Raw genomic sequence first — 54,283 nt, forward strand, 5'->3', positions numbered from 1 at the left:
GAGAGTTCATTTCCTAGATTGGTATCTGGCTGGTACAATCCTGCGTCCTAGATTCAGCCTGTGAGCTGAAGTTGGTTGTCCTCAGATTGAAAGACTCCCTTTAATAATTCTTGTAAGTTTGGTTTGATTTTTACATAGTCCCTTAATTTCTGTTTATCTGGAAGTGTCCTAATTTCACCATCATATTTGAACGAGAGTTTTACAGGATATATTATTCTTGGCTGGCAATTTTTTTTCTTTCAAGGTTTTATATGTCATTCCATTGCTTTCCTGCCTGCATGGTTTCTGCCGAACAGTCTGAGCTTAGTCTCATTGTTTCTCCTCTGTATGTGACTTTTTGTTTTTCTCGAGCTGCTCTCAAGATTCTTTGTTTGTCTATGGTTTTTGCAAGTGTGGTTATGATATGCCTTTTGATTTTCTTTTGGGGTCTATCCTATATGGGGTTCGTTGAGCTTCTTGGATTGCCAGCTTTTCATCTGTCATGATATTGGGGAAGTTTTCTGTCAGCAGTTCTTCAATGATCCTCTCTATGTTTTCTGTTTTCTCCCCCTGTTCTGGAACTCCGATCACTCGAAAATTTTTATTTTTTATTGTATCTCACATAATTCTCAGGGTCTCTTCATTTTTCTTCATTCTTTTTTCTGATTTGTCCTCAAACAGAGTTGTATACAAGTGTTTGTCTTCAATTTCGCTGATCCTGTCTTCCTCCGTTTCAAATCTGCTCCTCAGTCCTTCTATGACACTGTCCATTTCTAAAATCTTGTTGTTTATCTTTTGGATTTATAATTGTTGTTTTTGTATGATTTCTAGTTGTGAATGTATTTTTGCATTTTGTTCCTGCATTATTTTCCTGAATTCTTCCATTTTTTGTCTATATTTTCTATGTATGCCTTTTCCATGAATTTGTCTGTTTTTTTTACCATTTTTGTCTGCTTTTTGCTTCAACTCTTGGATAGCTCTGAGTATCAGAGACTTAAGTTCCCTATCATGTAGTTCTAGTGCCTTTTCTTCTACTGGAAAGTCATCTGATGTTTTATTTTGGACACCAACTGGAACCATCCTGTCCTGTTTTTGTAAATGTTTTGATATTGTCTACCGTCTTTGGGGCATTAGGTAGTTATTTTTCTCGTTTATTGATTGTACATTTGTTTGTTTTGTCCTTTTTTTTTTTGCTTTATTTGGCTATGTCTGAGCAGGCAGGCTGTGTGTTCTTTGTTGTTTGCTCATCTGTGGGCACGATAATTTTCACCTCCCTCTCCAAATGACAGGGTCAGTCACTCAGATATGGTACAGCAGGGCAGGTCTAGCTGAAGACGAGTTGCTGGGATGAGTTGTTTGTGGCACTTACTACAGCCACCAGGGCGGGCTGGTAATCAGTGCAGGGCAGGTTCTGGTAGGCTGTGCCTGGACTGCTTGGTAGTGTGATGTTCAGCGCACAGTGCAGGTAGGTCAGATGGAGAGGGGAGATTGTGATCTGTGGAGCTGAGATGGGTATGGGAGAGAGGAGAGAGGAACAGGAGCCAAAAACATACAAACAAACAAAAAAGAGGAGCTTGCCATTGAAGTGGAGACACGAGAGACTATGAAATGGAGAAAAATAAAAAGGAGAAGAAGAAGAAAAAAAGAAAAGAAAAAATGAATAAATAAAAATTAGAAAGAAACAAGAAAAGAAAAGCTCCCAGGGATCCCACCAGTGCAGCTATAAGGTCTGGGGAAGTTGCTCCCAGGCCGTGAAGTACAGCCTGGCTAGAAGGCATAGAGGTGTCACTCAGCACCAGGTATTCAGGGGACAGGAAGAGAAGGAAAGTATAGAGAGATGAGAAACTGAGTAATGAAGAAAAACAAAAAGGGAAAAGAAAACAAAACAAACAAATGAAAAAAAAAAAGAACAAGAAACCCTCCCCAAAAAACAGAAGAAAAACCAAAACAAGAAAAAAGAAATGTCCTCAGGGATCCCTCCGTGCATCTGCATAAACTAAGGGGGTAGGTCCCAAGCCAGGCAGTACTCCCCAGCTAGAATGGGCTCCCAATTTGAGAAAAGAAAAAGAAAACAAACAAACAAACAATTCAAAACAAACAAACAAAAAGCCCCGGGATCCCACCAGTGTGGCAGCATGGGCCGGGAAGCAGTCTCACATTTGAGTGGCATTTCCAGCCTTTCAGGAAGAAGCAACAATGGTACACAGAGCCAGGTATTTGAAAGAAAGGAGGGGGAGGTGGTGAGAGGTAAGGAAGAAATCTAAAGAGCAGAAAAAGGCAACACCAGCAGCCAACAAACGGCACTTAGGGAGCCAGCCAGTGAGGGCAGGTGGAATCCAAGCAACACTGGGGTGAAGCCGATTCTTCCCAGACAAGAGACTGTGGCCGCAGGAAGCAAAGGAGGCCAAGTGGGGGGTGAAGAAGTGTGGGGATGGGAAAGTGTATATCGCTGGTTACGGGTTGTTCTGTCTCCTGCTGGAAGCTCCGTGAAGCTGCTTTCTCGTACCCCCTGTTCGCTGGTCTCTGAGAGGAGTCCAAGATGGCAGATCCATGCTGCGTTAGCTGATAGGGGACCTCTCCATGTATCTCTCCTCACTCTCTGTTCTCTGTCAGTTTCTTATTCCATTCGGTGCTTGGCTGAATTCTTTATCTCTTCATTTGATGCTTAGGGTTTCAGGATTGCCGTTTTCTCTGTTTGGCTTAGTTTTTTGGATGTTTGCTGTGGAGGGACGACGAGGTGCTTCTGCCTATAGCGCCATGTTGCCCAGAAGTGACTCATCTAGTGTTTTAGATTATCATTTTTTTGTTTCACTCCTCTGTGAATTAAAGAGCCTTTGAAATTCATTTCCTTACCGTATCAGCTACTCAGGCTCTGTATTTATATAGTAGAACATGCTGTATGCCCCTTGGCAGTTGCTGGACAATGGGAGTTAGGAGAAGTGGATTACATTCCCATTGCTGCTGTAACAAATTGCCACAAACATGGTGGCCTAAAACAGCACACATTTATCGTCTTATAGTTCTAGAGGTCAGAATTCTAAAATCAATCTCACTGGTCTAAAGTCAAAGCGTCAGCAGGGCTGATTCCTTCTGGAGGCTCTGAGGGAGGAATCCGTTTCCTTGCTTTTTTCAGTTTCTAGAAGCTGCCTGCATTCATTGGCTCATGACCCTTCCTCAAATCATTCCAACTTCTTGCTTCCATCATCTCATCTCCTACTACTAACTCTAATCTTCCTGCCTTCTTCTTCCAAGGACCCTTGTATTACGTTGGGTCCACCTGGATAATCCAGGATAACTTCTCTTTCTGAAGATCCTTAACTTAATCAAAATCCCACAACAAAGTCTCTTTCACCATGTAAGGTAACATGTTCACAGGTTCCGGGGATTAGGACCTGTACACCATTAGAGGATTATCACTCAGTGTACCACAAGAAGTCAGAAGCGGATCATCTTTAAGTTTTAACACAAATTGTTCTGGTGCCCTGGCCCCCTCCCCATTGTCACCTTCATCTCCCCAGGACAAGAAGGACTTTATAGATATGCGGGTAAAGCGGCTTCTGAAGGCAGGTGTCATCTCTACGCTGACCTGCATGGTGAAAGCAGACAGTGCCATCCTCACCAACCAGACCAAGGAGTTGCTGGCCAGGTGGGGCTGCAGTAGGCCAGAGTGGGGCTGGGCTTGGGGGTGGAGGGGAGGAGGCTGGGCAGGGAGACAGAAATGACGAGGGATTAAATGAAGGGATTGGGACACATGGGGATCTAGAGAAGAAACTGAAGGGGATCTGCATTGAAAAGTGATTAGGTGAGGTAGGTCATTAGAGGGAAATTTCCATTAGGAAAAAAGAGGTCACTGTCCATTCTGGTTACCTTGTTCCCATGCCCTGTGTGGGACCTACTGTTCCAGAGATTAAGGCACAACCTCTGCAAAGGAAACTTACAGCCTGGTGGGAGAGGCAGCCAAGGTCACAGTTTCAATACAGTGTGGTGAGTGCCATGATGGAAGAATGTAGAGTTGGCTGGAACACAAGCAGTGGCACCCACCCAGCCAGACGTGGCCCTATTGGTCGTAGGGTTTTGCTAGCTCTGACTGGCTGGCCTGCTGATGCTATGGGAAGGGTGTGCTGGTGCGTTAAATGTTCTCCTTTATCCTTGGCCCTACAGGGTGTTTCTGGCACTGTGTGACAACCCAAAGGACAGAGGCACCATTGTGGCTCAAGGTGGTGGCAAGGTAATTGGGTGGCATGAGATCTTTGCCATCCTGGAAGGTGTGTGTGTGCACGTGTGTGTGTATGTGTGTGTGTGCATATGCTCATGAACACTCCTTGCCTGATCCAAGAATAATGTACCTCCTGCCCAACCTGACCTCCTGGAACACAGTCACTCCATTATCTGTGCTGCCTGCACATATCCCCAAACCAATTTCTGCCTGATTTTATGATGTGTCATGGGATTTACTTTGGAATCACATTTATATTCCTTGCTACTGGAAGGAAGCATGGTGCAAATATAGACACCTTGGACTTGGAGTAGAGGACTTGGAGTTGAGTCCTTGCTCTGCCCTTTTTTAGTTGTGGATAAATTACTTAACCTCTTGAAGCCACAGCTTCTTCATCTGTAAAATGGGACAAATCATACACTTTGCTGGATATCACAAAGATTAGAGAAAATACATGTAAAGTATTGGTTCAAAGTAGGTGCTCAACAAAAGCTGCTGTTATGATTAGGTTTGGTTTAGGCAGAAAGTAAAATATCAGTTTATTGATTGGTTATTCCAAAAGCAGAATGAATTTATGAATGGGTGGGGGGAGGTAGGGGTGAAAACCTTGATGTGTGCTGGGAACCAAAGGAATGACTTGGTTACATTTTTAATTGTGACTGAGTTGGTTACATTTTGAATGTTTTCTATGATTGGTCAAGAGCTGATTATGTCTCAAGAGTCCTCCTGCAACTCTGTTGGCACAGACAGACAGATAACAGATGGCAGCTGGAGAGGAAGGACGGAGAAAGGCTGGGTCTGTGACTGAGCACTGACTGTGCCCTTTCTTGCAGGCCCTGATTCCCTTGGCCTTGGAGGGCACCGACGTGGGCAAGGTGAAGGCAGCCCATGCCCTAGCAAAGATCGCTGCCATCTCCAACCCAGACATCGCCTTCCCGGGAGAGAGGGTGGGTGTCTGTGGTGGGTGGGGTGGGGGGGAATGAGAGAAGTCTCTTCTGCTCCTAGCGGCCTTTCCCTTGTCACCCTACCCCCAGCCTGGGGCCTTACGCTGTCACAGAGAGGACATATGCACCCATCTGTCTGGTTCCAAGATCCAGGCACCTGGATTCTGGGCAAAGTGAGGAAAATCATCCTGCCTTTCAGATCATTAGGAGCCCTGTGGAGCAGTGGTTAAGCACTCAGCTGCTAACTGATAGGTCAGCGGTTTGAACCCGCTAGCCACTCTCCAGGAAAAAGTTATGGCAGTCTGCTCCCGTAAAGATTTACAGCCTTGGAAACACTATGGGGCAGTTCTACCCTGTCCTATAGGGTCACTATGGTCAGAATCGACTTGACCACATGAGTTTTGGTTTCGGATTACTGTGAAGATTAAATCAGACAATGTGTGGGAAAGTGCTTTGGAAATGTTAAAGCTTGGCACCTATAAATGTAAGGGACCGGGGATGAGTAGCATGGTCTCCACCTGACCCATGCTTTCACCCCCTCGCCTGCATAGGTATATGAGGTAGTGCGGCCCCTCGTGCGTCTCCTGGACACAGAGAGGGACGGGCTGCAGAACTACGAGGCTCTCCTAGGCCTCACCAACCTGTCTGCGCGGAGCGACAAACTCCGGTGAGTGGGGAAGGGTGGGGGGAGCAGGGGGAGAGCTGTCCCATAAAGTGGTTGAAATTTCACTTACATCTTGCACTACATTTGCTCTCCCCTGAGGACAGGATCAAAGGCAGTGGGTAGGAACGCCAGTGAGAGGGATGTGAGTTAATACTTGGAAAGACCATGGAGTAAGCATATGAAGCCAAGGGAGGCTGTACAGAGACTATTTTTAAAGTAGTAAAAAAGACACCCAGGTGGGTGGGTGGGGATCAAGCGTGTTCCTTCTTGGAAGCAGGGGTGTGGTAGAATATATTGCGTTGGGATACTTTTGGTTGCAAGTGGCTGAAAACTCAACCCCAGGAGGACAACTAGCAGAGGCCAGGGAACCAGCTTTGATGAGCAAAAAAATAAAAACCCAAAACAACAAAACCAGTTGCCATCGAGTCGACTCCAACTCATGGCAAACCCATATGTGTCAGAGTAGAACTGTGCTCCACAGGTTTTTCAACAGCTATGACCTTTGGGCTGTAGATCACAAGGCTTTTCTTCCAAGGTGCCTTTGGGTGGATTCCAACAGCCAACCTGTCAGTTAGTAGTTGAGAGTTTAACTGTTTATGCCACCTAGGAACTCCTTGATGAGCAAAATATGTTCTTATTTAAAATGTCTCTCGGGTGGGGAAGCTAGCTTTGAGAAGTTCCATCATCTGTCCACATTCCCACAGGTAGTAAGTGGTAGAGTCCACATGTATTTCCATCTGTCTGTCCATCTGGTTCCAAGACCCATGCGCTTTCTAGACCACCTGCACTGGTTTACTGTTTTTTTAAATTCACTTATTCATTTCACTCTTGTTCATTTAATCTTACACTCCACAAACATTTATGAAAACAAACCAATCACAACAGCAACAAAAACTCAACCCCAGCAGGCTTCCGCACAAAGGGAATTGATTGCCCATGAAAATAAAAAGTAATCCAGATCCAGGTGTGGCTTGATGCAGGGGTTTCAGAGCTGCCCCAGGTCCTAGTTCTCTCTCCTCTCCTTTCTGTGTTGTATTAATTCTCAGATGGGCTTTCCCCCTCTCTTGTGGTCACAAGAATGGCTTCAGACCTCTCCTCTCATCCTCTTGGCTTCATGGCCAGCAGGAAAGAGAGAGGAAGAGAGAATTTCTCTTTCCCAATAACAATACAAAAAAATGTCCAGTTGGATGCATCTGTAGCCAGGACACTATGATGTGTCTGTCATGAAGTTTATGTCCAAGGGTGCCCCTCCTGGAGCTGGGGGATGGGTCAACACCATCCAAACTGGGCTAGCTGAGGATGTGGGAGGGACACCACTAGGAAGGGGAGGGGGAATGAGCCCTGGGTGGCCAAAAATGACACATGCCCACTCTAGAAGTTTCAGTGGCTTCTCTTCCTCCACCCCTTCTCACCCCAGGCAGAAGATCATTAAGGAGAAGGCCTTGCCAGACATTGAGAACTACATGTTTGAGAATCATGACCAGCTTCGGCAGGCAGCCACTGAGTGCATGTGCAACATGGTGGCCAACAAGGAGGTAAGGTTGGGGACTCAGGGCGAGGGATGGGGACCAAGGCATGGAGAGTCAAACCAGAGTCCAGGGTTTGGGTGACATCAGGGGCTATTATGGTGGTATTAAGGTAGCATTGTAGCCAGAGAACCCAAGAATCTCTGGATCTTTTTGTGATTACAAACCCCCTTCCTGTACAAAGGAGACAAGGGAAAGCATGCAGAGTAATCTCATCCTTAGCTGGGGCTTTGAACACAAAGCATTGGGCTGAATGAGGTGGAAGGTGCCATTTCTCTGCTTTAAAACCAGTTGCCATAGAGACGATTCCAACTCATGGTGATCCCATGTGTGTCAGAGTAGAACTGGGCTCCGTAGGTTTTTCAGGGGCTGCTTTTTCAGAAGTAGATCACCAGGCCTTTCTTCTGAGGTGCGTCTGAGTGGACTCCAACCTCCAGCCTTTTGGTTAGCCACCGAACATGTTAACCGTTTGCATCACCCAGGGACTCCTATTTACTTAGGCCTAAATAACCTCCCAGCAAAGCAGGACATGAGGCCGGGGCCTCTTAGAGGTCAGGAGAGGGCAGGGCAGTTGCATTTATTGAAGCTCCATGTATGTTAAAAACATAAAGAAATGCAAAAATGCAGTTATGAACAGTTTTAGAATATTTTAAATGTTAACATTTAATGAACCATCACTGTTTCCATAGTAATTGCAATGCAGTATAACTGTGCTTTTCATAGATAATTATAAAATTTATAAAAATAAAATGAATTCAGAACATGCAATAGGCCTCGTGGTCTAGTAATGGGACAGATTATAACTGATGATGAATGTCTTCTTCTTTCCATCCAGTTGAAGTGTCTCTGTGCCTGCAGGTATAATCTCATCAGAGATAACAAGAGGGTCTAAATCTGAGGCCCTTCATGAACGTGAGGGCCAGGCCATGTGGCCCTCCTGGGTCCTCATGTAGGGCCCGGTGCAAGACCCAGTTTGTTTTCCCAAAATACTTAACTCCAGCCTTGGGTCTCCCCACTGCTATAGGAGGAGAATCCAATCCACAAAAGTCTGGCAAAGTCAGAGGAATTGAAGCTGCCAGGGTCCCCCAGGGAGCTTGCCTAGGCTGGGCTGGGGGCCTGACAGCCATGTGGGAACAAGAGAGCGTGTCCAAGGAGGACGGGACAGAGAGAGGGGAGCAGGGGTTGGGTAGCAGCCTTTCCTGCGGGAGAACAAGCTGCCGGAATAAACAAAATCAGGTGCAAGGATCCAAACAGGAGAGAGTTCATTTCTCACTCATGTCATAGTCCAGTTTGGATTGGGTGGCTTGCTTCCAAGCAACGACTCAGAGATCCAGGATTCCTGTATCATCAAGAATTGTCTCCCCCAAAACGCAGAGCAGAATTTCAGATTCTTATGGACTCCAGACTTTTTGGAGCCATGGACGCTGGATGAACCCCTGAAACTATTGCCTTGAGATAATCTTTAAACCTTAAACCAAAGACATCCCCTTAAGTCTTCTTAAAAACCAAACAGTAGTCTAGCTTAACTAATAAAAAATGTCTGCCTTGAGCATTGTGCTCTTTGAAGAACTATCTATATGGGATCAACACCAATTAGAAAGACTAGAGAGGAACCTTAGGGGACAGTGAGTTTATGTTAATGAGGGAGGAACAACTCAAAAAAGGAGGGTGAGAATAGCTGCACAACGTGAATATAATCAGTGTCACTGAATTGTACATGTAGAACGGTTGAACTGGTATATGTTTTGCTGTGTATATTCTGAACAACAACAAAATAATTGTCTCGCTCTCTGCCACTTTAGGGGTGGTCTCCATTCAGATGGTGAATGGGGAGAGAGACCATGGGGTAGGAACCTGCAATACTCAACTGTCATGGCCAATGAAGTGACACATGTCACTTCTGCTCTTGTTCTATTGATGAGAGCTAGTTCATGGCCATATCTAGGTACATGAGGTGGGGAAATGTGGTCCCTGGTGGGCAGCTGCTTCCCAGTAACAATTGTGCTCATGAAAGGGGAGCATGTGAACCACCTCTACCATTCCACACTCTCGCCTCTGATGACCACTGGTCCAGCCTCATAGAAGGGAGATACAGGTGGAGGGTCAAACTCTGGGCAGCTGTGACCTTTGTCCCCTTTTGGAGCTCCACTGCTAGGCAACCTGACCCAATAAAACACCTTTAAACTTGACCAAGGAGTCCCTGAGTGGTGCAGACGGTTAAGCACTGGGCGACTAACTGAAAGGTTGGTAGTTCGAACCTACCCAGAGGCACCTTGGAGGAAAAATCTGGCAATCTCCTTCCAAAAGGTCATAGCCATGAAAACCCTAGGTGTGCAGTTCTATTGTGAAACACACAGGGTCTCCATGAGTTGGAATTGACTCCACAACAACTAGTTGGTTGGTTAACCATGACTAACCAGATTTCACTGTAGTGTGGTGGGGTGAGGTGCCATGCTGTGCGGGGTTCGTGCCTGTTTGAGACATGTAAGGGCCCTGGGCCCCAGGAGGCTCTTCTGGCCTTCAGGCCCTTGGGAAGCCTCATCCCTCTCCCTGGTGGAGAATGTGCAGCAGCTCTCTAATCACCAAGCAAACAACCTAATTGTCTCTGCTTCCCTCCAAGTCCCTGTGCCTTCAGTGACTGCAAAAGCATCTTATAGCAGAGCCTGAAGGCCCATCTGTTGCAGAGAGAAACCATTCCAGGCTTCCCCAAAGAAAAGTCAGACATGGTTCTTTAGGCATTACCTACCCTTCAGCGGTCTGTGTCTCCCTCCTTCTCCTGGTGTGGATAGCTGAATGCAAACAGAGGTGGTAGAACACACCATACAAGGACTTCCTTATTCTCTTTACCTTTTAGCTGGAGGAGTTCCTAGCCCCATTCATCTAGCTAATCAGGGAAGACTTCCTAGGAGAGGTGGCATGAAAGAGCTGCTCAGAGGAAAACTCAGGGATCCTGGGTTAGGGAGCGGGGCTTCAGATACATCTTTCTCTTTTCAGGCTGGAGAGCTGGGGAATAGTTTTCTCTGAGCCATGTAACTGCCTGCTCCGCTCTCATCTGCCCCCTTCTCCCATAGGTACAGGAGAGGTTCCTGGCCGATGGGAATGACCGGCTGAAGCTGGTGGTGCTGCTCTGCGGGGAGGATGACGACAAGGTCCAGAATGCGGCCGCTGGAGCCCTGGCCATGTTGACAGCAGCACATAAGAAACTCTGCTTCAAGATGACCCAAGTGGTAAGAGTGGGCCCTGGGAGCAGCGACGGGCTGGGTAGGCTGTAAGGACCTCCCCACCCTCAGGCCATACTGACCTGTGCAATCCTCCGGGTGGAGGCCCTTCCAGGGGCTATCTGTTCCTACAACCTAAAGAGAGAGAAACCTATATTCTTAGACCCCTTACATTCACTATTTGGTCTTCCCAAGTGTACTAGCTCAGCTCCCTCCCACTGTAGTTTCAGTCCCTGCCTTCGATAGTGCTTATTACGCATGACTCACGAATAATAACGATAACAACAACATTAACTACTGCCACGGAGCTCCTGAGCCCCCAAGAGAAGCGTGCAAGTGGTCGGGAATACCATAGGGAGCATGTGTTTTGGTGAAGAAGGTGCAGATTCTCCTAAGCAGACATGGTGACCAGGGCCTGGGGTGGGACTGTGGCCATCTCAGCAGGTGTGATGGGAGTGGTGTTTACACAGTCACAGCATGGCGGTGCAAAATGCACTTTTCTTTATTTCACCAAACTGAACTTAATTTAGTTCATGGACCTTCCCCATCTCGACTAACAGTGAAAAATGTAAATTTGTCAACCCAAATTTACTCAAGTCTGCTTTAAAGACAGGCTCTTTTAGATAGTCGATTTAATGTTCTCTTCGTGTGTGTGTGTGTGTGTGTGTGTGTGTGTGTGTGTTCTCTAAGTTCCAAGGGGGCTTATGTTGTCCTAGCCCTGGAGAGGGGTGTCTCTCTGCTAGATGTCGCTCATCCTACTTGGTTTTTAGCCCTAAAGTCATGGTTCTCAAACTTTAATGGTGTGTAAGAATCTCGTGGAGGACTGAAAACACAGCTTCCCCAGATATTCTGATTCAGTAGATTGGGGATGAGGTGCTTCTGGCCTAGAGACCACCCTTTGAAAACCACTGGCCCAAAAGCAGCATCTGCTGAAGTAACTGTGGTTGCCCAGCTCTGGTCAGCAGGTCCACGCAGGACACTGTGACTCCTTGAGCTTACTGTGTGCCAGGCACTGTTCTAAGTGTTGACATATATCAAGTCATTTACTCCTCCTATCAGCTTTATCAGATGGGTATTATTATTATATTATCCCATTTTACAGATAAGGAAACCGAGATGCAAAAAGGTCACACAACCAGCTAGTTGGGGAGGGATTGGAATCCTTCAGGATTGCTGGCCCACTCCTGGCCACTTCTTTGTTCTTCCTGAGGGGCTTAGAAATCTTGGCTCCATTCCTGTTCCCACACTAGGATCCTGGGGTCTCTGCAAAACTTCCCGGGCCCATCAGCCTAGAAGCCTCCCTCAGCCATTGTTTCTCTAGTCTCTGAGACCATGTTGGATGTTGGACATCTCTGCAACCTCACATCACTGGGATACTCCCTGCAAATGTGGGCTCAGCTCCTTCTGCTCTGGGATCCTATCCCTATTGGGATTTCTATCACTCCTTCCCTCCAGCCCTCAAGGACTCATCCCAGGGAGGATGGGCATGGGGACCATTATCAGTTACTTATAAGCATGAAACTTTCCACGAATCCTGCCACAGCTAGCTGAACTTTCATTTCCTTTCTTTGTGGTAGGAGACTCAGTGAAGAGTTTACGTAAGTTTGCATAGACACTCGGAGGCAAGAGTTACCTTTTTCCCCCCTCTCTATGTCTGTGTTTCCATTTAAGAATACTGCATATAGAAATCTACTATCCATGATGACAATGGCGGGTGAGGGTGAGAGGTACCAGGAAGCACAAAGGGGAAAATCCTTGGATTAGTATCTTAAATGATTTTCCCTGTCCACTTCCACGTGTTGAGCTCTTACTTTTCACCAGGCCCCATGCTAAGATCTTTTAATCCCATCATCTCATCATATCATCACAGTGTTGTGAGATAGGCGTAACAGATTACGGATGAGGCTCCTGAGGCTGGGAAGTAACTTAGCTGAGGTCATGCAGTTGGTAAGTTGCTGAACTGGGACTTAAACACTGGTCTCTCTGACTCCACAACCCATGCTGATAACTGTTCTACTCTGCATGGTAAAGCTGGAGCCAACTGGTGTGTGAATATAAAGGTTACCGCTGTTTTATTTGGACCCTGATCTGTGCTGGTTTTTATGCCTTCTCTCCCATACCATACTACTTTATGTGTCTATTGAGTGATGTGAGTCAAGCCTCTTGGCTCTAGTCCTAGCTCCATCTCTGTCTTTGGGGTGATCAGAGTGTCTAGAGCCCTGCCCCTGCATGCCCAGTAGTGGGACTGCTCACCCATCTGTATAGTGCGGGGTGGAGGAGATGGTACACACCAGACTCCAGTAGTGATTCCAGTTGAAGTCAAGGTTGGAGAAGTACATGCCTAGAGCATGTGTGGAGCCCGCTTCTCAAAGGGCACCTGGGCTGGCAGAGGTAGGCATTCCCCAACGTGCCCAGGGTGAGAATGCTCCTTTCTGAACACCGCCATCCCCGTTCCATTCAGGTATGCAGTGGGCCTGTTCCTGCCCTTCTTAAGCCACAAGCAATGGATAGGTGGATACTTCTCCTCTCCACTTACCAGATGTGTGACCATAGCTAAATTACTTCCCCTCCCTGGACCTCAGTCCCTCTACCTGTCAAACGAAAGGGCTGGGATTATTTCAAGTGCCTTCTAATTCTCTGATTCCTGCCCTGGCTCTGGTAAGGAGAAGGGCATCCCCCAGCTAGTCCCGAGAGGCTCAAGTAGGCATGTGCTGAGTACCAGACTCAGATAACCGGACAAGTGCTTGTCCTTTGAGAGCCCAGAATCTGGGCCTGGCCAGTGCCTGCTGTTTATCTTTTTCCCAGTCTCCTCCCTCTGTCTCCCCACTGATTCCTCCAATCCTCTTTTCCCTACCACTCCCTTTCCAGACGACCCAGTGGTTGGAGATCCTACAGCGGCTTTGCCTGCATGACCAGCTGTCAATCCAGCACCGGGGCCTGGTCATCACCTACAACCTGCTGTCAGCTGATCCTGAACTGGCCAAGAAGCTGGTGGAGAGTGAGCTGTTGGAGATTCTGACTGTAGTGGGCAAAATGGAGCCAGAAGAGAAGAAGGAGGCTGTGATTCAGACGGCCCGGGAATGTCTCATCAAGTGCATGGATTACGGCTTCATTAAACCAGTGTCATAGACAGGGCCCTCAGGGGCCTGGGGCTGGTCCTGTACTGCACAGAGGCCTGAGCTGGCTACTCCCAGAGTATCAGTTCAGCTAGGGATCAATGTAAAGGAAATGCCTAATTGTTCCCTGAGTTATGACTCTTGTCCTTTGCCCTGGGAAAGTTTGGATGTTTCACTGGCTCTCCTGCTCCTGGCCTCTTTCCCATCTGTTATATTCCAGAAATTCCTAGGATAATTTTCATTTGTGATTGGAAGATAAGTTGGATGATTCTATCTGTATCCACATTGAACTCCAGGATAATAGTTATTTTATATTTTTGAAAATGGATTGCGTGATAAGATTGGAACCAACTGGTGTGTGAATATAAAGCTAATGCTGTTGTATTTGGACGCTGATCTGTGGTGGTTTCTGTACCCTCTCTCCAAACCATTTGAATAAGGCTGCTCAGAACTGTGTGTTTCAGCTGCAGTGCCCTGTCCCAGACCCCATGCTCATCCCCATCACTTACAAATGTAATATTCAGTGAAAGAAGCTGGAGCTAATGGAATATATAGTGTATGATTCCATTTACATAGGTTCAAAGACAGGCAAAACTGGCCTATCATATTAATAGATCATGGTTATTTGTGGGCAGGAGGCAGTGGATAGTAATGGGAAGAAGCACAAAAACAGCTTCCAGGTTTTGGTCTGGGTGTGCTCACTTTCATCAGGCCTACGGGCTGGGCACTTTTCTGTAAACATGCTATGTTTCATTTTTTAAAAACTTATTTTAAGAAGTGAATAATGTGTATCTCTTAGAGTTGTGAGGATTACATAAAATAATGAATGTAAAGCAACTGGTTCTTAGTGTATGAGTAGTTAATCAGTCCCCTTCAGTTAATCATTTTAACATTCCCTGTACCCATAGGGTAGGGTTACAATATGATATCAGAATGGGCGCCCAACAGGTGGAGGGCGGGGATACGGGACTGGCAAGGAAGTGCAGTTTAGACTTGCTAATTCTCCTAAGAAATACAATCATCTGTGCCTCAGTGTGTCTAGAGACTTAATGGTCCTGGTCAGGAGAGTTGGCAGTGATAAAACGGAGGAACATTCTATTCACCGGGGCTCCAATGGGGCTGAGGAAGGCGGAGAGGCCGACGGACGGCCCCAGGACCCCCGAGGCCTTACTTACTCCCCGAGGAGTGGCGGGTTCGAGTTCGTATCAGCTCTCGGTGCGGCCCGCCCTTCGCCCCCTTGCCTTCTGCTCCGGCCTGCAGGACGGTCGCGGTAGGGCCTCCAGCACCGAGCCTCTCACCTCTCGAGCGGCTGTATTTCTGTGCTCGGTTTTGTTTTCCTCTGAACCTCAACACGAGCGCTCGCCACCATCCGTAGCCAAATCCTAGCGCCCTGGCGGGACTAAGAAGCCTTAGACGCAGCAAGAAGAGGGAGTGAAATAACGTACTTAGATGTGTGTGTGTGAGAGAGAGATTAGATTTCCCGCCTCCTCCTCTCCTTCACCGCCTACTCTCACCTGCTTCCCCAGCAGAGAGGGCGGATCTGGGCCGTAGAAGCCCGAGCCCAGCGACTGGAAACGCAGTGGGGCGGGCCGGGGAGATGTGGGAGGGCGCCGGGACGTGGGGAAGCCCTCGGACAGGCGTAAACACCGGCTACAGCCGCAGCCGTGGCCCTTCCCTACGTGGATTTCGGTACGCGTAGATGGAGTTGTTGCTCGGTGCAGTCACCCAGCCTGGCACAAGGCGCGGACTCTGGCGCCTCCAAGGCCCGGGCCTCGGCTTCTGCGCTGCAGGCTGCGGAGCGCGGTGCCTCGAGGGAGACGCCTGCGGCTGCAGGGTGGTGAAGCGAGGTGCTCTCCTGCACATCCTCTGCTCAGTTCTTCCAAGCGTGGCATCTCCCCACCCTCCCGGGTCTAGTCCGCTCCTGATCATTGCTGCGAGGACGAGGACCGGCTGCAGCGAGCGCAGCCCCCGGGCCTGGACGATGTTCGGCGTGCTCCTCTGCCTCCGGGGCGTCGCTGCTTCTAAAGCTCGAGACTCTGCAGGGACTTCCCCCAAAAAGACCGAGCGAGGCCAGACTCTGTGACCCGCAGGCCGGGAAGCCTTGAAGGACACAGTGAAAGAAGGAGGTGGGGGTTTGGAGTGATTGAGGAAGGCTGAGGCAGCCTGGAGGGACTGGCGAAGTGCCCCTTGGACGGACAGGTCCAGGGGATCCCCATTCAGATGCCGATCTCCAGAGTCCTTGAAAGCCCCTCCTCTGGGTTCTGAGCCCACGCAGAGGTGCGCCCGCTGCGCTACAGATGTTCAGAGAACTTATCAAGTCTCTCCCGTAGGATTTTATAATGAGGAAGTGATCTTATAATGATGAGGAAATCGCTCCCAATACCAAGTGCCACGGTGGTGGTGGTGGGGGGGGGATACATCCATCACCTCCTTTTTCTATGTGTGCCGAGGTCTGTGAGCTTTTTCCCTCTTTGGGTCTAAAAACCCATGCAACTAAATAACGGATTTCCTCCCGTTTATCAGTATGAAAGACTTCAGAGGCAAAAGCCATGCTCTGAACCATGGTTCTGGAATCAAAGCAAAGTGGGTGAGTTTTGGGTCTTGGGTACAAATAGGTTCCTGAGATCATTTACAAAGGGCTGCTGTGACCAGTGTCTTGGAAGTCTTTGTAGAACACTACTGGATGGAGTGGGCAGGACTCAGGCTAACCCACAGAGCACCAATATTCCATAACGGAGGTCAACCAAACTCCTGCACGAACCAGTCCCCAGAGGCCCAGGCCTGAGTGAAAGATTTCTTCTTCCATCTATTCGTGGTGGATGTGGGAGCTGGAAGGGATCCTCAGACAGGGCCTCAGGCAGGAGGTGCTGGAAGTTGGGCTGTAGTTGGGGAAAGTGCTAGAACTTGGAAGTTGGACTGCTCCTATGAATTGGGTAGCTTTTTTTTTTTTAAAGGTAACTGCAGTACACACCCTAGGACACCCATCTGGGTAAAGAGCCAAAGAATAGTTCCTGTGACATTCTGCCTTCCTCTACTCATTTCCTCTTAGAATTTGACCACCAAGCTTGGAGACTTCACCTCCACAGAATTTGAAGTGTTATGATCTGTGAGTCATAACCATCTGTGGCTACCAGTTTGACTGAGGTTGTAACACCATTTTTACTTTCTGTACAAGGAAGAAGCTTTATAAATAAAATCTTACTATTAAAAAAAAGTAATAGAGACTGGGAAATAGCATAGCAACTGCTGCTTGGCGGAGTTTGTGCCACCACTAGGTGGCAGTAATGAGCACGTGTCAGCCTGGACAAGGGGGACTGATAGACTGGAGAGTAGTTTCTTGGGAGAGGAGTGAGAGTTACCAACCACCGGGCAAGTAAGGAAGGTCCGCCCCCAAGCATGGCAGTGGTTCCTGGGTAAGAAATGTTAGTTTAAGTGAAACACAAACTCACAAGCTCTGGAGAAATTGAGCAGAAGCGTAATGTCATGGACTGAATTGTGTCCCCCCCAAAATATGTGTCAACTTGGCTAGGCCATGATTCCCAGTATTGTGTGGTTATCCTTCATTTTGTGATCTATGTCATAATCCTATGTGTTGTAAATCTTAACCTCTGTAATGTCGCTATGAGTCGGAATTGACTGGATGGCAATGAGGTTTTTGTTGTTTTTTTTTTTTAATAATAATGTTAATGAGGCAGGACACAGTCTATAGGCAAGACATATTCTATAGGAATAGGTTGTATCTTGAATCAATGTCTTTTGAGATACAAAAGACAGAAGCTTTCCTTGCTTTTCTGCAGCAGTAAAGGGATATAAAAGGGGAGGAGGAACATTATCTGCTTATCTTGCTGGGATTTTTTTTCCCCACCCAAGCCTGTAATTTTTAGGGCCAAGCATTGCAGTTCCATTGGTTGTTTTGGAGAGGACAAATGCCAGACCTGAAGTACTCAAAACTTAGAATATGCAAGGAAAGGGTCAGGATAGGATTGTTATCACAAGGGCTGTAGAGCGTGCGGCATTTCACATCCACAGGAGTGCCAAGAATATGAGTCTATAAAACACAAATTCTATCATAGACCCAGTTCATGGGGGAAAAAAGTCCACAATAGGAGGTATACACTTCTCCCACCACTTTCCAGATAGTTATGTTATAATAAAAAAATTTTATGTAAATTAAAAAAATCAAAACTGTCCATGGACATAGCATTGAAAGTCAAATAGTTCTACAAGGCTTAGAATAAAAACAGCAGTCTCCTCCTCCTCATTTTGTGCTCCCGGGAGGACACCACTTTGACATGCTTCTTTTGGTATTTACTTCTCTATTTCTAAATACTGCAGTTTTTGATTTTTCAGGTTTAGGTATTATTTACTTCCGGAAGAGTTAGCTTAATTACACTCCCTCCGCACCCTCAACCCCCACATCCTGCCAGTATGGCTATATCGTCATTTTGGGTTAGAACAATATTCAGTGTTTACTTTATGACTTTTCTCTATTCACAGTGGTGCTCGGTGATATACTTTGATGGCATTTCATTTCTCGTACAATTTTCTGTTTTACTCAAGATTAATCGTTTTATTTTTTGTTTGTTTAGTTTTCTCATGCTAATTTACCTTCAAATTCTCTCCCTCCTACAAAGAATTTTTTTTTTCTCCTCTTGGTTAATCAAGCACTTTAAGCATACCGTTAATTTCATGTTCCTAGGTGGTATTTCCCCTGAGCCCTCTGCCCTTGTATCCTGACTGGGGACTCTCTAGGCCCACTCCTCAGCTCTCATCCTTGGCTCTCCTTTCATATGTATTCCAGTGGGTTCTTTGCTTCTCCTCAGGGTTGAATCCTTGTTTCCAGGATTTGGTTGCTTGCAGGAGTATAGTGTGGGAACAGGGCTTGGGGCACCAAAATCTCCCTGATTCACAGTACAGTTGCATATGGCACAGGGTTTTAGAACTGCTGTAGGGGTTGATGGCAAAGTGGTTAAGCGTTTGGCTGCTAACCAAAAGGTCGGCAGTCTGAATCCACCAGCTGCTCGTTGGAAACCCTTTTGGGCAGTTCTACTCTATCCTATATGGTAGCCGTCATGGATTGAATTATGTCCCCCCAAAAATGTGTGTATCAATTTGGCTGGGTCATGATTCCCAGTATTGTATGATTGTCTACCATTTTATTATCTGATGTGATTTCCCTGTGTGTTGTGAATTCAATCACTATGATGTAATAAGATGGATTAGCAGCAGTTGTACTGATGAAGAATACAAGATTGGATAGTGTCTTCAGCCAATCTCTTTTGAGATATAAAAGAGAGAAGCGAGCAGAGACACTTGGGAACCTCACACCACCAAGAGGGCAGTGCCGGGAGCAATCCTTTGGACCTGAGGTTCCTGCACTGAGATGCTCCCAGACCAGGGAAGACTGATACATCACAAGGATAGTCCCCCAGAGCTGACAGAGAGAGAAAGCCTTCTGGAGCTGATGCCCTGAATTTGGACTTGTAGCCTTCTGGGCTGTGAGAGAATAAACTTCTCTTTGTTAAAGCCTTCCAGTTGTGGTATTCCTGTTAGAGCAGCGCTAGATGACTAAGACTAGCTATAAGTCGGAATCCACTTGACTGCAACGGGTTTGGTTTGGTTTGGTTTGGTTTGGTTTTGGTTATAGGGGCTGCTGTAACTTTCCACTCTTACTGGGTTATAGGACTTTCATTTCTCATTCTTACTTAAAATTTACAAAAAGGGAGCTGAGATATATTTGCTGTGATATCTTAAATTACAGAAAAAGACCAACTACTATTTAGTTACTGATCTGAAACGAAAGAAAGAAAAAAGGACCAGATGGAATACATCACAGTGCTAAAAGTCTTTGGGTGATAAGTCTATGATTGTTCCTAAATTAAAAAAAAAATTTCACCCTTGAGAGTGCATGTTTGCTAATCATGTGTCCTCCTAGCCCCACTTCCCAGCTCTCCCCCACACACTCATATGCATCTTTCTGAGTTTGGAGCACACCAGATCTTTAACATTTTACATATATAGGTACTTATATAAAATTTTATGGAAAGCCTGGTGGCTTAGTGGTTAAGAGTTCAGAGCTAACCAAAAGGTAGGCAGTTCAAATCCACCAGGCACTCCTTGGAAACCCTATGGGGCAGTTCTACTCTGTCCTATAGGGTCGCTATGAGTCAGAATCGACTCAGCGGCAACAGGTTTGTTTTATATATATAAAATATGGAGTTTCCAGATTAACGTGCTTGGCTGCTAACAGAAGAGGTCACAGTTCAAGTCCATACAGAGAAACCTCAGAAGAAGGGCCTGGAGATCTACTTTAGAGAAATCAGCCATTGAAAACCCTATGGAGCACAGTTATACTCTGACACGCATGGGGTCACCATGAGTCAGGGTCGACACAACTGGTTTTGCCCCTCCTGTCAGTTTATCCTGAGAATCGGCTGAACCCAGTGAGACACTTGCCCTGTCAGACACCACCAGTCCTTTCTCCTTGCTTGTCCAACCGCCCCTTAAAGTCTCTCCTAATTTTTACTTATCCCTCTTTACCCTATAAAAGAAAAGCCTTTTTCTGTTTGATTCTGAGAGCCTGCGCCTGTCTGAGACAGGAGCGTTCTCCCGGTTGCCGTGCTTTTGCTTTCTGAATTTCTCTAAGTCCAGATTCGTTTTTGTCTGACAGTGGAGAAACATCTGTTCACCAGAATTTTAAGAGAGCTGAGAGAGGCTGGAGGAGAGCCCCCCGGGAGAGGAGCAGTTGGAATCGGACCCGGACTGAATGCCCCAGAGGTCCCCAAGGCGCTACTTACACCCCCGGGGGGCGCAGGTTCGAGCCAGCCCTGGGGCAGCCCGCTGCTCGTTCCCTTCGGCCCCCTGCGCCTCAGCAGGTCCCTCGGCTCAGGTTGTTCAGTTCCCTGGCACCGGCCGCCCCGGGACGTCCAGAAGGTCCAGCGCCCAAAAGACGTTTGGTAATTGGATTAGGCCAAACGATCTAAAAACAAGACCGGAGCACGATGACGGTCTGCACAGTTGCCTGTCTGTCACCAAAACGCCGTCGCCCGAGCCTGCCCGGCTTCGCGCAAGCGGCGGCAGCCAGCGTCGGGCGGGTCTGTAAGGGAGCCCCGCGTTAGCAGCAGCCGTCAAGCCTTTACAAACGAAAGCACACGCAGAAGCGAGGAGCCAAACTCCTCCAATTATTGAGGATGAAGGAGGTGGGACGTTTCGCCCAAGCCGAGGCTTAAATTTCTGCTTCCCGCTCCGCCCAGTGCCTCCACCTGCCCCCCTTCCGCTGAGGGGGCAATTCCTGCAGGAATCGAGGGGCTGGAGGCGTGGGGACCAGAGACCCGAGGGGGGCGCCTGGGGAAGAGCTGAGCCAGGCGGCAAGGGCTGGGGTACGTGGGGTTGCACCCTGGTCTTCCTCCCAGATGGAGAACTCCTGGCTGGGGGGATTTGTTGTTAGTTGCCGTCGACTCCGACTCATGGGACATAGTGTGTGCAGAGTAGAACTACTCCATAAGGTTTTCAAGGCTGTGACCTTTTGGCAGCTGATTGCCAGGGCTTTTTTCCGAGGCGCCTCTGGGTGCGTTCGAACCACCAGCCTTTCGCTAGTAGTCCAGCACTTAACCGTTTGCGCCACCCAGAGACCCCGGGTGGGGGGATAAGAGCTGCAAAACTCAGAAGCAATAAAGCAGACTCCCCTCCTCCGCCCCCCCGCCCGCAAACGAACATCTATAGGTGCAACCACAGCCCGCTGTCCTTGCAGGCGATGCTGTTGGTTCCCTGGGCTGTAGGTCCCTGTCTCCTGCGCGAAGTCCTGCCCCCTGAGATGTCGTGGAGCTCAGCTGTTTCAAGGATCCGTCCCTGCAGAGTCAAGGTCTGGGCTCTGGACTTGGGAGGCTACGACCCCTGCGCCGGGAGGGAGACGCGCTGCTGCGGAGCAACGTTGCGTGTAAGGAGGGCCCGCACTCCTCCGCCCTGGGGCTCCTCTGCCTCAGCTGCTGTCCCTTCCCGGGTCCGCGCCAGATCCTGACAGGGCTGTGTCGAAGGCGGCGCGGCGGCCGCAGCCCCCATGCCCGGGCCTGAGCGCGGCTGGGAGAGGTCCTTTCCCCCGCTGGAGACTTGGTTTGTTGACTCTCGGCAGCAACTTCCAACGACAGGCGGGCTGTCGAGGACAGTGGGACCGAGAGGCTTGCGATGCGGGGCGGCTGGGGACGCGAGGGAGCACAGCCGAAACCGTATTAAACCTACCTAGTAAAATTCCCCGCCGTGGGGAGGATGAAGAACTTTAGAGGGAACAACTAACTCCTGTACCGAGGTCCCTTAGGATGAAACCCGAGAGGTTGTGGTCTGGGTACAAACAGGGTCAGTGTTCATTCAGCTGATTGCAAGACGCTATCCGGAGGATTGGCTCTAAGCCTCTAACTTGGAACGTGTCTTCAGACAGTAACAGCATCGGACAGGGTGGCAGACACCCCAGTTATGTGTCCGCCGTAAAGTGGCTAACCTAGAGCTCCCGCGGGGTTCTGCCCGCGGAGGCTAAGGTGAGTGATTTCGCGCCCCTTTTGCACACGACTGTCGACTGTCGTAAGAGCCCGAAGGAAACCCTTCGGGACAAGAGCTGGAGGGAGGGGACGCTTTTACAATAGCCTCTCCCACTCCCCTACAGATGCAGGGATGCGGGGTCTGAGAGCCTAGCCGCTTTCTAGGAGGAGATGGGGGCGGTAAAACCAGTAAATTCTGTGAGCATGGGTCCATTGCCACACTTACATGCTGTGACGTGAGTTGCTTGACCAGAAGCGATGACATATGGAATACCGTGACAGTGGGTAAGGCATTCCCTATGTCCACATGATAGCTTTGGCAGAAGCATTGCTTGCAGAAAGGGCAAATTCCTATCCAGAGTAAGGGTCCATTCCAATAAGAAAAAAACACTTCACCTTCTGTGATGGAAGCAGTCCAGTGTAATCAACCAGCCACCCAGTAGCTGGTTGACCACCCTAGAGAATGGTGCCATATCAGGGACTCCGTGTTGATCTCTGTTACAGATTGAACTGTGTCCCCCTAAAATATGGTTTGTAAATGCTAACCTCTATGCCTGTGATTATGATCCCATTTGGGAAAGGGTTTTCTTTGTTATATTAGTAAGACAGGATTAGTGTAGGGTGCATCTTGAGTCAATCTCTTTTAAGATATAAAAGAGATTAAACAAGCAAGTAAGCAAGTAAGGATGGGGGAAGACTGATACCAAGGCATATGAAGATCACCCAGGAGCGAAGCTCAAAAGAGGCAAGGACCTTCCTCCAAAACCAACAGAGAGAACAAGCCTTCCGCTAGAGCCGGCACCCTGCATTCAGACTTCTAACCTCCTAAACTGTGAGAAGATAAATTTCTGTTATTACAGCCACCCACTTGTGATATTTCTGTTATAGCAGCACTAAATAACTAAGACAGAATTTAGTACCAGAAGAGTGGGGTGCTGCTCTAACAGATACTTAAAATGTGAAGGAGTTTTGCAATTGGGTAATGGGTAGAGGTTGGAAGAGTTTTAAGTTGCCTAATGGTAAAAGCCTAGATTGCCTTGAAGAGGGTGTTGGTAGAATTACGGATATCAAAGGCAACTCCAGTGAAGGTTCAGAAGGATGTGTGGAAAGCTATAGGGAGAGTCTCTATTGTCTTAGAGAATACATATGGCGTCAGCAACAGGATGTTGCTAGAAATGTAGACATTAAATGTGCTTCTGGTGAGGCTTTAAAAGAAAATGATAAACATGTGATTGGACAATGGAGGAAAGGTGATGCTTTTTATGCAGTGGCAAAAAACTTGTCTGAATTATGTTCAAATGTTTGGTGGAAGGTAGAACTTGCAAGTGACGAACTTGGATATTTAGCTGAAGAGATTTCTAAGCAAGATCTTAAAAGTATTGCGTGGTTTCTCCTTGCAACTTACAGTAAAAGCTGAGAGGAAAAAGATGAATTTAAAAATGAACTGTGGAAAATGAAAACAAAACCTAAAGATTTAGAAAATTCTATCGTACAAACTAAGGACACGTGTCCCAGGATTTTCACCAAGGATGTGGCTACACAATCTTTTGTTAAAGAGATTAAGTCTGTGACTGATGGCTGTAACTACCACTTTAGAAAATCCGTCAGCTTAGCGCGAAGGAGACAGAAAGAACGAAAGGAAGGAACGCTGTCTACTTCTTGGAATTCTATAGGCAGGAAACAGGCCAAAGGAGCTATATCAGTCGTCCTTCAAGAAAAGGACCACCCCTGGAGCAGCTCAGAGATCAGCAGAACTGTCGGAAGGAGCTCAGGAAGCAGGGCTGTGTTGGTTTCAAAGAGTGGAGTCACAGCCTCCTAAATTTAAAAGAGTCAGATCTTCACCATCTCGGTTCCAGAGTGTGAAGCTCCCGTTCACTAGTGCCAAAGGGATGGTGCCACTAGACAAAGCTGAGGGGGGAAGGGCTGCCATACCCAAGGGGCAGAAGAATGGGACCTGCCAGGGCCAAGGGGGTGAGGTAGCCACTCAGATGGACTAGGAGAATGGGGCCACCTAAAGCCAAGGAAGCAGAGTTGCCATCCCAGTGGGCCTAGAAGGTGGAGCTGAAGCCCAGGGCCAATGGGACCCCACCCAGAATCCAGAGGGAGTAGCCAACACCAAAAGTCTGGAGGGCAGGGCCATTGCCCAGATGGCCCCAAAGAACAGAGGATTACTTTCAAGGCTTGAGAGCTAATGTAAATTGTTCTGCTGGGTTTTGGACTTGTTGGGTGCATGTTATCCCCTCTTTCCCTCCAATTTCTCTCATTTGTAATGGAAATGTCTACCTTGTGCCTGTTCCACTATTGTATTTTGGAAACAGATAACTTGTAGTCTAGATTTCATGGGTTCATAGATGAAGAGGAATTTTGCCCCAGGATGAAATACACCTGAAGTCTCACCCATATTTGATTTAGATGATTCAGAAAATAAGATTTGGAAGTGAAGTTGGTTTAAAACTTGGGGGATGATGTGATGGGGTGAATGTGTTTTGTATGTGGCAAGGACATGAATTTTGAGGGGCTAAAGGGTGGAATGTTATGGATTGAATTGTAGCCCCCAAAATATATGCTGTAAATCCTAACCTATCTCCCTGCAATTATAATTCCATTTGGGAATTGGTGGCACAGTGGTTAAAGCGCTCAGGTGCTAACCAAAAGGTCGACCTTTAGAATCCACCAGCTGCTCTGTGGAAGAAAGATGCATCAGTCTACATCCATAAAGATTTACAGCCTTGTAACCCTATGGGGCAGTTTTACTCTGTCTTACAGGGTCCCTATGAGTCGGAATCAACTGGACAGCAGTGGGTTTGGTTTGGTTTTGCCTTTGTTATGTTAATAAGACAGGATTAGTGCAGACTGAGTCCTGAGTCAATCTCTTTTGAGATATAAAAGAGATTAAACAAGCAAGTGAGCATGTAGGGATGGGGGAAGAGAGATGCCAAGCCACAGGAAGATCACCCAGGAGCAGAAGCTTGAAAGAGACAAAGACCTTTCTTCAGAGCCAACAGAGAGGAAAAGCCGTCCCTTAGAGCCCGCACCCTTAATACAGACTTCTAGCTGCCTAAAATCTGAAAAAATAAATTTCTGTTTGTTAAAGCCACCCACTTGTGGTGTTTCTGTTATAGCAGCACCAGCTAACTAAGACAATCTCTGCTGCCAACAGATTGGGCATTCAGCTGTGGCTATAGCTAGGTTGGCCTTGGTGAGTGGAAGTCCATGTGTCTGAGCCTGTGCGTAACCTCCATCCCTGCCACCATGGCCACTCTGTTCATGAGCCCAGTGGACAATGACAGGAATGGCTTAAAAAAGAGGCTGACTGGTATATGCTGAAAAAGTCATCCTATCCACTTGATTATTAAAATCTTCCTCTTCCTCTGTTGAGGCCATCTTTGGTAAGCATTCCTATGGGACACAAATGTCTTTTTCTCCTACACTGAGACAGGTATATCCACATACCTTTTCCCCAAACTTCCTTATCACCAATTTTCCAGTCATGTTCCTTCCAAGCCCCTGACCATCCAGTCAAACTATTGGCCACAGTCCATGAATTGATATACAACTACCCTTGGCCATTTCTCCTTCCAATCAAAGCAAACAACCAAGTGTCCTGTTCAAAAGTTTCGCCCACTGGAAGGATTTTCCTTCACCACTGTCCTTCAGGAATATCCCAGAGAGAGGCTGTAGTGCTGCAGCTATCCATTTTCAGTTAGCACCTGACTATTGCTCAGAATCATCTGTAAACCAGACCCTAATTTTCTTTTCGTCAGGCAATAGATTATAGGGAACTTCCCATGAGGACCTACATGTGGTAATGTAGCAGGAATGGGGACCGTGGGCATTTGCACCACTTCCTCACGTAATTTACTTGTGCCTTCAGGTCTTGCTAAAGCCCAGTATCGGAAATACCATTTCCATTTGATGATAGAGTGCGGCTGTTCATGCTCTGATTTACGGCTTGGTGGGTTAGACAACACCCAGTTCATGATGGGCAGCTCAGGTTGCATGGTAAGTTGGTGGCCCACAGTGAAGTGTTCAGTATTTACTAAGGCCCAGTAGCAAGCCAGAGGCTATTTCTCAAAAGGAGAGTAGTTGTCTGCAGAGGATGGCAGAGATTTGCTATAAAATCCTGAGGGCATGCACTGTGATTCACCTATAGGGGCCTACTCCAAACAGCATCCTTATTTGCCAACAACACTTGAAGCACAATTGGATCTGCTGGATCATATGACCTGTCGTGGATTGAATTGTGTCCTCCAGAAATATCTGTCAACTTGACTAGTCCATGATTCCCAGTATTGTGTATGACTGTCCACAATTTTGTCACCTGATATGATTTTCCTATGTGTTATAAATCCTACCTCTATGATGTTAATGAGGTGGGATTAGTGACAGTTATGTTAATCAGGCAGGACTCAGTCTACAAGATTGTGTCTTAAATTAATCTCTTTTGAGATATAAAAGAGAGAAACGAGCAGAGAGACAGGGGGACCTCATACCGCCAAGAAAGCAGCGCTAGGAGCAGAGCATGCCTTTTCGACCCGGGGTCCCTGAAATGAGAAGCTCCTAGTCCAGGGGAAGATTGATGACACAGACCTTCCTCCAGAGCAAACAGAGAGAGAAAGCTTTCCCCTAGAGCTGGCACCCTGAATTTGGGCTTCTAGCCTTCTAAACTGTGAGAAGATAAATTTCTCTTTGTTAAAGCCATCTACTTGTGGTATTTGTGTTATAGCAGAACTAGGTGACTAAGACATAAGCCAGGTGAAGAACAGCTTGTGTGGGGGTCTGGACCTGTTGCAAGCCTTCTCTTGTCTTGGACCCCGCTCAAAACTAACAACATTTTGGGTCACTTGGTAAACGGGACAGAATAGCATAACCAAAGGAGAAATATATGTGTAAAAAATCCGAACGGGCCCATTAGGTGTTGTGCCTCTTTTTTTTGTTTGTTTGTAGTAAGGGCCTGATGCAACAACTTATCCTTCACTTTAGAAGGATATCTCCATATGCCCCACACCACTGAACCCCTAGATTTATTTCCCACTTTCTGACATGAAAATATCTGTTATGGTTGAATTGTGTCTTCCCAAAAATTTGTGTTGTAAATTCTAATCCCTATACCTGTGGTTATAATCCCATTCGGGAATGGGTTTTTTTGCTTATGTCAGTGAGGCAGTATTAGTATAAGATGTATCTTAAATCAATCTCTTTGGCGATATAAAAGAGCAGATTAAGCAATCAAGCAATCACAAATGGAAGGAAAGATACACACCACATGATTGCCAAGGAACCTGGGAATAGAAGCTGAAAAGAGACAAGGACCTTCCCCAACAGCAGACGGAGAGAAAAAGCGCTGGTGCCCTGAATTTGGACTTCTGGCTTCTTAAACTGTGACAAAATAAATTTCTGTTCATTAAAGTCACCCACTTGTGGTATTTCTATTATAGCAGCAGTAGATAACTAGATAAGACAGAATTTGGTAATGAAGGGTAGGGTGCTACTCTAGCAAATATCTAAAATGTGGAAATGGTTTTGAGATTGGTTAATAGGTAGAGGAGAGGAGCCCTAGTTGTTCAGTGGTTAAGCACTCGGCTGCTAACCCAAAGATCAGCAGTTCAAATTCACCAGCTGCTCTATGGGAGAAAAAGGTGGCAGCCTGCTTCCATAAAGATTTACAGCCTTGGAAACAATACTAGTCAGTTCTGCTCTGTCCTATAGGGTCACTATGAGTCAGAATTGACTCAACGGCAATGGGATTGGTTTATTTTGGTTTAATGGGTAAGGCTCGAGGAATTTGGGTGTGCTTCATAGTAAGGCCCTAGTTTACCTTGAAGAGACTTTTGGTAGAACTATAGACATTGAGGATGAGTCTGATGGGGGCTCAGAAAGAATTGAGAGCTGTGATGAGAGCTTCTCCTGTCATGAACAGAATGTTGCTAGAAATCTGGATGTTAAATGTGCTTCTGGTGAGACTTTAAAAAGAAATGATGAAAAGGGGGTGAGTGACGACACATTGTGGGGATTGCAACCAACGTCATGAAACAATTTGTGTGTAAGTTTTTGAACGAGAAACTAATTTTTTCCATAAACTTTCACCTAAAGCACAATAAAATAAAAAAGAAAGAAAGAAAGGAAATGATGAATGTGTGACTGGACATTGGAGGGGAATAAAGAAAAACCAAACTCATTGCTGTCGAGTCGATTCTGACTCACAGAAACCCTAGAGTAGAAGCCCCATAGGGTTTCCAAGGAGTGCCTGGTGGATTCGAACTGCCGACCTTTTGAATAGCAGCCATAGCTCTTAACCACTATGCCACCAGGGTTTCCATATTGGAGGGAAGGCGCTGCTTTTTATCCAGTGGCAAAGATCTTGTATGAATTACGTTCAAATGTTTGGTGGAAGGTAGAACTTGTAGGTGATGAACTTGGATATTTGGCTGAGGAGATTTCTAAGCAAGATCTTTCAAATTTTGCTTAGAAATAGGCAAGTTGAATGGGGATGTGATGGGAATTATTACCATCCCTGCATCCTTCAAGATTTCTAAGCAAGCTTACATTAGAATGCAGGAGGAAAGCGATGGACTTAAAAATGAACTGTGCAAAATGAAACTAGAACTTAAAAATTTGGAAAATTCTGCTGTACAAACTAAGGACACATTCCCTAGAACTCTCATCAAGGACTTGGTGACTCAATATTTTGTTAAAGAGATTAAGCCTGTGACTGATGGACCTTTTCTATTAGTGTAGGGTGTGTCTTAAATCAATTTCTTTTGAGATATTAAAGAGCAGATTAAGCAAGCAAGCACAAACGAAAGGAAAGATACATGCCCCATGATTACCAAGACACCTAGGAACAGAGGCTGAAAAGAGATAAGGACCCTCCCCTAGATTAGACAGAGAGAGACTATTTCCCCTAGAGCCAGTGCTCTGCATTCAGACTTATAGCCTCCTAAACTGTGAGAAAATAAATTTCTGTTCATTAAATCCATCCCTCATGGTATTTCTATTATAGCAGCTCTGAATGACTGTGACAATATCTTATCAATAAATTTGGCATAGTTGGTACTTCTTTGCTCACTAGATCCAATCAGCACCATGTCATCAGTGTAATGGACCAGTATGATGTCTTGTGGAAACAAAAGGCAATCAATGTCCCTGAGGACCAAATTAGGACATAGGGTTGGAGAGTTGATATACCCCTAAGGCAGAACAGTGAAAGTGTATTGCTGGCTTTGCCAGGTGAAAGTAAACTGCTTCTGATGGTCTTTACTAACAGATATACAGAAAAAAGAATTTGCCAGATCAATAACAGCATACCAGGTACCAGAGGATGTGTTAACTTGCTTAAGCAATGAAACCACATCTGGTACAGCAGCTGCCCCTGGTTAACTTTAAAATAACACACTCACTGTCATTCCCCAAGATTCATCTGCTTTATGCAGAGGTCAAATAGGCAAGTTGAATGGGGATGTGACAGGAATTATTACTATCCCTGCATCCTTCAAGCCCTTGATGGTGGCACTAATCTCTGTAATCCCTCCAGGTGTTGCTTTTGGTTTACTGTTTTCCTAGATAGATTAAGATCCACTGGTTTCCACTGGCCTTTCCTACCATAATATCTCTCACTCCACAGATCATGGAACCAATGTGAAGATTCTGTCAGTTGGTGAGTGTCTTAGTCATCTAGTGCTGCTGTAACAGAAATACCACAAGTGGATGGTTTTAAAGAAGAGAAGTTTATTTCCTCACAGTTAAAGCTGGCTAAAAGTCCAAATTCAGGGCATCAGCACCAGGGGAAGGCTTTTTCTCTCTATTGGCCTTCTTCTTTTCAGTGTTCCCCCAGACTAGGAGCCTCTCTGTGCAGGGATCCCAGTCCAAAGGATGCACTCTGCTCCCGGCACTGCTTTCTTGATGGTATGAGGTCCCCCTGTCTCTCTGCTCACTTCTGTCTTTTATATCTCAAGACATTGCCTCAAGATACAATCCAGTCTTGTAGACTGAGTCCTGCCTTACTAACACAACTGCCACCCATCCTCCCTCATTAACATCATAGAGGCAGGGTTTACAACATATAGGAAAACCACACAATACCAGGAATCATGGCCCGGCCAAATTGATATACACATTTTTGGGGGGACATAATTCAAACCATGACAGTGAGTGTGTCTATTCCATCTATGCATTCTGGAACTGGGTAAGTAACAGGATGACCACTGGACTCACTGTGAGACAGACCTAAGCTGAAACTCCATTGACCATCTGCTCTCCCTAAGCCTCTACTCTGACTAGTAGACATTTTGGGTCTCCTGGAATTAGTGACATTTCAGAGTCACTGCCCAGTAATTCCTGAAAAGTCTCATTATTTCCTTTTCTCCAATGTGCAGTCACTCTGGTAAAAGGCTGTAGGTTCCTTTGGGGAAGGCTGGGGTAAATATTAATGGTACAAATTTTTGAAAGTGTGGTGGTGTCCTTCCTCAAGGGCACCCAGTCTCTCCTTCATTCAAAGTGTTCTTCATTCAGTAAACTGACTCAGCTCTGAAAACTGACTGAGGGGCGATGACTCTCTGTTTTGGTGATTCAAACTAGACTTCTGTTCACTTGACCTAAAACATTTCTGCTTATACATATCAAGTAAAAATTTAGTAGATTTCCTATCTATTTCACTTTTAGTGACACCATGATCAACTAGCCAATGCCATAGGTCTCTGAGAGGCAAACTATTCTGATTAATCTGCTGTCCATTATGGTAACAATGCCCATCTTTGGTGATTAAGTGCCACCATTTGGCCCCTAGTACCCCAGGATACAATTATTCCCATTGCATTTAAGGATCCCAGTTCAGTGGCATCAGTCCCCACTGTAATTCCTGAACTACATGGAAGAACGAGTACAGAGTTCCTCAGGCATGCTGGGGCTCCTCTCACAATTTTATTCCTCACAGACAGGGGCAGAGAAAGATTAATTTATTTTAAGAAACTGCTCATGTGATTGTGGGGGCTGGCAAGTCCAAAATCTGTAGGGCAGGCCAGCAGGCTGGAAACTCAGGATTTATACATTACAGTCTTGAAGCAGAATTCATTCCTCTCTGGGAAACCTCAGGTTTTGCCTTTAAGGTCTTCAGCTGATTGGATGAGGTCCAATCCTGTTGTTGAGGGTAATCTCCTTTGCTTAAAGTCAACTTATTTAAAGGCTAACCACATCTACAAAATACCTTCACAGCAACATCTAGTGTTTGACTAAACAACTGGGCAGCAGAGTGTAGCCAGGGTGACACATAAAATTAATCATCATAGCTGATTTGCTCTCAGATCCATTCTCTGCCCTTCTGCTCTGTGCTGTATCACAGAGAGGCTAACCTTTGAAATAATGCAGTATCTAGGCTCCCTTGCCAATTGGTTCAACCAATGGGAAGCACAGGAGACTGGAAGGTGGAGGAAGGGAGAAGCCGAAGTATTTCTTCCCTCTTTGCTCTGCTTCAAGTAGCGTCTCTGGCAGCAGCTGAGCGTCGAATTAGTCCTACTTTAGCTCTAACTAGTTACTGAGAGGATTGGATGAAATTATACACGTAAAGCCTTTGGTCTGGTCATCAAGAACAAAGTCATGGAAAACATCTCTCACTCCACATCCCCAAAACAATAACAAATTAATTAGACCTTGGTACATTTTTCAAAATATAGTTTATTCAGTTTTATCCATTATCATCTTGTTTTATGAGATTGAGAAATAATTGTCTTGGATTACATATTGAAATCAACCCAAAAGTTAACAAATTTCATGGTAAGGTACAAAGCATGATAAAACATATATCAACACAACGAAGTTTTCCCCAAAATGCAAAATGATAGCTATCTATGAAACGATTAAATGACTCCTTGTTACATGAAATTAATTCCATCACGAAAAGCAAGCTTACTACATTTAAAAACCTCATTTTTTATTATAAAAACAATATACCTTTTGAAAAACCCAATATGTTCTACATAGAAAGTACAAATACCAAAATGTAGACAGTGAAAATTCTCTGTAATCCTACAACTTATATTTAACTACTATTAATATACTGGAGCATATCTTGCTAAATACAGTAAATTCTTGTTATTTATGGCCAGGTGACATATGGTTAAGTGCTTGGCTGCTAACTGAAAGGTCAGCAGTTTGAACCCACCAGTGGCTCCACAGGAGAAAAGACCTGGAGATCTGCTCCCATAAAGATTACAGCCTAAGAAACCCTATAGCACAGTTCTACTCTGTCACATGGGGTTTCTGTGAGTCAAAATTAACTCAATGGTACCTAACAACAACAATATGGTCTATAAGGAGTTCCTAGGTGGTACAAACAGTTAATGCCCTCGACTGCTAACCAAAAGGTCGGAGGTTCGAATACAGCTAGAGGTGCCTCTGAAAAAGCAGCCGCTGAAAATCTTACAGAGAACAGTTCTACTCTGACACACATAGGGTCGCCATGAGTTGAAACCGACTTGAGGGCAACTGGTTCTACGTTCTATAAAGTTGCCATGAATCCTGGATTAATGAATACTGAACCATTGCTCCTAGTCGAAATACAGGGTTAGGTCCCTGTGAGCCTCCAGTCACAATACTGTCGTCAAACAATCGATACATAAAACTTTGTTTTATGTTTTATATCGTGAACACTGAATCATTCCTCCTAGAGGAAATACAGGGTTAGGTTCTCGTAAGCCTCTAGTCACAACATTTTCATCAAATGAGCGCCTAGTCACAACATTTTCGTCAAATGCGCCTATAGTCACAATATTTTCGTCAAACGATCAATACATAATTTTGTTTTATGCGTTTCTGCTTGAAGACACCTTACTTTATATTGCTAGTTTATTAACAATGAACTTATCACCAACAGCACTATAACTCATACCTTAATAAAACTTATCTCACGTACATCGTTTCTCTATAAAGCATATCACAGCCTTCTTGTGCTTAGGAACACTAGACAGCCCTTCAGGACTGCACTTTAAACAGCAAAGTCGTCAATAAAAAGTAGAAATATGTGAAAAACGAGCCACTAAATAGATTGCAAAAATGTTTCCAGTATGAGACTGAAACAAGAAGGCAAAGCATTGCTTTGTTTGGCTTCAACTAGGAACATGCACACTGGGTGATTCAAACTTTTCACCCTTCTGTGTATATCCGCAAATGACCCATACTGGAGTTTCTAATAAACTTTAGCGAGTAAGTGAATTTGTAAATACAGAATTTGTACATAATAAGATCAACTATATTTTAAACATATACATACGTTTTGAAAAATTGAATAATGATTTCAACCTCTTGCTATACTAATTATGTTTTAACCACTCGTTTTCAATTGAGACAGTATTAATGGAAGTCGTGCCTTGTGCCCATCTCCCTGTTCTTTCAGTTTTATCACGGTTTTACTTCTTCAAGGTACATAAAATGTACCTTCTGTCCTGAAGTCATAATTCTTCCTTAATTCAGTATTTCAATGGATTCTACCACTAGCAATTTTACAACAGATTCTCCCACTCTTAAGCTCTCTATTTTAATCCATCTATTCATTAGCAGATCACTGTAGTATTTTAAGAAGGGTATTAGAGAACTATGTTCCCTGCCTGTCTTATTTATATTCAGATGACATCTTGGCTTGGAAAAATATGTCTGGGTAAAACTTAGTTTTCCTCAGAATTCTGTATGCATTGCTCCACTGTCTTCTGGCACTGATCACAGCAGTGGAGAAGGCTGAAGCCTAGCTGGGGAACCTAGGTTCTGGTTTCCGTTCCAAGCTTCCGCTGAATGTACTATACACAGGTTCAGAACACCCAGCTAAGGGTCTGTCCCACTCTGTTGAACTTCATTTTACTCTCCCAGCTCATCTTAGAGGACTGGAAAATATCAAACTCTGGGGTTCCTTCCTTCTGTTAATGAAAACTATCATTGTTTGAAAGGGTTCCTATTTTACACTTTGGCTGCTTCCCTCCAAAACTATGTTAGAGAGAAAGTTCAGGATTTTGTCAACTCACCTTCTTTATTCAGAAATGCTTCTAGGAAAATAAAGCAATCATTTGGTGAGTTCTTTGAGGGCACTATCTGAGCAATTAGGAAATCCACAGGTCTCCCCCCACCAAGCCCTCCCCGAGCAACCAGTGTAAAAGGGATAAAGAGATCAAGAGAATGCCTTGAGTTTTTGTTTTGGAATAATAAATTTCACCCTCTTCATTCCCATTGTGGAAATTATGAGCATCATCAATGATAATCTTTTCTAAGTTATAAAGGCTTTCTGGGTACAACCTGAAATATTTTAGTTATTGTTGTTAAAAATAAAAGTATTGTGATCTCCCCAATTTAGAAATGGAAGGAAATTTATCCATAAATAGCAAATTGTACACAGAGTAATTAACAAACTAATTTTACCAATAACCTTTAAGCAACATCTATGAGGATTATTTAGGAGGAAGTAAACATAGACCAAACCTAATTTTGCTTAGTTTGCAAAGTCCTTCACATGAGTAATTTCACAGAATTAGAGAACATACTCTCACATGAAGAACTACGCATCCTAGTCTGACTTGTATGATTCTGGTGATCCCTGGACAAAATGCGCTTCAAAAGTCATTGATACTTATTATCTAAGAACAAGCTGAAAATCTCAGAGATAAATTGTTTACTCAATGATCTGTGTCTCAGTAAGACTATTAAAAGGGCCCTCAGCAAGTCTTCCATTGTTTTAGTTGTAAGATTGTAGGATTTAGGGTAAAGCAGGCCTGAATTATCAGAGAGGTCTGCATTGTTTTCAGGACTCAAGCAGAAGACCTTTCTCGGGACACACACTTTCCCATTGTAACCACCAATTTTTACCAGTTTCTGCTTTAAAGTTAGGGCAGTTTGTGCAGAATACCTTTTTAACTCTGCATTTGGTTCCCTGAGAAAGGTGTATAAGACTGGTGGACTGTGTTCAACAATTAGAAGAGCATCACAGATGACGTTCTGGTTCTCTTGCAAGCCCAGATCCAAAGACCAGCTCCTAGAAAAGATCAATGTACCTTGGCTAACAGAGTCCATTTCTTTAAATATTAATTCTTCAAGTCCTTCATGTTGTAAGAACAGTTCCTTGTAGAGGGTTTCTGGAGTATATGTCATCTTTCCTGATGGTACTAAACATGGAAACAATTATTTGAAAAAAAATTAAAAACACCGGGGAACTTCCAATTCCATGCTTGACAAAGTGGCTTGTATCAGACCAACCCTCCCACCAAAAACAACCATAAAAGCTGTACAAAATATACAAAACAATTGTTTAAGGAATTACAAAGCAACCAATGCAAGCAGGACTTAAAGGGATATAGCAATCTTTGATAGGAAGGAAGCACAAGAGGTAGCTCTACATTCACTCCTGCTTTTTCCCTAAGGATATTTTCCATATCATGGCATAGGTAAATAGAACCCAAAAATAAATCAGTAGTTTTACTAGGATGAAAAAAAAAAAAAAACTAGTCAGAGTTCAAGGATACCAAAGTAGCTGAAATTTGAAGAGCAAAATCCCAGACAATGATACTGTAGAGAAGAAGTCAAAATCTGCATACAAATTCCCCTCAACTCATTGGCTGATGTAGAATGAGATGCCAAGAAACTCAGAAGAAAACAGCAACTGGGAGGCTAAAAGAGCTGAACATAAGTTTAATCAACCTCATGGTGCTGGGGGACAAAGATTGGAATTCAAGCCCCAGCAAAGTGGAGGTCTTGGTAAATACACCAGATATTAAGCTGAGACTGTAGAAGAGTCCTTACCTATAAGTAAGGGGAAAATTAAAAGAGGTTATCCTTAGAAAAGCATAAAACAAAACCTTAAAAGAATCAAGGTGATCCACTAGTACTTTAGCTGTCCTCCAGAAGAAAGTATAACCTTCTTTGGAGGAACATTAACATGTTCCAAATTCTCTGTAATTTGTCACCCATAATACAATAAAAAATTAAGAGGCAAGATAAAAATCAGGACAAATTATGAAAAAACGAGAAACATATTTACAAGTTGAATTGGAGTTAAACATAAGTAGGGACAATTAATAGGCTCAAAAAGGAAATATTTATAAAATAGATGAAAAGATAAGTCTTTAGGTCCTAGTTCTCTTATAGACCCAGAAAATTGAAGTCAATTGATAAAAATCATATCGACATCCTATAACTTAAAAATACTACATCTGATATCAAAAACTTATTTCATATGCTTAACAGCAGACAGAATACAGCAGAAAACAGGATTAATCAATAAGAAGACAGGACAGTAGAAAAAATCCAACTGAAACAGAAAGAAAATAATAGGAAAACAGAGCAGACTATAAGAGACATGTGGGTGACAGTCAAAAGGTCTAAAATATTTGTAATTTGAATCCCTCAAAAAGATGAAAGAGAGAATAAGACAGAAGCAATATTTGAAGAGCTAACAATAATAGTTTTTTTCAAAATTGGTGAAAGATACCAACTCATATAAATACTGAATCTCAGCAAATCCCAAGATGCATAAATACAAACAAACAAACAAACAAACAAAAAAAAAAACTGCTAAAAACCGAAGGTAGAAAAATCTTACAAGCTGCCAGAGGAAAAAAGACACACTATGGTCAAAGGATATCAACAGTAAGATTATGGCTGACTTTTGTACAGAAACCCTAGATGCCAGAAGACAATGCAATCACATCTTCAAAGACCAGGAAAAAAACAAACAAACCAAAAACAAAAAAAAACCAACCCAGAATTCTATCCTGATCAAAAGTATCCTTCAAAAATGAAAATACGTTCAGACAAAAAATGACAAGGTACATTACCAGAAGATATGCGCGGCAAATAATACCAAATGAAGTTCTTTCTCCTAAAGGAAAATGATTCCAAATGGAAGTACGCAACTTCAGGAATGAATGAAATTTATTGGGAAGAGGAAATAAAAGTGACTGCTGACAGTTTTTGTTATGGATTGAATCGTGTCCTCCAAAAATATGTTTTGAAATCCTAACCCCTGTACCTGTAAACATGATTTTCTACTGGCAAATAGGTGTTTTCTTTTGTTATGTTAATGAAGTCATGTCAGAATAGGATGAGTCCTAAGTTCAATCACTTCTAAGTTATAAAAAGAGTGGAAACACACAGAGACACAAACACGGGGGAAAGCGGAAGACAGACAATGAAGACAGATGCATCTATAAGACCAAGAATGTCAAGGATTGCTGGCAGCTACTAGAAGCTGAAGGAGCCCTGCTGGCACAGTGGTTAAGCACTCAGCTGCTAACCAAAAGGTCGAAGTTTGAACCCACTAGCCGCTCTGTGAGAGAAAGATGTTGTCAGTCTGCTTCCAAAAAGACTGTTGTTGTTAGGTGCCATGGAGTCGGTTACAACTCAAAGCAATCCTGTGTACAACAGAACAAAACACTGCCCCGTCCTGCGCCATCCTCACATCATTGTTATGCTTGAGTCCATTGTTGCAGCCACTGTGTCAATCCATCCTGCTGAGGATCTTCCTCTTTTTCACTGATCCTCTACCAAGCATGATGTCCCTCTCCAGAGACTGGTCCCTCCTGATAACATGTCCAAAGTATGTGAGAAGAAGTCTCACGATCCTCATTTCTAAGGAGCACTCTGGCTGTACTTCTTCCAAGACAGATTTGTTCATTCTTTTGGCAGTCCACGGTATATTTAATATTCTTCAGCAATACCATAATTCAAAGGCATCAATTCTTCTTCGGTCTTCCTTATTCATGGTCCAGCTTTCGCATGCATATGAGGCTATTGAAAACACCATGGCTTGGGTCAGGTGCACCTTAGTCTTCATGGTGACGCTTTTCAACACTTTAAAGAGGTCTTTTGCAGCAGATTTGCCCAGTGCAATGCATCTTTTGATTTCTTGACTGCTGTTTCCATGGGTGTTGACTGTGGATCCAAGTAAAATGAAATCCTTGACAACTTCAATCTTTTCTCCGTTTATCATGACATTACTTATTGGTCCAGTTGTGAGGATTTTTGTTTTCTTTATGTTGAAGTGTAATCCACACTGAAGGCTGTGGTCTTTGATCTTCATCAGTAAGTGCTTCAAGTCCTCTTCACTTTCAGCAGGCAATGTGTCATCTGCATACCGCAGGTTGTTAATGAGTCTTCCTCCAATCCTGATGCCACGTTCTTGTAATGTATACATACAATGGAATATTATTGAGCAGTAAATGAGAAACAAAGTACTACAACCTGGATGAATCTCAGAAACATTATAGTAAGTGAAAGAAGCCAGACACTGAAGTTCACATATTGTATGATTCCTTTTGTACGATATATCCAAAACAGACAAATTCACAGCAATAGAAAACAGATTAGTGGTTACCAGGGAAGGGGGGCAGGGGGAACGGTGAATGATTACTTAATGGGTATAGGCTAGTTTCCTGGGGTGATGAAAAAGTTTTTAAACTCGAGAAAGGTGGAGGTTGTACAACATTAGGACTACTACGTGCCACTGAACTGTACCATTTTAAATGGTTATTTGTATGTTTGTGAATTTCACCTGAATTTTTTTTTTTTAAATCTTCCCACAAAGGGCCCAGACAATTTTACCAGCAAGTTCTACCAAAATTACAGGCAATAGATTATTCTAATTGTGTATAAATTTTTCCAGAGGATAGAAAAAAAAGAATAAAAAATCCCCAACCCATTCTGAGGCCAGTATAACTTTGATATAAACACTAGACAGAGAGAGAGAGAAGAATATCACCAGCCTTTATCACTCATGATTTTAGATGCAAAAATTCTAAATAAAAATATTAGCAAACTGAATAATATTGATAAAATTCAATATTCATTTATAATTAAAAAAGAAAAAGTATTTAGTATAAAAGAGATAATACAGCAACATCCAATTGCTTTTATCCCAGGAATGTAAAAATGGTTTAATATTATAAAATATGAAAATGTCATCAATCAATTAACAAAGTAAAGGGAAAACTTATGGTCATATCAACAGAAGTAGATAATGTGTTTGATAAAATTCCATATTCATTCATAATGAAAAAGGAAAAGCATTTAGTAAACTAGGAATATCAAGGAACTTCCTCAACCTGATAAAGGATATATTAAAAAATACCTAAGGCAATTTAAATGGGAAAGTCATAGAAGAATTCTCTTTAAAATCTGAAATAAGATCATTTTCATACAGCATTGCACTGAAATTTCTCAACAGCTTATTAAGATAAGAAAAATAATTAAAAGCATAAAGATTGGAAAGGAGAAAGAAAAACTGTTTATAATCAGTATATTGTCTACATAGACTATAAAAGAAAGTATGGACAAATTGTTTAAATAATAAGAGTTTAACAAGGTGGCTGGATATAAAATCACATATAGTATCATTTGCATTTCTACACACCAGCAACAATTAGACAATGTAAGTTTTAAAGGAAGACATCATTTAAAATAGCAACAAAAATTTAGGATAACCTAGGAATAAATGTAACAAAAGATGTACAGAGCTTGCACATAGAAAGTTATAAAACTGTAAAGGCATTTGAAGATATAAATAAATGGAGATATTTCCTATGTTCAACCATACAAAGACTGACTGTCGTAAATATGTCATTTCTTTCCAAATTTGATCTAAAGATTCAATGCAACTTGCATCAAAATGCTAAAAAGGTTTTACGTAGCACTTAAGCGGATTCTAAAATTTGTATGAAAGATAAAATGACTAATATGGCCAAGACACTCTCAAAAAAAAAAAAAGAACAAGTAAGGAGGCTTACCCTACCAGCTATTGATACTCAGAATAAATTTACAGTAATTAAAATAGTATAGAATAGTATATATTTTAAAAAAAAACAAAAACCCATTGCCATCAAGTTGATTCCGACTCATAGCGACCCTATAGGACAGAGTAGAACTGCCCTATAGAATTTCCAAGGAGCAGCTGGTGGATTCAAACTGCTGGACCTTTTGGTTAGCAGCCAAGCTTTTAACCACTGTACCACCAGGGCTCCATAGTACAGGGAGAGGCAAATTGACCAGAGGAGCATAACAGAGATCCTATAAATGAGGCCATGTTGTTGTTTGTTAGGTGCTGTTGAGTCAGTTCCAACTCACAGTGACCCTGTGGGACAGAGCAGAACTGCCCCACAGGGTCTCCAAGGAGCAGCTGGTAGATCTGAACTGCAGACCTTTAGGGTTAGTAGCTGAGCTCTTAACCACTACACGACCAGGGCTTCTAAATAAGGCCATATGTAGATAAAACTTAGTAATACACAGATATACTTAGCAATATGCCAGAGGTAGATGGCATATCAGTGGGTTAAAAAGTGGTCAGTGATTGGAGCTGGAAAAAGTGGTTATTCACATGGAATCAATGGAATAGTCCCCCTACAACAACAGTCTGTTTGAGATGGATGTCACATGCAAAACTTTAAAACATTAGTAGAAAATGCAGGGAAATATCTTTCTAACCTCAGGCTAGAGAAGGGTCTCTTACACAAGACAGGAAGAGCACTAACCCTGAAATTTTAAATGGTAAATTTGACTATATTAAAATTTAAAACTACTGATTATTAAAATATGCCTAAAGAAAAGAGAAATACAAGCCACAAACTTGGAGAAGACATCCGCAGTCTGTAACACCTATCACAAAAAGACGATTTGATTCAAGAATCTGTTAATTACTCTTACAAATCAATAAGAAAAGGACAAAAAGACAATGAGCAAAATGTAGAACAGGCACTTCATAGAAGATAAAATACATCCGGTCAATAAGTATATAAAGAGGTACTCAACCAAATTAGTAATCAGGAAAATACATACCACAAGAGATAGCATTTTATATCCATTTGATTGGGAAGAAGGAGGAAGAGGAGGACAAAGAGGAGGAAGAGAAGTTTGACCACTGGACAAGATGTCGCATTTCTAATACACTGTTGATGGGACTAAAGTGACCCACCGACTTTGGAAAACAATTTGGCATTATCTCATTACCTGAATATTCACTCACCTCCTAACCCACCCACTCTACACCTAGGTGTTTACCCAAGAGAAACTCTTACACATATGCACCAGAAGACTAAACAACAATATTCAGGAAATAATTCAACTGTCTATCAACTAACAACGAAACAGAGAGATACATCAGAGACACCAAGTACTGACGACTTTTCTTCAGTTACTGAATCTAGTCATGCCTAAAGTTGGGTCTCAACCTAGATCTTCCAGTGACACTACCTTTTTTGTTGAAACTAAATTGAGTTGGGTTTCTCTTGCTTCATGTAAAGGAATTCCTGTAGTTCTTTTTACACCAAGGAAAGTCTTATAGAAATCTAAAGAATTATGATTTGACAAATTCGATGACTAAAAACACCAAAGTATTTACAGAAACTCAAGAGAACGTGCTTTGATAACAAATTTCAACATAGAGACGATTTGAAGAGAAAGAGGCTTGAACAAAAATACTCACACAAAGTCCAAAGAAGCCTGAATTAAAGTACCTGAGAAGTGACAGTTCTGTAAGTGACATTCCCAATTCTCATGTTTATAAACAGGTGAACTATGGAGAAGGGGTGATGACATACATCTTTGAAGGGTCTCCTCTTCACAATGCCTAGAAGAAACTTGGAAAACAAAAATCACTTTCTTAGAGAGACCTCACCTAACTGATGAGTAGAATATCAAAAGTCTACTTAGAACCCATTTTCCCAATAGAAATATGTTAGATATTGTGGTTACATTTCCTAGATCAGATACAAATTATACATTTAGCCCTTGATGCTGATGAAGCACTATACACCTGGGAGGAAAATTAACAGTAAAATTGTATTAATAGCAATTGAACACATTACCATATAATCATTTTGAAAGCAATTAAGTTAGATGAAGTGATGGCTAGTGAAGAAGAGCTCAGTTTTGTGCAGACTGAGGAAGGAGCTTGCATTTTCAGAGATTTTAGAAGTTGCTAGTGCTGGTCTAATTTCAATTGGGGCTTTCTTTTTCCAAAATTAGATAAAATATCAGCATTATTTGTTCCTTATCCGTCCAATTTAGTATTACGTTTTGGCTTACAAATGGAAGAGATAGGAGAGGGTGAGGGAAGGGGTTTTCTTAAGGGAAATGGGAAGGGGTAAAGAAAGGTGAAGGAAGGAGCAAGTGAAAGAGGCAAGTGTTCCTGAGAGAAAGAGATTCCTCTAAATGGTCAGTTCCTGAAATTGAGCTCACAAAGGAAAAGAAAAAGGGCTGAACAGAACTTCCTTCATAGTAAGTAAAGAGGTGGTAGGGAAGAAAGAGAGTATGGATCTTTGCACCAGGTAGAATTGCTGAGAAGATAACATACTTGCTGGTATGAAATGTTTACCTTTTAAGTGAGTAGAAGGGGGGAAAAAAGATAATGAACTACTGATTGTATCCACCAGAGATTAGTAAATTTGAGTATTATTTATTTTGCCCCAAATCCCAAAGGAAAAGGAAAAACCTCCCTACTACCTTCACCAACCATGTATACTTATTACTAACCGCCTTACTGACTTGGGTCAGCATCCACCATCTGCTGGATCCATTCTTCCGCGGTCATCTGCTTCACACAATTGTCTTTCACATGCCAGGAACTGGGCTCCCTAGCAAATACTACACAGCAGAATTGCTCTATTTTGAGTGCACAGACATATCCACAAAGACCTCCATCATCATATACTTCAAGGAATTTGCATAAGTAATTTATCTTCCTCTTCTCCATACAGAAGTGATGGACAGGCAACTCCCTAATGGAACTTTCTATTTCTTTTTCTAACTTAATGAGATCATCCTTCTTTGCTTTAAAGCCAATTATTTGTTTATCATCATTTAAACCAATAAATAAATATCCCCCTTCAGTGTGTGCAAATGCAGAAACATTCTTAGGGAGTATCTCTTTAGTGCGTTGCACAAACTTTCCTGTTGAGAAGTCTTTAATTTCAACATGTGTGGATTCAGTAAAGGTGATTTCTTCTTTGTACGTAAGCTGCTTCCTGTTAAAAAAGTCAGCAGCCAAGATTTCCACGTTTTCGTCTTCTTGTATATCAGTTTTAGCCCTCTTTGGAGGGAATCTTGGTTCTGAATTCCATTTCCCTCTACTTTCTTTTCTTTCTTTGAGGAACTTCAGTGCATCACTGGCACTCATGACAAGGACAGATGTTGTGTCTCTGTAGTACAAATTGGTGCACAAGCTGGCAATCCAGAGACCAGGGATTGCTGAGCTCCATGACTTAACAAAAATTAAAAAGTAGCGTCCTTGTTGCCTGAAGTCTAGGAAATTACGAGTAAAAGATGACAGAAGATTCCTAAAAGAAGTTTCCAAATCTAATCCTAGTCCATCTTTTTGGTAACTATAGTCTTCATTCTCAATTTCAGCTTTGATCACTCCCCCTCCAAAATTCAGCAAAGCATTCATACAATGTAAGACTTTTTTATTCTGCTCTCTTCTCAGTTGACAATTTTTCATCTTTTTTCTATTCTTCTCCCCTAAAGTGATTCTTCCTACACTGAGAACCAAATCACCACAGTTTGCTTCCATATCAATAGCGATGTTCATTTTCCCAGCAGCCATTCAATTTCCAAACTGAAATCTTTCTCTGTAAAACAGAAAGAGCCATTAGAATAGGACCCAAGGAGGAGCGAGCAGATTCTATAAAGTGAAGCAATCCCAGCCAAATCCTTTGCTGTATATATTCCGCTGGATGCCTTGGTAAGGATACAGGCGAAGCAAGTTTTCTGGACAGATTTTGAGGTAGGACTATAATAATTTCTACTCCCACTAAATTTCCAAATTCGTTGTCATAGTTTTATGTGATCCTCTTCTAATTCTTTTAATCTCATCTTTATCTGAGTTTTGATATCTCCTTTCTAATCCCTAATGTTGTGTAACTTGTTCTTTTCCCTCCCTCCTTTCCTTAAATAAGCCCATGAGGGGAGTCTATCTATGTATTTTGTCTTCTCAGTGAACCAGATTTCGGTTGTATTTATTATTTCTACCTTTATCTCTATTTTAATAATTTTAGCTTTCACCTTCATAATTATCTCCTTTTATGGAGGATCACTTGGGGGAAATGCTCAGTTGGGATCTAAGGACACCCAGCGCTATGCCATATTAATTTCTCCTTCTTGTAAAGATGGGTTAGACTCACAAATGTTGGTCATTGATCTTAAGCAAGATGGGCCAAGTCACTGTTACCTTTTCTTATAAGATATCCACGTATTTTCCATGAGGGAGAATTCTTGTAAACAAAAGCTCTGCTTTAGTGTACACATCCCAACTCTATAAGCCTTGTCCCTTTAAAGGTCTATTGGGATCATTGCTTTGCTATAGATGGAAAACTAAGATTTAAGATTTCTCAGCTGGTCCAGAGGCAGTTGAGAGTACAGTCGGTCCATCACAGGCAGCAGTAGCTACACTAGGAAAGGTTACAAAGGGGCCAGAATATTCCTGTCCACTGCTAGACCAGTATCCTGGAATACCCCTGCAGAGGTTCAGCTGGAGGCTGTGGATACCACCTCTGTCTCTGATGATGGCTCTTAATTTCAATGTGATGAAATACATCAACCTTTCTTTATACCTTTGTGTTTGTTTTGTGGATTTAACAAATCCTTCTCAAAACTAATATTCACCTATCTTAATTCTAACATCCTTAATCCACCTGGGATTATTGTTTTGTGCATTCTGTGAGATGTGAGATAGAAGATAGGGTTTTTTTCCTTTCCTATTTGAAAAACCAATCATCCAAGCCCCATTTATTTAAAACATCAATCTGTTCCCACTGATATGCAATGCTAGTTTCAAAATAAATCAAATTGTCATACTGTGGGTCCATTTCTGGGCTTTCTAGTTTGTCCCCTCGATCCCTGCTAAGACCACATTATCTTGATGACTATAGCTTTGGTACTCTGCATTTCAGTTGGGGAGGATATTATTCTCATCTCTCTTCCTTCTAGATTGTGAACTGTGGCAGTGCAATTCCATTCTTGTTTTCTCCTTCAGGATCCAGAACTCAGTTCTTCAGTGACTGATCAGTCACATGTTCAGCTACAGGGTCTCTTCCCCAATTCACCTCAAGTTCAGGACCCCAGGGCCTTGGAGCACCCCCGATGAGCTCCGGAGACCCGCACCTGTCCATACAGCGCCCTGCCCTCCCCGCCTCGCTAGCCCCTCCTCGGAACTCCCGGCCTTCTCTGGTCTTCTCCAACCCATCCAGAGGGCGGACGCCCAGCCTTGAACGCCAAGTCCCCGGCCATCAAGTCCTCCACACCCCGCCATTTTGGTGAAACTTGCCACTGAGACAAGAGCAAACGAGCCAAGACGCCCGGGCGGAAGAGAAACGAGTTGGGGTCTTCCCGGGAGCAGTGGTGGCTGTGCTGGTTGTGTCGCACCTCGTCAGGGAGGCACAAACTAGACGCCCGGAGGATAAGAAGCTGAGGCTCCAGGACTTAGACAACAGAGTTGGAAGAACTTACCCTCCCGCGCTCCGCTCTGGCAGCATAATTCCTTGGAGGTACCAGCGAGCCCAAAATTTGATCACCGGCCCTTGTGCGGCGAGCTCAGCGCGCCCTTGACCGACGGCCCACCAAGCCAAGCAGCCGCCTGGCTGCCGCAACTTTGTCCGCGATGCGTCTGGAAGTAAAACTTCACGTGACTCTCTCTGCGTAACCTCCAGAGACTTCTCGTTTCGTTTTTGCTTATCTGTATTTTTTTAAATCCTGTGTGGCAAAACAAAAATAATAAAATTAAAAATAAAAAACGAAGAATGAACTTGGTTAGACCCGAGCTACTGCCCGTCTGTGCACTGACCGCCGGAAGGGGACGCGATCCTACTCCACGTTCCTGCCCTCCGCGTCCAGGAGCTCCGATCCTTCCCGGGAAGAAGGCGGGCGGATGTAGGGGCCTCAGAGAGGCTCTGAGGCCGATGTTTCTAGAACCTGTATTCTCTTTGGCCAATCAGCTGGCCATTCCTTCCCTCTAGGAAGTGTCACTCGCGTGGGCGTGTTAGGCAACCCGGTCTTTGGCGGAATTGGCATCCGTTTGACGGATCCGAAACCTAAAAAGTGTCAGGCTGTTTTGCGGGATAACCCTGCCGCACCCTTCCAGCTTTACTTGCATTGCCAGACCCGCACTGCTGTTCCTGCTTAAAAGCTCAGTTGCCGCCGGGGACCCGGACCTGAAGGGCGAGAGGAGCTACTGATGCGCGGAAGGGGGGAAGAGGCGAGAATAGGGATCCTCCGCGGTGGACATATTCAAACACTCTAGTGGTCTAAGGAGCACCTTGGGGCCGTCTGGGACGATTAGTCCAGACCCGGCTCCAGTAGCTCCTCTCGCGGGATACAGCTCCTACCACTTTGCTTTTTTCGGCACTCGTGGAATTATGGTAAATACATGTTTCTCCAGCTCATCACATCTAAGATGTCTCCAGAAGGTACACGTTTGTCAGATGCACAGAGGCCAAAATGACTTCCACTCACTGGGGAGTTTGCAAGTCTAAACTGCTCTCTCTCGCTAGTCCACGAACCCCATTCCAAACTCAAAAAACTGCCTAATTTTGGAAGTCCACTCTAGACTCTCATTGTGCCTCTACCCTAGGGATGAAGAAAGAGTATTTACTAACATTGAATGAACATACACTGGGTAGCAGTGCTTTCTATCATCTCATCGGATCCTTGCTCCAGCTCTAAAGAAACAGAGCTTCAGTGCCTTAATATGCTTCACATGTGCATCAGTATAGACTAGGTTATGCTGCAGTAACAAACCATCCCAAATCTCAGTGATTCACAACAAACGTTTTTGTTTCTTGTTTATACTACATGTCTGTTAAGGGGTTACTTTGGCTCTGCTCCGCCTCATCTTCACTTGGGAATCCAGGGTGACAGAATATCCCCTATCTGAGACATTGCCAATCTTGTGGCAGAAGAAAACAAGAGCATGAGGAAACTGTGTGATGACTCTGAAAGCTTTTGCTTACGAGTAGCACGCATCACTTCTATTCACATTTAATTGGTGAAAACAATTCACACGGTCAAGTATGTTATCAATGGGTGGGAAGTGTAATCTTTTCCCAGAAAAGGGCAGGAGATATTTTGGAAGAAAATATAATCTGCCTGAATATTTTCTCAGAAATATTCACTTTTCTTCTTTTCATATTCATGATATACTCACCCCTCTCTGAGAGAAACAGAAGTCCCATTCCAATGGGATGTTCCATCAGAGACAAAGTGCAGGATCTTGTAGTAGTTTTATATCATGTCGGAATGCGACTTCTTCTCGAGATGTATGAACTAACAATTCAAGTTATCTACCCCTTCCCACATACACACTATACAATGATGGAATGGTAATAGTTTGATTTCAATAACTCCTTCAATTCAGGAAGGGGCCCGAATGAAAGGCACGGAATAGTCACGGATCCATAGACTCTTGCAACACACGACCTCTTTCCCCGAGCCTTCTTTGGTTCCGGCTCCCGGGGTCTCAAGAGCGGCGGCCCGCGCCTATCTCGACCCCCAACCCCTCCGCGCTCCACTCTCGTTTGCCTGGACGCGGAGGTCGGTGCCCACTTGCCCATTTTCCGCGCGCGCGGGGACTGGGCGGGAATCTGACGCCAGGGGGTGCTCGCCTTTCGCTCCCTTATAACCGGTCAGGGGTAGGCTCCCCCGCACCCGCCCCGGGTGAGGAGAATCTGAAGCTCCGAGCGCTAGGGAAAGGGGCGGGGAAAAGCTCGTTTGCAAAAAAAAAAAACTCGTGCAGCGTGTACAGCACAGTCGGGAGCGCATTTAAATTCCCCGCGCGCCTGTGCAGGAAGCGGAGTGAGATCACCCCAGGAGAGGCTGTCACAGGGCGCGGCGGCCGGGGACCGGGAACGGCACCGCGGTGGGGGCCTCCTTCCCGCTTCCTCCTCCTCCTCGGCCGGGCGGCCTCTTCGTCTTCTCCCCGCTATGGGTCGCTGGCCGCCGCCGAAGACTTCGACAGCGACCGGGCGGGCGCAGCTCGTGGCCGTCCTGTCGCAGATGAGCCCGGCCTCGCTCTGCGGCCCCGCAGGGCCAGCAGCCGCGACAGGAGCGTGCTGGTGAGCCCGCGCGGCTGCGCCTCGGGCAGTGCTCGCTGGGCCGCGCAGGCTGCTGCAGGGCCCACGGCCGCCCCGACGCTAGGGGCGCGCGGCAGCGCCTCGGCCTCCCCTGCCCGGAGCCGAGCAGCCGGCCGATCGGTGTCCCCGGCGCTCTCCCGCCGCCTCCCCACCTTCCTGAGGCGGCCGAGGCCCAGAGGCGCCGGCGGGAGAGCGGGGGCCGCCCCAGAGGCCCGAAGGCCCGGAGCACAGAGGGATATGGGCGAGGTCGGCGCCCTGTTTCCGGAGTCCCAGGAGGCCCGGAGGCGAAGCGGCCAGTGGGTCCGGGCTGCCGCTGCCGAAGGCCCGGGAAGGCGAAGCGGCCACCGGCCCGAGCCGAGGAGTCCCGAGCAGCCACCGCGGGCGGGAAGGGCCGAGGACGACGAGGAGGCGGCCAGCGCGGAGGGAGGTGGTCACTGCGGAGCCCTGAGCAAAGAGAGCCTGCACTGCCAGGCCTTAGAGCAGAAATGTAGCTATTATCACTGCAAGGACCGCAACATCCGACGGGAAAGTGCTTGCGCGCGCGCGTGTGTGGTGTGTGTGTGTGTGTGTGTGTGTGTGTGTGTGTGTGTGTGTGTGTGTGTGTGTGTGTGTGTGTACAGGGCGCTAACCACGTTTACTTCAAGCAGTTTTGCCTAAGTTGTCAGAAGTATTATAACCCTTACCGAGTGGAGGATATACTTGTCAAAATTGTAAACAGACTAAATGCTCCTGCCCAGTAAAACTTCACGTGGACTCCGAAAGGCCTCATCGTCAAGATCGTGTGGGAGATGCAAAGGCAAACCTTTCTCCTGCGACAGCACTTTCAGCCTCAAATATATCGTTTAAACGAACATAAAACGAACCTGCTGAAGTTGTGCTAATGCAGCAAACAAGTAAGATTTTCTCCATGCCCCTTCGCCTTTCCACCTCCTCCTTCTCAAAATACTTCATGAAAGACAGTGTATTTTGACAATACCTTCAAATAAACGTATTGCAAAACCGATTTTAAGACAAAACAAATAATTTTAAAAAATAACAAAACTAAGGATTAAGGACTCACTCAGTTACCAGGAAACTGATGTACAGGCAAATGTCTGGGAACACCACTTGTGGTCATCCCTGGGGGAGACTATGTTAAGGATAATTGTTGTTTGTTGTTGGGTGACGTCCAGTCGATTTTCGACTCATGGTGACTCCATGTGATACAGTAGAGTTTTCTAGGCTGGTGGCGCAGGGATTAAAGTGCTTGGCTGCTACCTCAAAGGTCAGTGGTTTGAACCCACAAGCTGCTCTGTGGGAGAAAGATGTGGCAATGTGCTTCCCTAAAGATTACTGCCTTGGAAACCTTGTGGGGCAGTTCTACTCTGTCCTATAGGGTCACTGTGAGTCAGGATCAACTCCACGGCACCCAACAACAACAATCTTTATGTAAACAGATCACCAGAGTGGGTTCCAACTGCCAGTCTTTCGGTTTGCAGCCCAGTGCTTAACCTTTGCATCGCTAGGGCTCCTTAAGGATGATACTTTAAATTCTTTTATGAAATATTTTAGACATACAAAAAGGAATAAAAGCATAATATAACAACTAGCCTTGTAGCCAGTACCTACGTGTTGTGGATTGAATTGTGTCCCCCCAAAATATATGTTGGAATCCTAACCTCTATACCTGTGGATGTAATCCCATTTGGAAATAGGGTGTTCTTTGTTATGTTAATGAGGCCATATCACGGTGTAGGGGATGTCTCCAACCTAACAACTTTTGAGACGTGAAAGAGCAGATTAGGCACAGAGAAGCAAGCACAAATGGGGAAAGACAGATGCCAGCCAGAGATCAATCACCAAGAAGCGAAGGAATGCCAGGGGTACAGAAGCAGAGACAAGTATCTTCCAACAGGGAGAGAAACTTCCCCTAGGCTAGTGCCCTGAATTCCGACTTCCAGCCTCCTGAACTGTGAGAAAATAAATTTCTATTCTTTAAAACCACCTACTTGTGGTATTTGCGTTCCAACAGTACTAGCACTACAGTATTACCATCCAAGCATCCTGTGTATTCCCTCTGCCCTCATTTCTCCTCCCCACAGTGGCAGCCAGTGTCCAGAGTCTGGGGTTTATTATCCTACATATTTATTCATAGTACTTGTAAATTTTTGTGTACATCCCTAAACAATCTGATATTATTCACGTTTTCTAAACATGTAAGTGGTATCATACTGTTTGTATCCTTCTGCAGAACTTGGGATTTTTTCCCTTATCATTGTGCTTTTTTATCATTTATGCAGGTATATCATTTGTTTTCATTGCTGTGTGGGCCAGGCTCTTCCGGATACTTCCCTTCCCATCCCATGAGATTCAGGCCTCTGAAGATTAAATTCTTTACTGCATTTCATGTATTTGTACAAGTTCCAGAAAGTCGTGTCTATGTGACCACTGAGTTTACATTCTTATTTTCTCCATGCCTGGAGAGGTTTGCCCTAGTTTCCCTCCAGGCTCCCTCTCAGAATTGCTTGTTATTGGTCATAACAGATGCTCCTTCCACTCTCCCCCAGCTTTCCAAGTCTCTAGCTGCCGCAAGGTAAGGAAAAATTATGTGTATAAATTGAACCAACCTACCTTTCTCCCTTCCCTCCCCTTCCATCTTCCTTTGTTCTTCCTTCCTTTTCCCCTTGCCCCTCCCACCATTCTTTTTACTCTCCTTGGAAGGGGCAAGGCAGATGATGGAGTCTCAGTCCTGCCCTACCCTGGAATGAAGAAACTGTCCTGTAGGCATCTCTGTCTCTGCGGGTAACGGTGTTTTCATGTCATAGTCAGGACTGTGAGAGTTCAGTGCACATTTTTTCCTTTCCAGGCCCATGAAAGCAAGACTGCCTTCAGGCCTTATCGCTCTACACCCTCCCCAGACCTTCAATTCCCCAGACTGATTAAGCCTAACAGTGTGCAGGCAGTTACCCACTCAGCAAAAAGTCACTGAAGGCTCATAATGTTTTCTGTCAAAGAAATAGGACAGCTTAAAACTTTACCCTGATGGTATAAGTGGAATGACTGTGTTGTTGTTAGGTGCTGGCCCTCTACTTTACCAAGCTTGATGTCCATCTCCAGGGATTGGTCCCTCCTGATAACACGTCCAAAGTACTTGAGAGAAGTCTCTCCATCCTCACTTCTAAGGAGAATTCTGGCTGTACTTCCTCCAAGACAGATTTGTGCATTCTTCTTCTGACAAGCCATAGTATATTCAATATTCTTCACCAACACCATAATTCAAATGTGTCAATTCTTCTTTGGTCTTCCTTTTTCATTATCCAGCTTTCACATGCACATAGGGCTATTGAAAATACCATGGTTCAGGTCAGGCGCACCTTAGTTATCCAAGTGACATCTTTGCTTTTTAAGATTTTAATGCAATGCGTCGTTTGACTTCTTCACTGCTGCTTCCATGGGCGTTGATTGTGGATCCAAGTAAAATGAAATTCTTGACAACTTTAATCTTTTCTCTATTTATCATGATGTTGCTTATTGGTCCAGTTGTGAGAATTTTTGTTTTCTTTATGTTGAGGTATAATCCATACTGAAGGCTGTGGTCTTTGATCTTTATCAGTAAGTGCTTCAAGTCATTTTCACTTTTGGCAATAACTGTAGACCCAGGTTATTTGCTAAGTTTTCTGAGATTAATAAGAACCAATGTATACAGACAGTAGTCATTTCCTTTATAATTCAATTTAGTTAAAGCCACATTTATATTTACATACAGTTATACTTAGTGTAGGTAATATACTCATCTGACCTAGTAGCCAAGTGTGGTTATTTTGGAAGTTCCAAAGCAATCCAATCGACTCAATGACAACTGGTTTTTTATACTGGTAAAGCAATCCAAAAATCTTGAAAATGTCTTTTTTGCATATTTAGTTCAAACCATGGAAAATCAGGGAGATGATAGACAGGCATTTTGTATACTTCGAATTCATGAAACAGTTTTAACAAAGGGATACCTTAGTTGGAAGCATTAAATTTAATTCTCTTGTCTTTATTTTACCAACTAATACTAGAACCCTCTGTCTTCATTAAAAGTCTTAGTAAAGATGGGATTCTTAAATTTTTTAATGACTACTAATTTCTGGCCTAAAGTAAGTAAATTTGAATATCTTGCTTTTTTATCAGCAGACACTGGGACCGTACTTCCAAAGTCAGATTTTTCTATTTCTCACCTCAAAACTTTTTAGAAAGAGAAACGGCTTATATTAGAAGGATGGAATATTGTTTACGCTTTATTACTTATTTATTTTTATTTTGCCTTTCATGCTTATTTGTAGTATTTATGCTTAGAGATTTTATTTTTCAATTTTATCTTATTTTTCCAAGTAGAAAACATTCTACGATTCAGGCTTCTGAAGATTAAATTCTTTAATGCACTTCATGTATTTGTGCACGCTTCGGAGAGTCATGTCTATGTGGTGACAACTGAGCTTATATTCTCATTTTCTCCATGCCTGGAGAGTGTTTCTTAAAGGGTTAACATATTTAAAGGATTAAAGATTTTGGCTTAATTTCTTAATTTTTCTCCTGGGACTCTTAGATACTCCTCTATTAGATTCATATAAGCACTTACCAGTATGTTGACACTGACAAATATAGTATCATAGAATTTAAAAGACATTGTCTTAGTTATCTAGTGCTGCTATAACAGAAATACCACAAGTGAATGGCTTTAACAAACAGAAATTTATCCTCTCACAGTCTAGGAGGCTAAAACTCTGAATTCAGGGTGCCAGCTCCAGGGAAAGGCTTTCTCACTCTGTCAGATTGGTCCTTGTCACCAATCTTCCCCTGTCTAGGAGCTTCTCAGTGCAGGGATCCCAGGTCCAAAGGACACTTCCCTCCTGGTTCTTCATTCTTGGTGGTATGAGGACCCCCTGTCTCTCTGCTCAATTCTTTTCTATCTCAAAAGAAATTGACTCAAGATACAACCTAATCTTGTAAATTGAGTCCTGCCTCACTAACATAACTGCCCCTAATCCTGCCTCATTAACATCATAGAGGTAGGATTTACAACAGATAGGAAAATCATATCAGATGACAAAATGGTGGATAATCACAAAATACTGGGAATCATGGCCTAGCCAAGTTGACACACATTTTTGGGGGACACAATTCAATCCATAGCAGACATTAATACCTTTATTTTCTAACACCTTCTAAAGAAAGGCTATCTTTCAAAGGAAGCTACTTCTCTTAGTTATCCTTGGTTTATCCCTACCACTTTCGAGGAACAAAAAGCTTTTGTTACTATATTGCTTTGGCGTCAGAAAGGTTGGCATCCCTTTTGGGGTTACGGAATCTTCCTGGGTTCCTCATTCTGTTTACCAGTTCACTAGCAGTATAGAAAAACAGCTCATCAGCCCTCAATTATCATAAAGCAAGACACTCCGTCACCTTGATAAGACTAAAACTCTAACCTGGTGTACTCTTTAATCCTGGAAATACTTATTTATGGGGGTTAGAACTATCCTATTCTTCCTCTAGTCCAGGGTTTGTCCACCTTAGCACTGTTGGCATTTGGATCATATAATTCTGTGTTGTGAGAGGCTATCCTGTACATTGTAGGATATTTGGCAGCATCCCTGGCCTCTACCCACTAGATACCATTAGCACATTCCCCCCAAAGTTGAGACAACCAGGAATACATCCAGATATTATGTCCCCTGAAGGGCAAAATTTCCTCCTTCCTCCTCCCACCCCACTCTCCGTTGAGAACAACTTCTCCAGTCTAACAATGAGCAGGCTCCTTCTATTCTAATGATCCAAACACTAGTGCTGTCCAACAGAAATAAAATCCGAGGTACATATGTAATTTTAAATTTTCTAGTAACCACATTAAAAAAGGTAAAGACAAACAGTCAAAATTACTTTTAATAATATATTTTCTACAACATTCAAGCAGTCAACAGACACATGAGGAAATGCTCTCATCACTAGCCATTAGAGAAATGCAAATTAAAACCACAATGAGATACCATCTCACC

At 44.1% G+C, this 54,283-nt stretch overlaps 3 protein-coding genes across 7 annotated transcripts in view; 2 read left to right on the forward strand and 1 right to left on the reverse strand.

Annotated features, from left to right (window-relative positions):
* The window catches only part of UNC45B (unc-45 myosin chaperone B), a 38,107-nt gene extending 23,937 nt beyond the window's left edge, over positions 1-14,170 (forward strand). For 2 of the 3 annotated variants that reach the window (XM_004385425.1, XM_012558127.1), the window contains 7 exons: positions 3,498-3,625; positions 4,141-4,207; positions 5,029-5,142; positions 5,691-5,806; positions 7,221-7,338; positions 10,401-10,556; positions 13,416-14,170. In XM_004385425.1, coding sequence (XP_004385482.1) covers positions 3,498-3,625; positions 4,141-4,207; positions 5,029-5,142; positions 5,691-5,806; positions 7,221-7,338; positions 10,401-10,556; positions 13,416-13,676 — 960 coding nt within the window. In that variant the 3' untranslated portion in view covers positions 13,677-14,170. The remainder of the gene's footprint in view (positions 1-3,497; positions 3,626-4,140; positions 4,208-5,028; positions 5,143-5,690; positions 5,807-7,220; positions 7,339-10,400; positions 10,557-13,415) is intronic. The other variant, XM_012558126.1, reaches the window with a different exon arrangement.
* Positions 14,171-32,441: 18,271 nt separating this feature from the next.
* SLFN12 (schlafen family member 12) lies at positions 32,442-48,005 on the reverse strand. 3 transcript variants are annotated; one of them, XM_023739678.1, is made up of 5 exons: positions 47,345-48,005; positions 45,652-45,894; positions 42,694-43,775; positions 41,664-41,786; positions 32,442-35,327 (listed from the first exon to the last, which is right to left on the reverse strand). In XM_023739678.1, the coding sequence occupies exons 3-5, from the start codon at positions 43,748-43,750 to the stop codon at positions 34,786-34,788; spliced, it is 1,722 nt and encodes a 573-aa protein (XP_023595446.1). In that variant the 5' UTR covers positions 43,751-43,775; positions 45,652-45,894; positions 47,345-48,005; the 3' UTR covers positions 32,442-34,785. The 3 variants fall into 3 exon arrangements, with proteins under 3 accessions (XP_023595446.1, XP_023595445.1, XP_023595447.1); XM_023739677.1 differs by lacking the exon at positions 47,345-48,005 and having other exon boundaries at positions 45,652-46,192; XM_023739679.1 differs by lacking the exons at positions 32,442-35,327; positions 47,345-48,005 and having other exon boundaries at positions 41,680-41,786; positions 42,690-43,775; positions 45,652-46,189.
* On the forward strand, positions 47,437-49,510 carry LOC111822189 (zygote arrest protein 1-like). Its single transcript, XM_023739700.1, is given in 5 exon segments — positions 47,437-47,519; positions 47,630-48,826; positions 48,880-48,962; positions 48,965-49,045; positions 49,048-49,510. Coding segments are annotated over 5 exon segments (1,512 nt in total). The 3' UTR covers positions 49,116-49,510.
* The last annotated feature ends 4,773 nt before the right edge of the window (positions 49,511-54,283 follow it).

The sequence above is a fragment of the Trichechus manatus genome, unplaced genomic scaffold (genome assembly GCF_000243295.1).
Source record: "Trichechus manatus latirostris isolate Lorelei unplaced genomic scaffold, TriManLat1.0 scaffold00138, whole genome shotgun sequence".
NCBI classification, from domain to species: domain Eukaryota; kingdom Metazoa; phylum Chordata; class Mammalia; order Sirenia; family Trichechidae; genus Trichechus; species Trichechus manatus.

What these genes read in the sequence shown, in the direction of transcription:
- SLFN12 (XM_023739678.1), bottom strand. Translation starts at nt 43,750, where the DNA reads ATGGCTGCTGGGAAAATGAACATCGCTATTGATATGGAAGCAAACTGT. An exon ending in GATGGTGGATGCTGACCCAA is followed by an intron (nt 41,787 to 42,693) that starts GTCAGTAAGGCG and finishes TTGTTTTCCAAG; the next exon opens with TTTCTTCTAGGCATTGTGAA. An exon ending in ACAGAACTGTCACTTCTCAG is followed by an intron (nt 35,328 to 41,663) that starts GTACTTTAATTC and finishes TTCCATGTTTAG; the next exon opens with TACCATCAGGAAAGATGACA.